The sequence below is a fragment of the Enoplosus armatus genome, chromosome 1, assembly GCF_043641665.1.
Source record: "Enoplosus armatus isolate fEnoArm2 chromosome 1, fEnoArm2.hap1, whole genome shotgun sequence".
Lineage (NCBI taxonomy): Eukaryota > Metazoa > Chordata > Actinopteri > Centrarchiformes > Enoplosidae > Enoplosus > Enoplosus armatus.
In genome coordinates this window covers 917,654-989,229 of record NC_092180.1, presented here as the reverse complement: position 1 = coordinate 989,229, position 71,576 = coordinate 917,654, and the positions used below count along the sequence as shown (strand labels likewise).

Genomic DNA, 71,576 nt, shown 5'->3' with positions numbered 1-71,576 from the left:
CCAGTCGTTAACTGGTCACTGACAATGAGACGACACAAGACACAAGATGACGTGGAGGACAACATGAGACATGAGATGATGAAAGGACATCAATATGAGAAAACAGGAGATGACAGTTCAGGACAAGAGGACAGGGACAACGACAGAGGTGATGGAGAGGACGACATGAGACAATATAGAGGACAACAAAACAAAAGGATAGCGAGGATGACAAAGAGATGCCAGGGAAGACAACATGACACGGCAGGAAGGACAACAGAACAAAGGGACAGGGAGCATGATACAAGACTGCAGTGAGGACGAGACGACGAAGACAAAAACGACGATAACGAGTTGAAGGGGACAACAAACCAAGAGGACAGGGAAGATTACACGGGACAACAGCATGCATGACAGAATGAGATGACATGGGGAAATACAAGGGGACAGGGAGGACAAAACAAGAAGACAGACAACAACATCAGCTGACAGGCTTAGAGTATGAAGAAGAAGACATGGAGGACAACATGACATGATAGAAACAAGAGGACAGGGAGGACTGAACAAGACGAGGATGTCAAAAAGATCAGAGGACAAGGAGGATGACATGACAAGACAACAGGGACAACAAACCAAGACGATGGGGGAGAACGACATGAGATGTTAAGGAGGACAGGAAATGACAGAATGGACAACAAAAGACGTCAGAGACAACATGACAAGATAACAAAGTGAATGGACGGTAGAGCGACACAATGAGACAACATAAGAGGACAGGGAGGACGACATAAGACGACATTACAAGACGAAGACATGGAATGACAAAGATGAGACAACACGGAGGACAACGCTATGAGACATGGAGGACGTAACGAGTTGTCGTGTTGCAGTCGACCATTTGACTCGATGACAGCAGAATCGGCGAGCAGGCGTCTGCTTTTATTGTTGTTCGGACGTTTTACGCAGCCATCTTGGCCGGGTCTCTGACTGCCCGGTGTCCGGCCTCAGCGGGACTTTCCTTGTGAGACAAAGGTTCAGTTAAAAGGTAAATGAATTCCACCCACCACGTTATCTGACAGCTCGGCTCAACAAGGTCTGTGGCTTCACAGAGGTGTCAGAAGTGTTGGTCTGGTCCTTCATGTGATGGGACAGAGAGCTGAAGTGTGTGTGTGTGTGTGTGTGTGTGTGTGTGTGGAGGAGGTGGGGGGGCTTGATAATAGTTTTTAATTTATCACTTAAAGTGGTGGGCGACCTCTGGGCGTCCCGGTCCCTCCATCACCTCCTCAGCTGCTCCCTTTAATTGTCGGAGCCGAGAGAGTAAATGAAAATCAACTGGCCTCATAATGAATGGAGGCCATTACTCTGTTTAAACCACACACACACACACACACACACACACACACACACACACACAGCAGCACAAAGGCTGACTGAAGGTTTCCCATCAGGTCCGAGAAAACCGAAAACATCTACCCGTCACTTGAAGCAGGAGGAGTAACGTTCCTGTGATGTTCAGTCACACCAATCATAGATCTCTCTAGCAAACAGTCTGAGACCCGACCCGGGACCCGGGACCCGGTCCGGTTGGGTCCACACTATCTTCAGTCTAATCAGATGTGGAAGTATTTCTACATCATCATCAGAGTGAACTGTTTCCACCACAGATGCTGTTTTCTATCAGTTAGGGAGTTTTGCAGCTCATCCAGAATGCAGCAGCCCGGCAGGCCTTCAACCTCCCCATGCTCTCCCACAATGCACCGCTCCCCCGCACCCTGCACTGGCTGCCGGTGGCTGTTCCAATCCGATGCAAGTCACTGGTACTTGAGTACCGTGCTGCGAATGGCTCAGGCCCCTCCGACATCCAGGACATGGTTCTGCTTTCCTCTTTCCATGGGTTCGCTTCGGATCATTTTCAAAGACCGTGGATCTTTAAGAGGCAGCGCCAGAAGCTAACTGTTAAGGTCGCTATCTAAATAAAAACAAAGCATGCTTGAGAACACAGTTACACTTTCTACTGAATATTGTTGCCATAATTAACCAAAGCAACGTTTGGAAACAAGTAAGAGTGTGAAGCTTCACCGATACGTATCGTAAAACCACAACAAGAGTCGGAGACCCCAGACCCGTCCTGGTAACTCTCTCTCTTTGCACTTCACTGGAAAACCTCAAACTACTCATTTTGAAGGCCATGTGTGTTTCAGTGAGGTAATGCTGCTAATGAAATAATAAAATAAGCTCCACATTAAAGTGATTAATACATTCACACATCCATAATTATAATCCAATGATATAATATACATTATTCTGAAATGGGCTATTTTTCAAAATGAATACTTTTACTTTTGGTACTTTAGGAATATTTGGATGCTAATAATTCAGTAATATTTTAAATGCATTGTAACAGTATTTGTACACTGTGGTATTGCTGATGTGAGTACTTCTTCTACCACTCGTCAGATTTCTTCAGACCACGTAAACGCAGTCATTGTGGACCGGCACTGTTCTGCCCCGCTCTGAGGATCAGCGATGAGCCGGGACAGATTTGTGGACGAGCGTCTTCACACAGGACAGTGTAATGAAAAACCTCCAAGTCTGTCTGTGCTAAAGAGTTCATTACGCCCCGTCATCAATCCTTCCTCTTTCTGAAGCATTACATTCATCAGGAAAATTAAAAAAGTGTCATGTCTGCGGTGATTTGTATTCTTCCATCAAAAACACACACCGTCGAGCTGCTTCAATTTGCATATTCTCTGGATGTAATAATAACTCACTGGGGCCTGGCTCAGCCTGTACAGAGCCGGGACGAGATGGAGTCTCTCAGCAGGACCGGCTGGAAGAGATGAGGAGACAGACCAGGGAAGATTGATAAAACCATGCAGACTGGAGTCTAAGAGGACAAAAATCCCCACTAACTACATTAACTCTGGTAAAAAAAAATGTTTGTTATATTCCTGTCTCCTTTTGTTTGTGTGTTTGTTCTTTTTTTAAATTTCACTTATCTTGTGTGGGCGTGTTCAGGCTGCTCAGCTGACACCTCCATGACTCTACTGTTAGCTTAGTTTCACCTGTTAGCGCGGGACAAATGACACCTTTATTATTAGAACATGGAGATCAGTTAGTATTGCCTGTCTGAGCATCTTTGAGTGTTCATGTTAGCATTTAGCTCAATGCTAGCTGTGAGCTGCTAGCAGGACTGTAGACTCTTGTATTCCCTGAGTTTGGCATGTAGAATGACTCCAAACACTACAGTACCCATGAGCCTCTGCAGCCATTAGAACTGCCGTGGAGTCTGAAACTCCACCCTGGACCCTGGACCGCACGCTGGGATGTATGTCTTTGATCCCACTGGTGCTGTAGGTGCCTGGAGGTGGGTGGGGGAGTCTCGTGGTCACCCCGGGGGTGGGGTGGGGTAGATGAGGGTTATTATGTGGATGATATATGTATTGGAGAGGAGGATCAGAGATGGAGGACACAGCTGACTGACTCCATTTACATGACGGCTTTGTTAGCAAGTTCAGTGACAGATGATGCGGCTTGATCTGCCCGACGACAGACGACACTTTCTGAGATTCAGATACACGTTGTTTTAGATAGATGGGAACCGAGGAGATCGGTTGGAGAGAGAATCCACATCCTATTTGGTGAAGCGTTGGACATACAGAACATAGAAATGATATTTCTGTGTTGAGGGCGTTAAGACCATGAGGTGAGAAATGCTAAGAGAAGAGGTTGGATCAAAGCTCAGCCTTGTTTTAGGTGCAAGTGAATCACATTATAATCTGGCTTCTGAAGTGGCAGCACGGTGCTTAACTCTATATTCTGCATATTGTTTTTCCTCTGTGTGTGAAGACAAGAGAGGCCGAGGTCACGGCGTGTCACTAATGGGAGCGCCGTGTACCGTAATCCATGAAGCAGGCCTGTGGGAAGACAAGATGGCCGCTGTACGGGTGTATGGCCTTCAGAGGGAAACCGGCAGGGCAGTCTGTTACCACGCTTCTGTTTTTAGAACTGCTCAGTGTCGATGAGGACTGATAATAAAAGAAAAGATGAAAATAAGAGGAATTACAAGTGATCAATAGTGTAGCAGATCCTTGGGTTTCTTCACCGTCGGGGATTTGGAGCTGCATACGAGTCAGTAAGACTTCATCGTGGTTGAATTTACTGGTCGGACTCCAGAGAGCAGCAGAGATGGAGAGGGGTGGTGTTTCTACGTATATACACCCTCCTACTCTGCTTACCTTCTTACACCTCCGACCCAGAAGAGAGCGGAGGGGTTAGAGGGAGGGTAACGTGGAGCAGAGATGGTTGGGGTCAGAGCCGGGTGCTGGCCAAGTGAACCAGACGGTCTCTTTACTAAACATGTGGCTGAACCGTTAGTCCGAGGGGTCGGATCCAAAGACCTTCAAGGGTCAGGGTCAGGGTTTCAGGACGGTGTATGTCAGCCAGTGCAACAGTTCAGCTCATTGATGTGTTTTAATGGAGGAAGAAGATCTATCAGGCTGTGACGCACACAATACATTCACTGCTGCTTTGAGTCGGAGGTTCGGTGACAGCAGCAGACTTCTGCTTCACTCACCTCCTCTGGTTGAAATTTAAAGACACATCAGTGGGCGTCTGCCTCCATTGAAGGTTTGATTGTATATTAGTCCTAACAAATCAACATCTCTGTACATATGTGAGGCTCTGACCTCATTAGTTTCTAACCTACATGCTGCTAGATGCACGTGCTCCACAGTGTACTCTGTGATCTTTTCCTCTCTGTGTAATCTCAGCCTTTCATTGGGGGAGCTAATCAACTCAGCGCCTACAAACAACATCAAATAGTGAAAGACAAGCGTTTGACTGGAGTGCTGGATGCAGTCTGCCCCTGCAGTTTGTTTTGAAGTGCTGAACAGTAGCCAGCGGCAGGAGTGGTGAAATCTTTCGCTTCCCTTCGTTCACTTTAATTTTAATGATGCTCTTCCTCAAGCTTAAGTAAAGTCTTCCACAGTGGGCGCTGGAGCCAGAGAGGCTTTACAACTCCTTTGAAATCAGATGTAAGTATATATTTAATTTTGCTGCTGGATGGCTGCAGGCGCACGCAGACACTGAGATTAATTGGCACAGCATTATGTGCCCTTATAATGTTACTGCACCTTCATTATCTGCACAGTGGAAGATTTGACTGAAATAAAACTTTGTTTAAAAGACGGAGCTCCTCTGAGTTTTCTGCACTACTTACCTGAAAGTTTCTTGACTTTCTCCCCACTTGTCAGAACTCAGTGTGTCGGCAGCAGTGCACACCACACGGGGGGAGCGATGATTCCCTCGGTAAACTTCCAGCGGATGGCTTTCCATCTAGAATGTAAATAAGTTGGTGTGAAATAAATAATGTGTACAAGTTTATCTCATAAATGCAGCAGGGAGATTTGCATACTCGCAGGCCGCAATTCACTGAGGCTTTTCTCCTCATAATCAAACTCTTCTCTCTTTGCTCCCAAATATGTTCAATAAAAGATTCCACAAAGGGTACATATGTTTGGCTGTTTGCCTCTCTTGCTTCATCTTTGTATGTTAATGGGGAGAAAAGTACACTTTACAAAGGTTTGTCGTTTTCCGGCAGCGCTCGGTGACATCTCAGCCTTTCAGCCGGATCCTGTTTCAGCAGCAGCAGCAGCGGCAGCAGGGACGACGCGGGGCAGAAAGAGATGAAATATTTATGCTAATTGTTGCAAAACTTCCCACAAAAGACGACAAGAGGCATGTGATGAGGAGCTGTCAAGCGGCGCTGTCATGATGACGAGCCTGAAACCCACCGAGGAACAGAAATCAAAGGCTCGTGCACGCAGCGCTCGGGTCCCGGACGGGGCGCGCAGAAGGTCGGAGCCCCTTTAAAAATATTTATAATGAAGGGCTGGCATCAGGAGCACGTCAGGGCGAATTAGCAGACACGGGCGTCACCGCGCAGATTCAACCCTGCAGGCTAACTCTGCCTCTACCTGACTCCTCAATCTCTCTCAGCGTCTGTCTGCGTCGCAGTCAAGAAGCCAAGGCCTGACATGAAAGTCAGGATGCAGGCCTGATAAACTTTGCATATTCCCTAAGAACAAGAGCAGAAGAAAAAAAAAAGGCAAGATTAAACATGTGCAACTCAGTAGGCGGGCATAAATAAAAATGTTAAAGTTCCAGCGCCTGGCTTCATTTGCATTTGGCTTTGGAGAGCAGAATGAAAGGAGAGCGAGCGCCCTGTGTGAAAGTCTTGTCTTTGTTTTGACTCACAAACAAGTGTTTTTGGTCGCTGCTTTTTCTTCATGTGTGTAATGATGATTCAACAAGCTGCGACTTTCATGGATCCTGTTCAGCAGGAAATATTTGTTGTGATATCTGCCTGTGTCAGTTTTTAGTTTTCTCTCTCTTTTGTAGCGGGGGATCCTGCGAGCGGAGCATTAGCCTCGTGTAGCCAGAGGAAACGTGTCGTCGCGGGGCTCGTTCCTCCGGCGTCGCTTTGATCAAAGGCCCAGTGGAGAAACCTCCTTAAGGGCGAAGACAGAAAGGCGCTTGATCTCCGCGCTTAATTAGCAGCCCGCTTCTTAATTGTTCATTTTACAGGACGGGGGAGTGTGCATGTGGCAGCCTGGTGCGCTCATCATGATTCATGACTTGAAGCCTTGATTTGAGCTCAAAAGCCGCTAAATGCTTTTACTGTGAAATCTGTTGGTTTGCATTATGCATGAATGATTTGTTGAAGTCTTTTTATCTTTCGCATTTTCAAATTGCTTCTTCCTGGAAAATCTTTGGTGTTAACGGCTGTAAGAACAACCGTGTCAGGTGGTATATGTTGAGTGTTTTTATCTGATGTTTGCTGCTGAGAAAAGCTGACTGGTTAACAAAAGAAGTTCGCCGCGGCTCCGCTGATTGGTCGCAGGCGATGGCAACATCAGGATTCACGGCCGGCGGCCTGTGGCGTCGTCCAAATGAGTCGAAAGAGAGAAGAGAGATTCTCTGTCAGCTTGAAAAAGAAACCAGGCGAGACCTTTCGCTCTCCTCGGCGACCGTCCTGATCTGCTGCTTCTGCTCATCACCATTAAAACAAAACCTGAGGCGGGACAGAGCGGACGGGACGGGGGGGTAACCCGAGGAGAGGGTGAGGAGGGGGGACACCCTCCACCCACCATCCACCACCCCCTCCAGTGATCCTCCAGAGGGGGCTGTCAGATAATGTTCTGGGGTTACAAGATGATTTATGATGATTTCTTAGAAAGAACAACAATAAACATGTTACTATTTTTAGAAACGTGAACCAGTTCAGGATAAGGCAAATTATATTTGTATTTTAGTGACTAAATCTCGTGTTCAGACTCGAACCATCAACCTGTCAGTCCGTCTCTCTGTCCTGTCTCACTTCCTGTCTGTGGCTCTCAGCTCTCAGCCCATTGGTTCCTGCTGAAGACGTCAATCTTGCTGCTGGCTGTAGTTTTTATAAAAACAAACTGGAGGAAAGGACAAATGAACAAAGATGATCACCTGACGTATTCTTTAACGCTTCAGCTGTGAAGCTCATGAGTCAAAACACTGCAGAGAGACTTTAATCCAGGTCACGTACCTCTGAACTCCCCAGAACCAGTTCGCTCTGCCTACTCTGCATTTTGTTAAGACACTAACTAAAAACTACGGAGGCCCCCTGGGCTCAGCCGAGAAGAAAAAGAGCCATGCGTAAATCTGTACTCTCGGTTTATAAACCATCTGTGAGCACTAAATGAATAACCAATGACCAACTGAACAGCATTTTGTCTGGTAGATTGTGCCTCACTCTCTTTATAAACCTCTTGTCTTCGCAGCCCGGAGGTTAACTAACCAGCAGCAGGATCACAGAACAGCAAAAAGCTCCAGAGGTGAAATATCATCTGTCATCAGCAAATATACTTTCTTTAAAGAAATATTTCTGACATGTTCTCATGACTTTTGGACTTCAGAAACACTTGAGGTTTTAAGATGGATTCATGTTAAACTCAGATCTCCATGTTGTTGTATTTAATAGATCGTCCTCTCCTGGCTTCACCTTCAGAGTCCTTCAGATGTTGTTTTTTTTCCGTTGCAGCGTCGGCGGTCGGAGGAGGAAAAGATGGCGGCTGACGAGTGGCGATCGGCAAACGAGCGGCAGCTGTAATTATCTCGTCCATCTGCGGCTGCCGGAGGAAGGAGAGGCTGACATTTGGTTCATGTTGGAGTGGCCGTCGTGGTGATTTCTGCTCGCCATCTGAAGGTCTGGGGAGTGGGGGGGGGGGGTGGGATTGAAAAGGAAGGCCGACGATGGGATTATGGGAGCGTGACAATTGAGGATTAGCTCTGCTTTAAACAAATAACACTCGTGCAGGTCAGCAGATCAACACTCAGTGTGGAGAGCTGACAGAAGAGCTGCTGCTGACTTCATTAATACATCATCAGTCCATCTACCTGTCTGTCTGTCTGTCTGTCTGACATAGAAAGTCCTGTATCTGCTGGCTAACGGCCGTAAAGTTTGATCCTTTAAAGAAATCTTGAAAGAATTTGCTTTCAAACAGCAGTAAATAGTTTTTGTGATCCTCTGACTTTTCATCTAGCGCCATCATCAGGTCAACATGTTAATGTGTCCAAATACCTGCAGAAATAATGACGTTCATCAGCCTCAGCTGGACTCTGTCTTTACTGCTAATTAGCTAATGTTAGCATGCTAACACACTAAACTAAGATGATGAACATTATACCTGCTAAACATTAGCATGCTAGCATTGTCACAGCGAGGATGTTAGCATTTAGCTCAAAGCACCACTGTGCAGCATCACAGGGCGGCTAGCATGGCTGCACACTCTTACAGCTGTCTGTAATAATACACCTTAAAGTGCGCACGTATTGTCAGCTGAATAACTATCGCCTGTGTCGTTGTATCGCGAAGCCTCTCTGCATCTGCAACATGTGCACGATACTAAAGTTCAACAGCAGCTGAACACAGCAGCATGCAGCAGCCCAAAAGACACCATTTTATTCAAATATGTTAATTTGTGTCAAACAGTCTCAAAATGCTGTTTTAAATAATCCTTTAAGACTTAAGTTAACCATAATGACAGCTGCCGTCTTCATATCTGTGACTGTACATGTTCAGACTCAGTCAGGAGAAGTTTCACCAGCTGTCAACACGTCCAGTCTTCAGTTCACGCTCACAGTGTTTTAAAGGGAGGAGACAGAGTGAGACATCGAAGCTTCTTCACTGTTCCTGACGTAAAGCTTCATTTCTCGCCGCTCGACAAGACGCTGTGTGATTCTTTGTTGCTGATAACTGAGGCAGAGAGACAGCCGATGTGTCTGTCTCTCAGTCTAACAGGAGACATTTAAAAAGGGTTCAGTACCAAAAATGTGATGTCCTTCCTCTCACATACCTGCAGCCGGCAGAGACGTTCAGTCCGTCCAGAGTGAGACATCTTAACATGTCCTGCTCAGACTTACATCAGATGCTCCTCAATGACCTGATGGCCTTCAGGACAAACTTCACATTTTTATCTCCACTCCTGGTGAGACTCTCAGGCCATGTTCAGATTGACTTGAGCCAACGTCATCATGCAAAAACAAAGACGCAACTTCATCATCAACCATCAATCATCCAGCAAGAAGCTGCTTTGGCCACTCAAACACATGCAAGCGCACACTCCTGGTAGATGACTTTGTAACATGGACGCTGTATTTCTGCTGTTTACCTCGTCACAACGAAAGATAAAACAGTTATCTTTGCCGTGATAACTTTCCAGAGTTGTTCAGAGTTTTAGCATCTGATAAACCTTTAAATTCATGAATCTGTTACTCAAACTGGACTTCCTGTCTGGATCACATTTGTCTTACAGATGCCTGAAGCTGTAACGCTGTTTTTTGGCAGTTTTAACACCGGCCTGATTTCAACAAATCTTCAGGCTGTTGTTTGTTCATATTGTGGCTGTAATGAACCCTTGAGTCTCGAGGGGACACGAGCAACACTTCAGACTGTGGGTTTCGATCCAAAATGATTTCTGATCAGTTTCAGATAATGGCTAACATGGACAGACAGACTGATGGACGGACAGACAGAATGATGGACAGACAGACTGATGGACGGACAGACAGAATGATGGACAGACAGACAGACAGAATGATGCACAGACAGACAGACAGAATGATGGACAGACAGACTGATGGATGGACAGACAGACAGAATGATGGACAGACAGACAGAATGATGGACAGACAGACACAGACAGACTGACGGACAGACAGACAGACACAGACAGACAGACTGATGGATGGACAGACAGACAGACACAGACAGAATGATGGACGGACAGACAGACAGACAGAATGATGGACGGACAGACAGACAGACAGAATGATAGAAGGACAGACAGACTGATGGATGGACAGACACAGACAGAATGATGGACAGACAGACAGACAGAATGATGGAAAGACAGACACAGACAGACAGACTGATGGATGGACGGACAGACTGATAGAAGGACAGACAGACTGATGGACAGACAGACAGAATGATGTGGTTCACGAGTGCCGTCCCAGCATGCTTTGCACCTTCAGTGGAGGAGAGAGGGAAACGCTGCAGCGTCTCTCCTCTTTATGATATTTATGAATCTGTCCAGCCATAAATCTAAAAACAGTCTTTTCTTTCTTTGCACCATATTTAATCTTTTATTGGTGATAAACATAAAAGCTGCACAATAGGCTAATGTTCTCATCAATATTATTACTAAATGATAATATAGGTTGGACTGTTACAGCTGATGTGTGTTTGATGGCCTCACACAGACTCTGGATCTGTGAAACACAAACTTCACTAATCAATAAACTATAATCACAGCTTTAATTCTTCCTGAAAAGATGCTTCCAGGTAACTTTCATTTTTCAGAAAACCTTGTGACTCCAGTGTCTTCGAGGATTCAGATCAACTGAATGTCTGGAGATCATTTTCGAGTACTTTCATAACAAACAAACAGATTACAAACAAAAGGAGTTGTTAGAGATACAAGGTTTTCACCTGACACAGTGTCAGACAGCAGCATGACGAAGCAGCGATGCAATGAAAGTGAGTTTAATATAATATATTATATTATAGAGCTCCAAATCTCACGACACTTTACATATAGAGCAGGTCTAAACCTTTGTAATTATAATATTAGACTGTACTCTTTATAATTATAATATTAGACTGTACTCTTCATAATATTAGACTGTACTCTTTATAATTATAATATTAGACTGTACTCTTCATAATATTAGACTGTACTCTTTATAATTATAATATTAGACTGTACTCTTTATAATTATAATATTAGACTGTACTCTTCATAATATTAGACTGTACTCTTTATAATTATAATATTAGACTGTACTCTTCATAATATTAGACTGTACTCTTTATAATTATAATATTAGACTGTACTCTTTATAATATTAGACTGTACTCTTTATAATATTAGACTGTACTCTTCATAATATTAGACTGTACTCTTTATAATTATAATATTAGACTGTACTCTTCATAATATTAGACTGTACTCTTTATAATTATAATATTAGACTGTACTCTTTGTAATATTAGACTGTACTCTTCATAATATTAGACTGTACTCTTTATAATTATAATATTAGACTGTACTCTTTATAATATTAGACTGTACTCTTCATAATATTAGACTGTACTCTTTATAATTATAATATTAGACTGTACTCTTCATAATATTAGACTGTACTCTTTATAATATTAGACTGTACTCTTTATAATTATAATATTAGACTGTACTCTTCATAATATTAGACTGTACTCTTTATAATATTAGACTGTACTCTTTATAATTATAATATTAGACTGTACTCTTCATAATTATAATATTAGACTGTACTCTTTATAATTATAATATTAGACTGTACTCTTCATAATATTAGACTGTACTCTTGATAATTATAATATTAGACCGTACTCTTTATAATTATAATATTAGACTGTACTCTTCATAATATTAGACTGTACTCTTTATAATTATAATATTAGACTGTACTCTTCATAATATTAGACTGTACTCTTTATAATTATAATATTAGACTGTACCCTTGATAATATTAGACTGTACTCTTTATAATATTAGACTGTACTCTTTATAATTATAATATTAGACTGCACTCTTCATAATATTAGACTGTACTCTTCATAATATTAGACTGTACTCTTTATAATTATAATATTAGACTGTACCCTTTATAATATTAGACTGTACTCTTTATAATATTAGACTGTACTCTTTATAATTATAATATTAGACTGTACTCTTCATAATATTAGACTGTACTCTTCATAATATTAGACCGTACTCTTTATAATTATAATATTAGACTGTACTCTTTATAATTATAATATTAGACTGTACTCTTCATAATATTAGACTGTACTCTTCATAATATTAGACCGTACTCTTTATAATTATAATATTAGACTGTACTCTTTATAATTATAATATTAGACTGCACTCTTCATAATATTAGACTGTACTCTTCATAATATTAGACTGTACTCTTTATAATTATAATATTAGACTGTACTCTTCATAATATTAGACTGTACTCTTTATAATTATAATATTAGACTGTACCCTTTATAATATTAGACTGTACTCTTTATAATATTAGACTGTACTCTTTATAATTATAATATTAGACTGTACTCTTCATAATATTAGACTGTACTCTTCATAATATTAGACTGTACTCTTTATAATTATAATATTAGACTGTACTCTTCATAATTATAATATTAGACTGTACTCTTCATAATATTAGACTGTACTCTTTATAATTATAATATTAGACTGTACTCTTCATAATATTAGACTGTACTCTTTATAATTATAATATTAGACTGTACTCTTCATAATTATAATATTAGACTGTACTCTTTATAATATTAGACTGTATTCTTTATAATATTAGACTACTCTTGATAATTATAATATTAGACTGTACCCTATAATATTAGACTGTACTCTTTATAATATTAGACTACTCTTGATAATTATAATATTAGACTACTCTTTATAATTATAATATTAGACTGTACTCTTTATAATATTAGACTGTATTCTTTATAATATTAGACTACTCTTGATAATTATAATATTAGACTGTACTCTTTATAATTATAATATTAGACTGTACTCTTTATAATATTAGACTGTATTCTTTATAATATTAGACTACTCTTGATAATTATAATATTAGACTGTACTCTTTATAATTATAATATTAGACTGTACTCTTTATAATATTAGGCCGTACTGTTTTTAATTTAGCTACATTGAGCTACATCTGCCCAGATGTTTCATTAAAGCAGCAGGTCATATTTGACCACCAGGGGGCAGACTGTGGCGCTGTCACAGGGTGAGTTAGTTAGAATGTGAAAGAAGTTTGGTTAAATAAAGTTTTAATAAATACTGATGCTTTTCCAGAACCAAGAAATGAGTGCACTTGAAACAGCTGTTTGATATGAGTTCCAGTGGAACTGTGATTAATTAAGTATGTACAGCGACAGCGACCACAGAGGGAGGAGGTTGCGGTGGATGAGACTGCTGTCCACTTCCTGTTTCCCACCAACAGTCAACGTTGGTTTCTTTAGCATAATTTTCACCCAAACCACGATCTTTAACCATCGTGTTGTCACATCCTGAAACAGATCAGCAGACAGACAGACAGATGTCGTCCTGCTGACGGAGGGCAGTTACAAATGACAAATAACATGTTTTGTTGTTTAATGTGGAGCTAAAAGGGGATTCAACGTTCTGCAGAGCTGCAGAGTTGGTGATAACTCTGTCTCCCATTGTTATTATCAAAATATTAAGTTGAATATTTAAGTATTTATCTCCTCTTTTTCAGTCTGAACTGATGGAGTCACAGTTTGACTCCCTCCTCTGTCTCTCTCTCTGTCCAAACAGCAGAATCTATGAACGCTGTTTCTTTTTTTCTGCGGCAGAAATGCAAATGAGCGGCTATTGCTGGAGGGAAAATTAGCATCTTTAATTAAAAAATTAGCAGCAAACAAACAATACAAAACATACGAACGATTAAAGGAAAAACAACCTGAAGGAGCAGCAGAGGAATCTTTTCATCTGACTTCCACTGGATTTAATTACCAAACATGAATTAATGTGAGATTACACAAACACAAACACACATCACAAATATGTGTCTATGTGAGTCTACTGGGGAGTAATTAATAACCAATATTTTCACATCAAATACTGACTTTGATCCAACAGACACTGATGCATCCTCAGGAGAAAACTGCAGCTCTGGAACCAGACTTCATTATGAAGTGGGATGTTCTACTTCATCATCGCTACTTACATTTTTTCATTTTCAGAACAGAATTCATCACCTGCCTGACAAAGACCTTCATGACATTAATGTGTGTTTCATTCATGTACATTTATAGACAAACTCATTTGTCCAACAATAAAATGATTACTGAAATTTTATAGAACTTTGCAGAAGATCCTTTGAGATATCAAGTTGAGCTGACTGAAATTAGACATTTGCTCAGATAAAAGTTTATGAGGCTTGACACTTATTTTACAGTTTCAGATTTTATCCTCAACACACAGTTTAAAACCATCACACACACTCTGCCTTGGACTTCTGCAGAGAGGAACACATCCAGTGTGTTTTGAGATGTGTTGGGGGTTTTGAACACTTGTTGATGTTTAGCAGCTATAACGTTCACCATGTTCACCATCTTAGTTGAGCGTGTTAGCATGCTAACATGAGCTAACTAGCAGTAAACACAGAGTCCAGCTGAGGCTGATGAACGTCATCAGTTCTGCAGGTATTTGGTCATAAACCAAAGTGTTGGACACATGAACATGTTGACCTGATGGTGGCGCTGATGAAGAGTCAGAGGATCACCAGAGTTACTACAGTTCATCCTGAGGGGACCATGAAGGTCTGAACCACATCTCATCACAGTCCATCCAACAGCTGATGAGGTGAGACAGACAGACAGGCAGACTGACTGACTGACAGACAAGCAGACAGAAAGACAGAGAGACAGACAGGCAGACAACAAGACGGAGAGACAGACAGAGAGACAGACAGACAGGTACGCTTCTTCATTACTTTGACTTTGAGTTTGTGGACGTCCTGCAGACGTGTGAGTGAACAGCGAGGACTTGTTCTGTGTCATGTTTGTGAAAAGGTAAATGAAAGGCCGTCTGTGTTCCTGAAGTCACCACTCACACAGTGACCTGCTGCATCTTTTCTCTTACTGGACACCAGAGCTTCAGTACAACACTCAGCCTCTGCTGCCCTCTAGTGGCAGTTTGATCAAACAGCAACAAACAGGTGAAACGTTTAATCACAAGCTGAATAAATACATGATTTCTTACTTTTATCTATACCATGCAGAGAGAAGATTGGTAATGAAGACTGGTTCCAGGTGTTGACAACCGCTGTGTGAAGGCATTCTTCTGCACCACATTTGAGCTTTGATAATGCGGAGGTGATAAAAACAAACACACACTTCAGAGTACAGACAGTAAATGTGACCTTGTCCTGTTCAGTCATGGTGAATTGTCAGTGAAGGCTAATTTCTGGCTTATTTCTGTCTATTCCAGGGAACCTGTCACAAGTACGGAGGTCATCCGGTGTCAATCCACAACATAGTGGAGCTGGATCAAGTGGTGTGTACCATGTACCGAGTCCACTCCAGAAGACCTTTCAATCATAAAGCAGCTGACTGAGTGGTTTGAGGGGAATTAGGATTCATCATTGTATTCCTGCCAAGATGGAGCTGATGTTGAGGATGATGTTATGAAATAACATTTAAGGCCATGTGTCTCAGTGTCATGTGCCTCGTTATATTAAAATACACACCCCACTTGTACTAATACAACATGCCACTTACTTCTTCACACGCTGTTCTTTTCTGTGTTTGAACATTAAAATCGACATGTATCCAGGGCATCAGAGATGAGTGCTGAAGTGCAAACATGAGACTGGCATCCAGACACAGATAGACGTGAAACAACCTGCTTTGGCATTACTGCTAATGTTGCAACATATTTTTTAAACGTACAGCAGATATAGCTTGTAATGAAGTTCCATAAACACATTATGAATTTGACAAATGTCTCTTTGTGATGGTGTTGGGTCTTTTCATTGTGCACCTCTTTGTGGTTGTTTTGCGTCTCTTAGTTGTCATTTTTCATTTTGCGTCTCTTTGTGGTTGTTTTGCGTCTCTTTGTGGTTGTTTTGCATCTCTTTGTGGTCATTTTTTGTTTTGCATCTCTCTGTGGTTGTTTTGCGTCTCTTTGTGGTTGTTTTGCATCTCTTTGTGGTCATTTTTTGTTTTGCATCTCTCTGTGGTTGTTTTGCATCTCTTTGTGGTTGTTTCGTGTCTCTTTGTTGTTGTTTTACATTTCACTGGTTGTTTTGCAGCTCTTTGTGGTTGTTTTGCGTCTCTTTGTGGTCATTTTTTGTTTTGCATCTCTCTGTGGTTGTTTTGCATCTCTTTGTGGTTGTTTCGTGTCTCTTTGTGGTTGTTTTGCATCTCTTTGTGGTCATTTTTTGTTTTGCATCTCTCTGTGGTTGTTTTGCGTCTCTTTGTGGTCATTTTTTGTTTTGCATCTCTCTGTGGTTGTTTTGCATCTCTTTGTGGTTGTTTCGTGTCTCTTTGTGGTTGTTTTGCAACTCTTTGAGGTCATTTTTCGTTTTGAGTTTCTGCAGCACACCGGATTTGAAATCAAACAATGAATATCAAGTTAAAGTGCTGACTTTCTGCTTTAATGTTGAACTGAAATTAAAATTCCTTTTCGCTAACTGCACCACAGTTACTGACTGAGTTTTACTGGGTTTTCGATCAGTAATGAATAGACTCAGTATCTCCTTGTATTAGAATTGTATATCTGGATGGAGGAGACTGAAAGAACATTCAGACCCTCAGGAAGGTCTCTGTGAGCAGCAGCACACAGGCCATGTGTCTCAGCGTCTCTTTAAAATGCAAATCAAGTTCACTGCACGATGATGTGTCTTAGTTTACATTACTGGAACATTTCACAGGTTTCAGGTGTACTTTTCTGTGTTTGCACAATAAAATCAAGATTGACTTTTATATATTTATATATGCTGCTAGGTGGAGTGTATCGTTGCCAAACCAAACTTCTAGTGTTACGGCAATAACGTTTTATCTATCTTTGAATGTATCCAGGGCATCAGAGATGAGTATTAAAGTGCCAAAGATCAGGGTGACATCCAGACGGCAGACGGACTTGGAGCAACACCGACACACCTGAGGTGAGTCCTCTTTGGAGTAAAAACTGAACCAACAGTCAGCAGCTCAGATACTTTGTCTCTGAACTGCAGCACATTGGATTTGAAATATCGTCTATGAGGTTAAAGTGTTGACTCTCAGCTTGAATGTGTTCACATCACATCTATACTGGGTGACCAGTTTAGAAATGGACTCGTCGTTGTCCTCGTCTGTCCTCTTGTCTGTATTGTCCTCTCTCAGGCGTCCTCTTTACCATGTTGATAGTTTTGTCTTTAGGGGTCCTGGGGAGCTCATTGATCCTAATTTGGTTTCTTTCATTTTGTTAATCTACCAATTATTTCATGGAATAATTGAATTGTTTAGTCTGTCAAACATCAGAAAACAGAATGTCTTGCTTTGTGTTTGCAAGAAATTCTCACATTTGAGAACCTGCCATCATTCATTGTTTGGCATGTTTGCTTGAAAAATGACTTCAACAATTCATCAATTATTAAAATAGTTGACCATTCATTTTCTGTCAGACGACTAATCGTTGCAGCTCTAATGTCTTTAGCTTATTATGTTGGTCTCGTCCACCCTGAAGTCAATCAGAATCGGAACTTTACTCTAATTATCTGGTTTTATTGTTGCTGTGTAATTTTAATACTTTCTCTCATGTCATCTGTTAAAAGCACTTTGTACCTATGTTAAAAAAAAGTCTCACCATCAGAAAAATAAAACAAAATTAATTAACTGAGACTTTAAATAACAATATTCACATATTCTATCATGTGACTGCATGTTGTCGGTAACAGAAATGATCTGTGTAACGTTTCCAGGTCATATTCCAGCTGTGACGTGTTGACAGAGTCAGAGAGTCCTGAGCCATGCGTCCTGTTGTGGTAACTGCCATCCTCCTTCTGGTGGTTCTGATGTTCATGTCGGACTCTGAGGCCTGTAAGAACCAAACAGTCACAAAATAATACCGACAACAAGAACACAAAACTCATCGTTTTCTGTTTTACAGTTAATATCAGGGAAGGGTGCAAAAACCATCCACCCAAACCATGTAGGAAGACCGTGAGAAATGAAAAATGGCACCAGATTGGGAAGAACCAGTGTGTGAAGGCCTTCTACACTTACAAAACCCATGACAATGCAGAGGTGACACACACACACACACACACACACACACACACACAGAATCAGAAGAGAAATCTGGTCTGGGACCTTGGTCGGTACCGATGTTTGGCCCAGATTATCTGGTGATGTGACGGGTTTACAGATCCAGTCTTAAACCTCCTGAACTGCTGGCAGACTCATCGGGGCCACCCTCATCATTTCAAACGTGTTTGACATTTAGGAGTTCAAATCTGGATCATTATGTACTTTCTGAGTGGGGCCACAATAGCCAATGAGAGACCAGTCCAGACCGGACCGGAGCAGCTGACGGTCTAGCTAAGCAATGGTAAACAAGCTAGCCCTTGAGGCTAACGTTAGCTAGCATGCTACTGTTGGTAGATATTAAAACTAAAATCTCCCCTCCAGTTCTCGCTGAAGAATAGACGACTCCAACCAGTTTCTCATCCAGATTCGCTCAGCCTTCTGCTTTTGTTGTTTTTCACAAGTTGTTGCGCCACGTCAGCCTCCATTTTGTTTACATCTGCTTCCCCATGAGATCCCGTTGGGTGGTGCACTGCTCCCTCTTACCACTAAGTAAGATTTCTAATGCTGCACCAGCTTTACTCTATAACTGATCCAAGTGGACTGTAATAAAAACTTTGTCTCAGAGTGATGTTGGTGCATCATTCAGGTTAAATGGGAGAACAGCCACAACAAACTAACACATAGCTGTTTCAACAGACTGCAGGACTATTACAGTGTTGTATGTATTAGTACTTTTACTCCAGTAAAAAGGATCTGACGACTTATTCCAACGCTCGTGGAGACTAATTCTTCTTCCTGTTGGATTTCAGAAAGCCTGCCGTGGGTATGGAGGTCATCTGGTGTCAGTAAGCAATGTTGAAGAGTTTGATGACTTGATGTGCACCGTGTACAGAACCAGGTCTGCAAAGTATCACTACTGGATTGGACTCAAAAGATATTCGGTATGTCCAGCTGACCTGTTTCTTAATTCATTTTTGATAAAAAGAATAACAGAAACAATTTGCAACTTACATTTGCTCCATTAAAGTACAATAAGAGCCACAAGTGTGACAAGTCTTATACCCTCGGAAACACAAGCAATCTTTGGAAACATCTAGTGAAAGTGCATCACATACAGGCGGGGAAATGCACATTTTGACCGCCTAGTTCATAATTCATCTCTGGTGTCCCCATCCACCTCAGGTACCTTAGACATGTTATGTATGCTAGCAGCCCACAGAAGTTAACTAAATGATACAAACACCTGTTTTAAAAGCAACGTTAACTGGTCCAAATAAAATATAGGAACGTTACAGGTAGTAACGTTATTCTAAATATGATATAAATGACAGTAAATCAGTCTGGTGTCACTTCACTGTTTTGGCTCGTTCGCCTACAGACTGCGGGCACGAGCAACAGGATGCTGACTGCAAAAGTAACCATTACCCAGCCATTGTTTAGTTATAAATATGAGTGTGTTCATAAACAAAGGAACCGATAAGAGTACCGTTAAAGTACCGGATAGATAAGTAGTAGTAATAAGAGTCGTAGTACCGTTAAAATCTTAACGATACCCATCCCTACCTATAGCAGCTTGTAGACTGATTGACTGATGACACATTTTCTGGGAAAATCCAAAGGTTTTGACATTGACGCTCCCGAGTGCCTGAGCCCCTCTTATGTGAAACTGAAATTAACTAGAATAAAATATATTACTAAGACAAACTTAATGCAAAATGAATACCATCATCATCATCATCATCATCACACCTTTTTATATGATCAGGAACCGGTGAAGTCGTCTTTTCTCTTTCTGTTTAGAGTCATGAGACCGATATGCAATATGGTGTCTTTTGGTTTGCCTGGACTGATGGAAGCAAATATGGGTACACAAGATGGTTCAGTGGCCAGCCAGACAACTTCTTGTTCCAAGAGAACTGTGTGGAGATGAACTATTGGCGTAAGTAAGAAAATAAGGATACATTTCATGTATCGTTCTACAAATTATTGTATTTAATTTAAGCAATAATTAAGGTAAATTATTTTGTAATACTTTAAGGAGTAGTTTGACATTTTGGGAAATGCACTTATTCGCTCTCTTGCCAAGTTAAAGGAGGAGATTGACACCACTGTCACGTCTGTGCGTTAAATATAAACCTAGAGCCAGCAGGCGGTTAGCTTAGCTTAGCATAAAGACTGGAACTGGGGGAAAGAGCTAGCCTTTCACTGAAGTAGAAGAACCTGCCTACTAGCACCTCTAAAACTCAGATGAAACAAATGAGATCTAACCTGTTATATCTTGATATATCTTGATTTCATCAAGTGTGATGTTTGTAACTCTGATGTTCTCCCGTGTGTTTTACAGATTGGGGAGTCTGGAACGACGAGAAATGTTGGTCCACGAGGCCCTATGTGTGTTCAGTGCGATATTAAATAAGTGGACACGTGCGCCAGTCTGCTTCACTGTAACCACTGTGAACACAAGCTTTTACATTTACTGCAATAAATATTCAGCATCAGAAAACACGTTGGAGGTTCTTGTTTCATTTCTGTTTGTGTTCAGCAGTTTGATAGTTGTAGCCACTGTAGAGGCGCCCACCATCCATCGGTCCTAATGTCATGACATCAATCGGAAACACAAAGCCTTCTAATACGACTGTGTCAAGACAGAATGAAGGCTGAGAAACCAGGAAACCAGGACAGAATCAAGAGAAACGTGTTAAAACTCATATATAGTTTGTAAGGTTATGAATTTGACTAATGTTGAGTGTTGAGTTACAACATAATTAAACTTATAAGAAAGAAAATTCTCATCATCAGTAAAGTATTTATTGCAGCCAGATGACCTCCCTACTGGATGCAGGCTTTCTGAAATCCAGCAGAAAGAAGAAGAAGAATAACTCGTTGTTGCACCATACAAATTATTTACAACATGGAGTGCAATATAACTTGACACTTAGCAGGTGGATTAGAGAGATGGGAGGAACTGATGATAAAAGATATTTAAACCAGGAGCACACTTCCTGAGACAGATGTCTGTGGTGCTGTGTCCCTTTACGTTCATGATGACACTGACATGAACACCCAGTGTAGAGTCCTGCAGGGGTGACGTATGTTTGAAAAAGACACACCGAGTGAAGTGGCAGCTCCTGAATTTTATCTCAGGAGAAGCTAAACTGGCTGTGTACATCAGCAGATAAAACAAGGTGGAGGACAGGACAGGACAGGACAGGGTGGGACAGGAAAGGGCAGGACAGGGCAGGGTGGGACAGGAAAGGGCAGGACAGGGCAGGGTGGGACAGGAAAGGGCAGGACAGGGCAGGGTGGGACAGGAAAGGGCAGGACAGGACAGGGTGGGACAGGGCAAGACGGGACAGGGTGGGACAGGGCAGGGTGGGACAGGGTGGGACAGGAAAGGGCAGGACAGGACAGGGTGGGACAGGGCGGGACAGGAAAGGGCGGGACAGGGCAGGACAGGACAGGGTGGGACAGGACAGGACAGGACAGGGTGGGACAGGGCAGGACAGGAGAGAGTGGGAAGGGGAAGCCATTTTAAGCCACAACACCACTCTAAGTGGAGGAGTGGGCTTCCTCTTCTCCAGGAACTTCTCTCCAGTCTCGCTGGAGGTCGAGCATTTTATTGAGGGGAGGTTACTTTTAACTAAAGCTCGGTTTGAACATTTCACTGCTGTTTTTATCAACGTGTAGCTCCAACAAACGGTGCAGAGAGGAAGCTGTTTTTACAAAAAGTCAACGATGTTTTAAACAGCTGTGCCTCGGAGGATTTTTTATTCTTGGGTGGGGATTTTAATTGTACTGAAAATGCATCTCTAGATCGCAACCACGCAGAGCCTCATCCAGCATCCCAGCATGCTCTGGGGCAGCTGGTCCACTCTCATGGCCTGGTGGACGTGTGGAGGAGGATGCACGCAGACAGCAGACAGTACACATGGTCCCACCTCAGAGAGAGTAGGATCTCCTCAGCCAGACTTGACCGTATTTATTGTTTTAAGCATCATTTTAATATATTTAAAATGTGCAGAATTATACCTGCTGGTTTTACGGATCATTCCCTGCTTTTATGTCGTGTTTTTATTAGAAATATTTTGCCGAAAAGTGCATATTGGCATTTTAATTCTGTTTTAACATGTGACAAAAAGTTCAGGGAGGTTCTCGTGTATTTCTGGGGTGTTTTTAGACAGAGGAAGGGTGATTTTAGCAGTCTCAGGCAGTGGTGGGACCATGGGAAGACTGAGATTAAACTTCTATGTCAACAGCACACCCTCAATGTTACACGAGACGTCACCAGATCTATGAAGGACCTGGAGAGTGATATAGTGGAACTAGAGAAAATAAGTGAAGTGAAGTCCTCAAAGTAAAAAAACTGGCTTTAGCCGACCTGCTAGACAGTAAAGTACAGGGTGCACTGGTCAGGTCCCGATTTCAGAACATCGCTGAGATGGATGCTCCCTCTAGCTTCTTCTTCGGCCTGGAGAAGAAGAATGGACAGAAGAAGGTAATCCACTCCTTGCTGTCAGACACGGGGCAGGAGCTCATGGAGCCAGGCCAGATCAGAAGGCGGGCGGTGGAGTTTTACTCCACTCTCTACTCAACCGAGTACGAGGAGGAAGACACACTGCTGGAGGAGTTCTGCAGTGAACTTCCTCAGGTCTCTGGAGATACTAACTCCCAGCTCGAGGAGCCGCTGCAGATGCGGGAGCTTCAGGCCGCTCTGCAAAGTATGCAGGGTCGGAGGGCTCCCGGCATTGACGGCCTGACAATAGAGTTTTATAAAGCCTTCTGGGACATTTTAGCAGTAGATATTTTAGATGTTTTTAATGAAAGTCTGGCCTCTGGTTCCATGCCGATGTCCTGCCGCAGAGCTGTTCTTACGCTCTTGCCCAAGAAAGGAAACCTGCAGGATATCAAAAACTGGCGCCCCGTGTCTTTGCTGCATGTGGATTACAAGCTTCTGTCCAAGGCCTTGGCCAACAGGCTGAGGGGAGCTATGGAGCAGGTCATCCATCGGGACCAGACCTACTGTGTGCCCGGCAGGTCCATGGTAGACAATGTCTACCTAATTAGGGATGTTTTGGAGGTCTCTAGCTCATTGGGTATAAACACTGGTCTGATTTCTCTAGACCAGGAAAAGGCTTTTGACCGTGTTGAGCACAACTTCCTCTGGAAGGTCATGGAGAAGTTTGGGTTCAGCGCAGGTTTCATAGCTAAGATCAAGGTGTTGTACAGTGACGTGGAGAGTGTGCTGAAGTTTGACGGCGGTCTGTGTGCTCCTTTTAGAGTGTATAGAGGGGTCCGGCAGGGCTGTGCTCTGTCGGGGATGCTCTATGCACTCTCCCTAGAACCCCTACTGAACAAGATACGCTCCAGCATACAAGGACTGGTTTTACCTGGTTTTAGTGGAAACATTGTTTTATCGGCATACGCCGATGACGTCATTGTTTTTATCAGAAGCCAGAGGGATGCAGACCTTTTAGCCACTATGGTGGAAAAGTTTACTATTGCATCGGCAGCGAGGGTGAATTGGAAAAAGAGTGAAGCCCTCGCTGTCGGTGAATGGCGTGACGGTCTCCCAGTTCTTCCCCAGAGCCTGGCCTGGAAGAGAGACGGCCTAAAGTACCTGGGAGTGTTTCTCGGAAAAGAAAACATGGTCCAGAAGAACTGGGAGAACGTCACAGAAAAGATTGAAGGAAAACTTTCCAAATGGAAATGGCTGCTCCCTCAAATGTCTTTTAAAGGTAGGGTTCTGGTTTTAAACAACCTTGTGGCATCCCAACTGTGGCACCGTTTAACATGTATCGACCCCCCCTCAGGCCTATTAGCAGAAATACAGAGGAAAATGGTGGATTTTTTTTGGGACGGTCTGCATTGGGTGCCACAAGGGGTGCTGTTTTTAGCCAGAGAGGAGGGGGGACAGGGCCTCGTCCACCTGGCCAGCCGAACAGCCACTTTTAGGCTCCAATTTATACAAAAATATCTAACAGGTCCAGCAGATTTAGTCTGGAGAGACGTGGCCAGCTGCATTCTCAGACGTGCTAACAACCTGGGGCTGGATGCTGCTCTGTTCTTAACTGATTTAAAACTTTTAAAGTTAAGTGGGCTGCCTCCGTTTTATCAGGGTGTTTTTAAGTCCTGGACCCTTTTTAATAAAAAAAGGTGCCAGAAGTCTGACTCTCTGCACTGGTTGTTGAAAGAGCCACTGATACACGGGGCCAGGCTGGACATCAGCAGCAGCGCCACACCCAGCCTGATGGGGGCGCTGTGCAGGTCCAGGACCCTGTGCCTACAGCAGCTGGTGGATGCGGCGGGGCCGGCGCTGAGCGATGCTGTGGCCCTGGGCTCTTTGTTGGGTCTGCGCTCGGTCCGGGTGGCTCAGGGGGTCCTGGAGCTCTGGAGGCAGAGGCTCTCTGGAGAGGAGAGGAGCCTCCTAATGGACTACAGCCGGGGAACGACCAAACCGGACCCCGCAGACCCGTTTCCGGAGATCTACCTGAGCCCAGGGTTAGGAGACCTGACCGGCCCCCTGCTGACTGTCATTCACCCAAACAAACTGACTTTGCACAGAGCGGACAAAAATACTTTTTATTCCAACTGTGTAAAAAGCACTAACAGAAAAGGACTGAGCAACAGGCCCCCCACTGTGTGGACTAAAAGACTGGCCGGGGAAACCGGACCCAGCCCACAGTGGAGGATTTTGTACAAACCTCCCCTAAAGAAACGGACTGCCGACCTCCAGTGGAGGATTTTACATGGTGCCGTCGCCTCCAATGCTTTTATTTCTGTTCTTAATCCTGCTGTTTTTAACAAGTGTCCATTCTGTGATCTCCGCGAGACTGTCTTCCATGTTTTTACTGAGTGTCAGAGACTCACAGAGTTCTTCACTCTTCTAACGTTGGTTTTTAGTCTCTTTGGTGTGAAGTTTTCTCAGAGTGTTTTTATTATGGGAGCTGGCTACAAAAAGACAAACAGAGAGAAGTGGCAGCTCCTAAACTTCCTCTCAGGAGAAGCAAAGATGGCCATATATATAAGCAGGAAGAACCGGGTGGAGAACCGGGAGGGACAGGAGGCCAGGTCAGTCTGGCTCTGCAACATCAGGGCCAGACTGTGGCTCCAATACAGGTTTTTTAAGCACATTGGTGATTTGGACGCTTTTAGACAGCGCTGGTGCTACGGAGACATCATCTGTTCTGTTAATAATGATGAATTGCATTTTGCACAGGTTTTTACTGGATAACTTATTTTTAATTAGCACTTTATTGAGTTGTCTGTAAATATGTGAAGTATGTAAATAAAGTGTTTTTGTAAAAATCTAAAAATCTCTGTCTCTCTCTCTCTCTCTCTCTCTCTCTCTCGCTGTCTCTCTCTCTTTCTCTCTGTCTTTCTCTCTGTCTCTCTCTCCCTCTCTCTCTCTCTCTCTGTCTTTCTCTCTGTCTCTCTCTCCCTCTCTCTCTCTCTCTCTGTCTTTCTCTCCGTCTCTCTCTCCCTCTCTCTCTCTCTCTCTCTGTCTTTCTCTCTGTCTCTCTCTCCCTCTCTCTCTCTCTCTCTGTCTTTCTCTCTGTCTCTCTCTCCCTCTCTCTCTCTCTCTGTCTTTCTCTCTGTCTCTCTCTCCCTCTCTCTCTCTCTCGGGTTATTTCCTGGTTGAAGCAGTTTTTTTCCTTTCACTTTCTCCCCTTTGTGTTGCAGATCTGTCCTCCATGTTGAAGGTTTGGTAAGTGACAGTTTTCAGTGTTAAATGACTCTCAGTTGCTCTCTGATTTCACCGTTAGTTTAATGAAACTGTAAAAAGCAGAAATTCCTGATGTTTGTGTGTGAAAAGCTGCTGTTTGTCTTGAAGAGCTCAGCTCTGTGCTAACAGTTAGCCACTGTGTTCAGGATCATCAGATGAGCCCGGGGTTATTTTTATTATCAAACCGGCTCCATGAAAGCAGCTGAATCAGCTGTGAGCAGCTCCTGTCTGCAGTGCACTCATGGACAGGGCAGGGCAGTCGCTGGGTCACTGTGAGACTGAAGGAAACTTAAAATCAGGAGGATTCTCAGGCAGGTTCTGCAGTTAGACGGACTCTTCCTGTGTCGACACACCGTTAGGGACAAATGACTGTCGATATCCAACATGACTGATGAAGCACTGGTTGAAGTGAAGTGAATTTTCCAGTCAATACTGCAAATCCCAACTGTATTCCTCTTCCTGTCATTTAAAACAAGGAAAAGCTGCAAACATTTGAAATGACTTCAACTCAAGAAAACTAAAGTAACTAATAACTAAAGCTGTCAGATAAATGTAGCGCAGTAAAAAGTACAATATTTGCCTCTGAGATGTAGTGCAGTAGAAGTATAAAGTTGCATAACATGGAAAATAGTACTTAAGTGCAGTGCACTTGAGTAAATGCACTTGGCGCTGCTAATGTTGGACATGTTAGTTTTATTGTCAATGTTTAGTTCCTGAATTTGAGATAAAAAGAATGTGTCGAAAGCAGAGCATGCAAGCTGAAACTCTTTCAAAATCAGTTCAGTGATCAAATGTAGACTTTGGGTCCTGGATGTGTTCCAGATGTTCCTCAGAGTCGAGTTGAGAGACGACAGAGGGCAGATCTATATTTTCAGTGTGTGCAGGTCATGTGACACAAAAACAAGTTTTTCATTCCATGTTCATATTTCAATGAAGAAGTTTCTGGTCCTTTTAGCGAGGTGAGGAGTCCAACATGGAGGATGTTTCCAACACTTTGGGCGCGCTGCGTCACCGCTGTCTGATCTCTGATCCATTTTAAGGGTCACGACACGACACAGGAGCCGGAGCTCCTCTGTGACACATTTAAACAAATGCTATCAATGAACACAAACTAAACATTTGATTAGAATTACAATAGAATCAAAGAAGGGAAACAAAGCAAAACAAACCCTAACCCTTTGTGAGTTATGAGGTCCACTGAGCCTCAAAAGCTGCAGTAAATCCTCCACTCATGAGATAAGACTTTACTGATCTCCAGAGAGCAAATACACATGTTGCAGCAGTGAGCTAAAGTAAATTAATAATATATGTTAAGGTAATAAGTGTTTATTTCTCTTTAATATAGAAATATAATAGAAATATATGATGTAATAAAACTGCATACATTAACATGTCAGTATAATAAAGACCAGTGTAGTATTGTATTAGTATATAAATTTGTAGCTTTAATATAGTAAAACCTGATATCTAGTATAGAATGTATAATATAGGATATAATGCAGAAGGTGGAGCAGCTGTGGCGTCTCATGTTTGCAGACTTTGACAGTGAAGTGATGATGATGTGACAGCAGCCTCACATTGAGATGAAGGACAATCAGCAGCATCTTCTCTCTCTGTGTTTCCTCTACAGCTGAAGACTGGCTGTGAAGCAGCTGAGCGGATCATCATCATCATCATCATCATCAGTGTTGTGTGTTGAGTGCAGCTCTGCCAGCAGCTGTGGACTCAGAATGAATCAGTGTGAGGAGACAGAGGAGGGAGCCCCTCCCTCTAAAACTACTCTGTGTGGGGGCTGTGAAGCTCAGAGGTGAGACGAGGATCTCTAACTCTTCTCCACATCAGAGCTCAGCACTGGAATGACTCCACCATCAGTATTCACCCTCACACGCATCTGAAATACTGACTAACAGCTTACAATAACCAACAATTAACCACCAGCTGTCTTAGTCAACAAAGACACACACAGCAGGTTACCTGTTGAACAGGACAACGTCACTCATCCGCTGGTTTTCTCTCTGGTTCCAAAAGTTCCACTGGTGACAGTCTCTGGATGCCGCAGCAGAGACCAGACCCAGCTGAGCCCAGCTGTGTGTCCCTGAAGAGTGGCCGGTCTATGAGTCACCCTATTACCTTTAAGGTTGGACAACCTGCTGACGGAAGGTAAGACTTTCACCTGAACTGTGTTATGAAGAAGAATCACGTCTTGGTCCAGAGCGGCGTAGTAGAAAATTTGGTTTTGATCTGATGCAAAGTAATACCACGATCAGAACCGCCAGCCGGATATCAATACTGATACTTAATATTATTAATAACAGCTAATGTACTGACATATAGGGGGCAGCTGTGTGTCGTGATTTATGAGGCGAAGGCATCGTTAATATGCTGCTTCTGAATTTTCACCACTGCCAAGATTCGACAGACATTAAATATTTCTTATTATTATTCTCTGTTAATTATTTAATGACGTTTGTTAACTCACAGGACACTTTTTAATGTTAAATAACACACATTTATATTACGTGAACTCTATAAACCGACAGTAGAGAAGCTGCTCACATGTCCAGAGCACGATCTGGTGTGAAACAGGAAGAGTTTTTGGTATTGATCCTCACACTCGGATCAGTACTTCTGTTCATTTGGATTAATGAAACCTATTTTGTTCACTTTTAACTAACTCTTCTCCTGAGTCCAGCTGTGTGTCCCTGAAGAGTGGCCGGTCTATGAGTCACCCTATTACCTTTGAGGTTGGACAACCTGCTGATGGAAGGTAAGACTTTCACCTGAACTGTGTTATGAAGAAGAATCACGTCTCGGTCCAGAGCTTCATAGTCTGCTGGAGGACTGAACAATATATCACATCAGGCCACTTCTGACAGTTAAAGGATGTTTTTACACTCTATAAAATTATTTTTCACACATCGAGGATTGTTTTACTGACTGGTCAATAACAGGTGGAACGACACTTTTCAAGAAAACACCCTCATTTCATCACTGTAACACAGCTTTGAGAATTAAAACAATGTCAAATATGTATGAGGCTTTGCATGGGCTCGCCTCCTTTACGTGAATTCATTAAGCAGAGGGCTGACAGTGGCATTGGCACCAGGACCACCACTAGAGGGCACTGTGAGGGGCCACATTTGGACAAACTGTGCTGTCAGTCAAAGAAGTAAATATTGCAACGGCCTACCACGTGCAATAAAGGAGTCCCTACATATTCCACGTTTAAGACCCGTCTCAAACAATGATTTAAGATCTGTGAACTGGGATCACCTTTAACTTGACATGTTGCACAATGGACTTTTCTACTTGTGTATTGTATATTTGTATTTGTATATTGTCACTTGTAATGTTTCTGTTTCTGTAACCTGCCTATGGATGCAAATTAGCTTTCTTGCTAACTCCTGCATGTTTTTATCTTGTATTATTACACTGATGTTCATTAACCTACCTTAACCCTATCCCTATCAAATAAAAAATAATAATAAATAAATAAAAGTGTTTCAGCAGTGACATCACAGTGTACACCTCTATCCCAATGTCTATACCTCACCGTACAGACCCAGATTCTGTCACAGCAACAGTACTCACTGATCACTTCTACTGATCCAACACCATGTGGAGGCTCTTTCAACAATCTCTGATTTGGTTCCTCGTGGTTCTCCTCATCAGTGTGACTGCTCTGCAGAACGACAGGACAGTAGTGGACTTTTCAAAAATGGCTAGTTGCTAATTCCTCAAAAGGTGGTAATAAAGATAAAGATGATTAATTAGTCAACTAATCAGTTCAAATGGAATATCACATCTACCATTATATATTTTTAGGAGAAAGAGAAAGTTGCTCATCAACTGCCTTTTTACAAATGTTCTGTTCTATTCTGGTTCTGAAATTTAAATGAATCTCGTTACCATCTGCTTATTCAGGTTTGAACCATCTTTAATTTTTCATTCCTTATGTTTTGATCAGGATCAAGCAGCAGAGACGAGACTCTCCTGGACCCAGCTGTGTGTCAGTGAGGAGTGACCGGTCCAAGGATTTCCCTCTTCATTTTAAATCTGCTTATCCAAGGTAAGAATTTTAGAGATTATTTCGTACTGTGCACGTCATCTGAGAAGATCTATCAAGTCTTTCTTGTTTTAAACCATCACATCCAGTAATCAGAGGAACACTCACCTGTCATTATGACAGAACACCTTTAATAAGCTCTGTGCTGAGCTCTGTTTAAACTTGATGTTTTCTCCTCAGAGTTCAGCAGGAGAGCTCAGAGATTCCCAGTGATCAGTCTGTCCAGCAGCATCAAACGGACCTGGACTCCATATTTATGGTGTGTTCATGTACAAAAACACATACCTGCAAACCCATCACCTTTCAACAATCACTGTGTCAACCAAGACATTCATGTGAATCGTGTAGATCCAAGGAGTTTTTAAAAAGGTGTCAGTGTGAGTGAGGAGAGAATGACTGCGATTGCCCATTATCAGTCTTTGCTATGAGATCGTCCCGTCCATCCAGGCTAGCATCAACCTTATTGGATTGGCCAATCAGAACTTTGAAGACACCCTCTGCCCTCAACCTCGGAGAATGTGTCTATCAAAACTTGACGCAGGTTTTTATTTTCGTTGGGAATATTAATGTGCATTGTTACTCATGTCTCAACTCAGTTACCAGTGGTGGAAAGTAACTAAGTACTCAAGTACTGAACCAATTTTAGGAAAGTGTACTTTGCTGGAGTAAAGGGCTGTACCCGACACATCATTTTGACTGATCAATACGAATAATTCGTTCCCTTTTTTTCATAAAGACCATCAAGCAACACTTTATTGAACTGCCAGATTTCTGAATGGGGTTCGGCGGGACGTTCAGGGTGACAGCGTCGTTCAGTAATATTGTAAACCGTCTCACTCGGACCCATCCTGGGTCCTGGTCCACAGCTGCCTCCGTCTCACTCGGACACACCCGGGGTCCTGAGGGGGGTCCGACTGATGATTCCAATCTTTGACTTTCAGGGGGCAGCCCTACTTGAGTATTTCTATTTTCTACTCCACTACAGTTATCTGACAGTTTTAGTTTTTAGATTAAAAACACAAAATATAATCAATAAACAAATTACGACATTATTATATCAAAGCCTTTCTTGGTCCACGCTGAACACTTGAATGCAGTTTATCTTTCTGTTCCAGCTGCTGGAGGAGAACATTGTCACCTTTGTGAAGAACGAGCTGAAGAGAGTCCAGAGGGTTCTGACTCCAGATTACCCAGAATGCCAAGAGAGTCAGAGGGAGGATGAGGTGGTGTTGGACTGTGAGGATGAAGAGCAGAGGAGGAGCAGCAGAGAGGCGTTCCTGAAGATCACACTGTTCTTCCTGAGGAGAATGAAGCAGGAGGAGCTGGCTGACTGTCTGCAGAGCGGTAAGAGGATTGTAATGATTCTCAGTCGACTGAGAAATAGAGGAAACATGGGAGGTATTTCCTCTTTTCATTTTCACTTCTCTGCTGTAAATATGCTGCACACATCTGCATCAGATCAGAAGCTGTTTGTCCTCCACTGATGAGCTGAATAAAACTGAATTCCACTCACTGATTTCATTTGTTGTTTGTTTATTCAGGAACTAGTGCTCCAGTGTGCCGACGTAAACTCAAGTCTAACCTGAAGGAGAAGTTCCAGTGTGTGTTTGAGGGGATTGCTAAAGCAGGAAACCCGACCCCTCTGAACCAGATCTACACAGAGCTCTACATCACAGAGGGAGGGACTGGAGAGGTCAATGATGAACACGAGGTCAGACAGATTGAAACAGCATCCAGGAAACCAGACAGACCTGAAACAACAATCAGATGTGAAGACATCTTTCAACCCTCACCTGGAAGAGAGGAACCAATCAGAACAGTGATGACAAAGGGAGTGGCTGGCATTGGGAAAACAGTCTTAACACAGAAGTTCACTCTGGACTGGGCTGAAGACAAAGCCAACCAGGACATACACTTCACATTTCCATTCACCTTCAGAGAGCTGAATGTGCTGAAAGAGAAAAAGTACAGCTTGGTGGAACTTGTTCATCTCTTCTTTACTGAAACCAAAGAGGCAGGAATCTGCAGGTTTGAAGAGTTCCAGGTTGTGTTCATCTTTGACGGTCTGGATGAGTGTCGACTTCCTCTGGACTTCCACAACAAAGAGATCCTGACTGATGTTACAGAGTCCGCCTCAGTGGATGTGCTGCTGACAAACCTCATCAGGGGGAAACTGCTTCCCTCTGCTCGCCTCTGGATAACCACAAGACCTGCAGCGGCCAATCAGATCCCTCCTGAGTGTGTTGACATGGTGACAGAGGTCAGAGGGTTCATTGACCCACATAAGGAGGAGTACTTCAGGAAGAGGTTCAGAGATGAGGATCAGGCCAGCAGGATCATGTCCCACATAAAGACCTCACGAAGCCTCCACATCATGTGCCACATCCCGGTCTTCTGCTGGATCACTGCTACAGTTCTGGAGGACGTGTTGAAGACCAGAGAGGGAGGAGAGCTGCCCAAGACCCTGACTGAGATGTACATCCACTTCCTGGTGGTTCAGTCCAAACTGAAGAACATCAAGTATGATGGAGGAGCAGAGACAGATCCGCACTGGAGTCCAGAGAGCAGGGAGATGATCGAGTCTCTGGGAAAACTGGCTTTTGAGCAGCTGCAGAAAGACAACCTGATCTTCTATGAATCCGACCTGACAGAGTGTGGCATCGATATCAGAGCAGCCTCAGTGTACTCAGGAGTGTTCACAGAGATCTTTAAAGAGGAGAGAGGACTGTACCAGGACAAGGTGTTCTGCTTCGTCCATCTGAGCGTTCAGGAGTTTCTGGCTGCTCTTCATGTCCATCTGACATTCATCAACTCTGGTGTCAATCTGCTGTCAGAAGAACAAACAACATCCTGGTGGGTTGAAGTGTTTCAAGGCAAATCAACACATTTCTATGAGAGTGCTGTGGACAAGGCCTTACAGAGTCCAAATGGACACCTCGACTTGTTCCTCCGCTTCCTCCTGGGTCTTTTACTAGAGAACAATCATACTCTCCTACGAGGCCTGCTGACACAGACAGGAAGTAGCTCACAGACCAAAAAGAAAACATCCCAGTATATCAAGAAGAAGATCAGTGAGAATCTGTCTCCAGAGAGAAACATCAATCTGTTCCACTGTCTGAATGAACTGAATGATCATTCTCTCGTGGAGGAGATCCAACAGTCATTGAGATCAGGAGGTCTCTCCACAGATAAACTCTCTCCTGCTCAGTGGTCAGCTCTGGTCTTCATCTTACTGTCATCAGAAAAAGATCTGGATGTGTTTGACCTGAAGAAATACTCTGCTTCAGAGGAGGCTCTTCTGAGGCTGCTGCCAGTGGTTGAAGACTGCAACAAAGCTCTGTACGTGCCCACATTACTATCCAGATTAAATGTAGTTTGTCAAGGAATGCAACTAAAAGTAAATTTGTGAACTGTTTTATTTTGTTTTGCTTAATCCTCTTCAGGCTGAGTGGCTGTAACCTCTCACAGAGAAGCTGTGAAGTTCTGTCCTCAGTTCTCAGCTCCAAGTCCTCTAGTGTGAGAGAGCTGGACCTGAGTAACAACGACCTGCAAGATTCAGGAATGACGCTGCTGTCTGCGGGACTGGAGAGTCCACACTGTACAGTGGAAATTCTCAGGTCAGTGTTTGGCTGTTTTAAAACGATGACCCTCTGAGCTTGTACTTACTTAATATGCTAATTATTTAATGGTCTGACTGAAAATCCTTTTTAGGCTGAGTGGCTGTAAATTGTCAGAGAGAAGCTGTGAAGCTCTGTCCTCAGTTCTCAGCTCCCAGTCCTTTAGTCTGAGAGAGCTGGACCTGAGTAACAATGACCTGCAGGATGTAGGAGTGAAGCTGCTGTCTACTGGACTGGATAGTCCGCACTGCAGACTGGATATTCTCAGGTCAGGTCTTAAATGTTTGTAAAATTGTACCCAGCAAGCTGTTATTTATTTATTTAATCTGTGAGTTGACTGACTGAAAATTCTTCTTCAGGCTGATTGGCTGTAACCTCTCAGAGAAAAGCTCTGAAGCTCTGTCTTCAATTATCACCTCCCAGTCTAGTAGCCTGAGAGAGCTGGACTTGAGTAACAACAACGTGCAAGATTCAGGACTGAAGCTGCTGTTTGTTGGACTGGAGAGTCCACAATGTAGATTGAAAAGTCTCAGGTCAGAATTTAGCTGTGCCTTAAATTCTCTTGGCAAACTTTTTGTTCTTTTTTATATTGGATCTGTGAATTAAATGACTGGAACTCCTCCTCAGGCTGAGTGGCTGTAAACTGTCAGAGAGAAGCTGTGAAGCTCTGTCTTCAGTTCTCAGCTTCCAGCCCTCTAGTCTGAGCGAGCTGGACCTGAGTAACAACAACGTACAGGATTCAGGAGCGAAGCTGCTCTCTGCTGGACTGGAGAGTCCATACTGTGCACTGGAAACTCTCAGGTAAGGATTCAGCAGTTTGTTAAAATTCACTCAGCAAATCTTATTTCTCAATATATTTGATCTGTGAATTAACTGACTGAAAATCTTTTTAGGCTGAGTGGCTGTAAACTGTCAGAGAGAAGCTGTAAAGCTCTGTCTTCAGTTCTCAGCTCCCAGTCCTCTAGTCTGAGAGAGCTGGACCTGAGTAACAACAACATGCAGGATCCAGGAGTGAGGCTGCTGTCTTCTGGACTTCAGAGTCTCCACTGCGGACTGGAAATTCTCAGGTTAGTGTTGAGCTATTTGAAAACGATCTGAGCTTTTATTTACTACATATATTACGTATTGAATAGACTGACTAAAAATCCTTTATAGGCTGAGTGGCTGTAAACTGTCAGAGAGAAGCTGTGAAGCTCTGTCTTCAGTTCTCAGCTTCCAGCCCTCTAGTCTGAGAGAGCTGGACCTGAGTAACAATGACCTGAAGGATTCAGGAGCGGAGCTGTTGTCTGTTGGACTAGAGAGCCCATACTTTATACTGAAAACTCTCAGGTCAGGATTCAGTCTTTTTTCTAAAATTTACTCAGCAATCTTTTTTCTTAATATATTTGATCTGTGAATTAACTAACTGAAAATCTTTTTAGGCTGAGTGGCTGTAAACTGTCAGAGAGAGGCTGTGAAGCTCTGTCTTCAGTTCTCAGCTCCCAGTCCTCTAGTCTGAGAGAGCTGGACCTGAGTAACAATGACCTGAAGGATTCAGGAGTGGAGCTGCTGTCTGCTGGACTGAAGAGTCTACACTGTACACTGGAAACTCTCAGGTCAGGATTCAGCTGTTAAATATTAAGTATTTTTTGTCGTTTTTATGATCCTGTGTTAAATGTCACAGCATTATTTGCGAACAAGACCCAAAATACTTGAATGTCTTCCCTTGGGGCAGGGACTCACTCCCAACCCGAAACAACCAATACACCATTTTCCGGCACTGGTCAAGCAGTAGTCTGGCCTCAAGCTTGACGATGCAGACCCTCATCCCCCCACTTCACACTCATTTACAAACTAGCCCCAAGTGCACTGGAGGTCACAGATAACTGAAGCCATCAGAACAGATCATCCACAAAAAACAGAGATGTAATCTTAAGGCCATCATACTGGACACTCCCCACCCCCCAAAAAAATCTTGTTTTCCAGTTTTACAAGGACCCCATATCTTCAAACACAGCAGGAAAGGGAAACCTCCATGACCACTCCAGTTTCCTTGCAAGGGTAAAGACTTGGGGCCAGGTGCAGAAAACTAAGTGTAGATTCACGACTGAAGCTGTGGGAAATATGCATACTGGTTCTATTTCTCAGATTTACAAAGCTGCATATATACGTACTTACATAATCTCAATCGTGGAACTGGGTACTTTAGAAAGTGCTTCATATTTCAGAATAAAAGAATAAGACAGAAATATCATTAATATAGTTAAATCATAGCCTAATGTGAGTAAAATTCATCACTCATAAATCATTTAAAAATAATTTATAAACGTGCCTTTGGTTGAGTTACGTCTCTCACCTTATATTTAATGTCCTCATCATATCACCCACAGCTATCTCTAAAAACTGTGTACGCTGGTCTGAAGTCCATGTGAGGTGTTCACATTCTCACCAAACATTCTTCTTTTGTGAATACCAGTTCATGTGTGGGAAATGCCGCATGCATTATTTTTGTATGTATGTATCGTTTGGCCCCTGGTCCACTGTTCCATGACCAGAACTGAATCCAAGTTCGGATTGTCGGCTGGAGTCTCCTCTGCAGTATAAGCTTTGTGATACCCAGTAGTTGAAGGACACTCTGTGTGTGTGTGTGTGTGTGTGTGTGTGTGTGTGTATGTTTAGTCTGTCAGCCTGTCTGATCACAGAGGAAGGCTGTGCTTCTCTGGCCACAGCTCTGAGCTCCAACCCCTCCCATCTGAGAGAGCTGGACCTGAGCTACAATCATCCAGGAGACTCAGGAGTGGAGCTGCTGTCTGCTGGACTGGAGTATCCACACTGGCGACTGGACACTCTCAGGTTTGGACAGACAGACAACAGCAGCTCTCATACTGTCTCAGGTGGATATGAGTGAAAGTGTATGAAGTTGACTCTGACTTTGTTTCTTCTTCCAGGGTGGACCATGGTGGACTGCAGAGACTGAAACCTAGTCTGAGGAAATGTGAGTGTTTGATTTTTTTTTTTGACTCAAGTACAATAATGAGTTTCTCCAGAGTTTCATTCAGAAATAAGTTTCTGTTTTTTTTGTCAGTGTGGCTGGAAAGATGTAAGAATTCAATCAATTTAAAATCCTAAAGCACAACAAACCGAAATCCGACAAAACTATACATTTCATTAATAGTCGAGCCAACAGAAAGCTAACTTTGTTTCTTGTGAGTCTTTAGACTGTCACTGATACAGAAATGTTTTGTTGCCTTTAGGTGCTGCTTGTAAGCTCAGACCTCACAACTTTAACAGATAAAAGTTGTTGTGTTCAGGTAGCCTTCTGTTTTATAATCTGGATGTATTTTATAAATCAGTGTTCAATAGCCATACAACACGCCATAATTAATGTCAAAAAGATCTTATTAAGTGTAATATAGTGAGTTGAGGTACACGTATAACCGGCTTGGTTAGCCAAGTAAAATGACAAAAATCAGCTAATTGCCGATATATTCGCTATAACGTTAATACACCTTTGATTTGTACCATTACATCATTTATGTACTGGTTTGTCAGAATACCTACAAGAATATTTCCACTCTGGTAGCATTTAATGTTAGCAAGCAAGCAAGCTAAGGTTGGCCTGCTTGCTGTAACTTAGCTACGCTGCATGGATCTGGCATTGCTTCGTATTGTTAGCTGATAAGATGATTTGTTAAAGGCAAGCTAGCCAATTTACCAGCCAGATTAGCCCTGGGAGTCTGGATGAATTAGCTGACGTTATCCACTCAAGACAGTATTTTGCTATATTAGCTAGCTAGTAATTTGTCTGCATTAGCAAGCAAGCTGCGTGAACTTTGTGTTGGGCTCTGTGATTTGGTGGTTGCCAGTCATTTGTTGACGTTAGCGGGCTGAGCTGGACATGGAGCTGAAGAGAGGCTAAACACTCTGGAGTGCGCAGAACGTCACCTCCTTTGGACGTGATGAGTCCTTTACATATAAATCAGTCCTTATGCTTTTATAGGCAACCAGAAAGTCGGGGCGGGTCTCATTTTTGTTTTAAGTGACGTTCACACGTTGGCAATAAAAAGTGATTAATACATATAAATTGTTGCATATTGTTACATAAATACCTTTAACTTTTCAAATTGTCATTTCCAAGAAAGGTTAAGTATAAATTTAGTTAAAAAAAAGTCAACCTGCAAGTTGTTCTTTAATGACTTTTGAGTGGATAATTTTATCATTCTTACTCACATTAGAGGCGTCATTTTGGATAAAAACACAACAAACATCTTTCTGATGTTTAATAATGACTGAGATATGATGGTTCACAGGTCCAAGTGATGAATTCATTAAAGACACTGTAAGTAGCCACAGCCATGTGCAGTGGTTGTGTGTAATGACAGCTGCTCTGACATCACACCGTTTACAGTTTAGCTCTTTGGAGAATTTTGGACAAAACCTCTTTGTAACAGGAAACACTTCTATGATTTGATGTGCAAAGGTCTGAACTTTCTGCTAAATGTGGCCTCTTTGTTGGAGGTGTTAGACAGCAGATGGTTCAGAGCCTCTTTGTGCTGCAGTGGAAGACAAGGTGACAGTTTTATTAGTGATACTTTCTTCAGTACATGTGTTTCTGGATTTGGATCTCCATCAGCTGTCATCCTCGGGTCCACACGAGAAATATTACATTTTGGCTCTCACGTTAAGTAACTGTTAATGTTGTTTTAACTGGATTATTGAATTTCAATGTTTTTCAAACATTCACAGTTGAATGTAAAAGTTTGACTGATTTCTGTGCAGTAATTGTCAGTAAGTTGTTGATAAATCAACAAATGATAACCTGCAGCTGTTTGGTGTCTCGTTCTCTCCATCAGATGCCTGTGAACTGGAACTGGACACAAACACAGTAAACGGAGAACTCAAACTGTCTGACAACAACAGGAAGGTGACATATGTGGAGGAGGATCAGTCATATCCAGATCATCCAGACAGATTTGACTGGCCTCAGCTGTTGTGTACAAATGGTCTGACTGGTCGCTGTTACTGGGAGGTCGAGTGTAGAGGAAGAGTTGAAATAGCTGTGAGTTACAGAGGAGTCACAAGGAGAGGATACAGTAAAGACTGTTTGTTTGGGAGGAATGATCAGTCCTGGAGTCTGAGCTGCTCTGATGATCGTTACTCTGTGTGGCACAATAACAAAAGAAAATCCATCTCCCACATCCCCTACAGAGTCATATTCCTCTTCGTCTTCTTTCTTTACATCCTCCTCACTCAGCCCCAAGTTCTCCCCATTCTCCTCCTCTCCCTCATCGCCATTTCCTTCTTCGAAGGTCGCCCCCGCCCCTCTTTCTCCTCCTCCTTCTTCTTCTCTTTCTTCTCCGACCTCTCCCCCCCTCCCTCCTCCTCTGTCTCTACAGTAGCAGTGTATGTGGACTGTCCTGCTGGCACTGTGTCCTTCTACAGAGTCTCCTCTGGCTCACTGACCCACCTCCACACCTTCAGCACCACATTCACTGGACCTCTGTATCCTGGGTTCAGACTCAGCTCTGGTTCCTCAGTGTCTCTGCGTTCTCTGTAGGTCTGAGAGTCTCCCCTGAGTACAGAACCACTGCTGACTGAAGATCAGCTACTGAAATCAAACTTCACTCTGTTCACCATCACACACAGTGAAGCTGATCTGTCTCACACTCAAACACAAAACATTAATTTGTCTGATCTCATCACTTTGGAAACATTTTAATACTTTAACTAGAAACACTTCAAGATATGTAACATCTAAAAAATAATGAACTTATGTTAGTTGAACTCAGTTTCATTTCAAATAATTTATTTTATTTTTGAAATAAAACTTGTTTAAACAGTCCTGAAGAGTTCACCATCTTTTCAAATGTTTCAAGTGTGAGTGAAATTCCTATTTTTAATTGTTTTCCAATATGATCTGAACTGAATACAAGAAAGCTCATTATAAAGGAGTTTAGCCTGGAAGGGAGGTTGAGGCCTCCCTTTTACGTCTTCAGTGTGTTTTGAGAAACTAATGATGTATCTTCCCATAACAACAGTTAATGTGTGTGTATGTGGAAAGGTTAAAGGAGTAAAGGCAGATGATGAATGTTTTGAGACGATGTAACACACAAAGGATAAGAGAAGATCTGACCCAGTAAGGAAAGGCCATGACGATGTGGATGACATTGTGTGCATCCAGTTCTTCTACAGTTAATGTCTGTTATCTCAAAGTACTATGAGAACTGACCCGTTATCTGTGCAATGCTGATGTTGACTCATTGCTTGCAAACAATTAAAGACCTTTCTGAGGATTCAAATATTGTGTCATTCTGGTATTTTATTACCAACTCTGATCTGCACTAGACAAAAACTGATATTTCAGTTTCCTTGACACAAGATTGTCGACAGAGCTCCATTCATGAGGTAAAACAGAGATATATAGTTGTGTGTCATCTGCATAGTGGTGGAATCAGATGTGGATATGACTCCTGAAATTTGTCCACTATGTACCCCGACCACCCCATTGTTTTCCAAACACTCTTAAAGAAACCCTCACTCAACCCCTCATTTCTTTCCAACTCTCTGCATATCTCCACCAGAAAACCTTCTCGACCCACATCAGTCTGGATACAAGGCGGGCCACTCAACTGAGACTGCCCTCCTTGCAGTGACAGAGGAAGTTCACACTAGAGCAGCCTCCCTCTCCTCCGTCGTCATCCTGCTGGACCAAATCCTCCTCTCCACCCTCCCAAGAACTGGGAGTCTCACGTTCTGCACTCTCCCCGTTCACATCCTGCGTCAAGGACCTTACAGGGTAACTTGGAGAGAATCTGTGTCTGAACCTTGCAGCCTCACTTATGGGGTCCCTCAAGGTTCTGTTCAGGGTCCCCTCCTCTTTTCTCTTTACGCCACATAAGTCACTCACAAAGCTTTTCTTACCACAGCTATGCAGATGACACTCAATTCAGTGAAGGCTTCTCTGAGAAGTCCTGCAGGTTCTTTCACTGACAGGAGACTAAAAACTGTCTAAAACAAGTTCAAAAGCTCAAAGAGCAGTTAGACAATAATGAATAAGTTGAGCAGATTCTACAATTAATTTCTACTTTGTTCATTTGTTTTTGTGTTACAGCTTTGTTTCTGTGCTGTGGGGGACACAAGAATAGCAGCTTGAACTTAAATGAAGCAAGGGCTGATGGGAAAAGGGCTTCTCTTTTCAAGCTGTGTTCTCTTAAAACAACTGTTGTTATTTTTGTTATCTTTGTCATGTAATTGTAGTGGACAGCCGGCTGCCTCTCACACTCGTCTGCTTCACCTCATTGAGGCTCATGAGTTGTGTGATGTGTGGAGAAACAGATATAAACTGTGTGTATTCCTGTAGTTAACATTCTCACAGTGACCTGATAAATCAGCAAACACACCAACAGGTGAAACGTTTTATTTCACAAACTGAAGCTGCTCAGAGAGATGGAGGTGACATCATCTGTTTCATAAGGAAGTCAAAACTAAAAGGCAAGAACATCTGCAGTCAGCTGACATTTCAAACCCATCGGCCTTCTGGGAAACCGAGTCCAGACAGAGTTGTGGTCTCAGTCGTCTCCTCCACACAGACTGAGCAGAGCCTTCTGGTAGTCTCCTTTAGTGTGCTCCTGAAGGACACACAGAGAGAACATGTGTACTAATAATAATGAAAATAATAATAATAACTTCATTCACAAAGCACCCATTGTTTTTAAGTTGTGATGGAACAAGTATTCACATCAGTTATAGAAGTAAAAGTCCTGCATTAAAAGTACTTACTTCAGTAAAGGTACAGTACTACAGTAAGAACTAATTATGTAGAGTGATTATACTGTATGTACCTGAGTTAATGTACTGTAAGTGTGTACTTAAACCGATTAAACTGACAGTTTGAAGTACAAATTTAAAAGATAATATTGATTCAGGAGTTTCTCTCATACAGATGAAGAAGATTAGGGACACGTGAAATATTCTTCCTTCTATGAACAGGACAAAACAACTGGAGGTTTTCTTTCATACTTCCTTTTATTTATTATTACATTTTACTTATTGAGGTGAAAAACTTATTAGACTTATTTTCTTTACTATTAAATTCATTCAACACACATAAATGTATTATTTTTTTACTTAAATTTTAATTCATGTCTTTCTCAGTTTCATTTTAAATTGTACTTCTTAGGTCTGACTCACTGAAACAGCTTATTATAAATCACATGAGGTTTGTCAGGTCGGTCTCAGTGAAAGTACCTGGCGCAGTTTAATATCTGTTTCAGTGTCAGCTACATCTTCCAAAAACACAACTCTGTAATTCATTTATTTTTCCACTGTGTCCTGAACTCCTCTCTGGTGTGTTCACTGGCCTTTGCTTGTGTGGGACGTCACAATGAGTTGGTCTATCACACACACACACACACAGGCTGGTACTCACAGCGATGGTCTGGTACAGTGATCTTTTGTGCTGCTTCTTGAACTCCGTTCTGATCTTCATCAGGTCGACTTCACAGCGAGAGACCATGATCCTGGTCACCACCTTCTCCTTCGCTCCTTTACTCTGCAGAGAGACGGAGAAAATTAATTAATTTTTAATTAATTAATTTAATTAATTAATTAATGTGTTTATCACTTTAATGTTGCAGCTGGTGAAGCTGGATCTCAATGTCATTTATATATATTTTATATATATATATATATTATATTTAATACATTCATACATGTATTTACAATTTATTTGTTTTGATTTATTTTGCATCATTAATATGAATTTGCAAAGTAAATATAGTTATTAGATAAATGTAGTGAAGTAAAAAGTACAATATTTCCCTCCGACATGTAGTGGAGTAGAAGTATAGAGTAGCAGAAAATACTCAAATACTCAAGTACAGTACTTAAGTAAATGTAGTATGCACATGTACCTTCATGGCTTCACTGAGTCTGTTGGCGAAGTACAGCTGTCTGTTTTCAAAGCACTCCACTGTGAAGAGAAGAAGACAGACGGACTTTAAATGAAGCTGAACATCTTCCTGACGTCTTCATCACCTGCTCTGTCATGTGCTCATGTTGTTTTTATCTCTTCACTGTTGGAGCACCAGTCTGGTGTTACTCTGTTTTCCTTCTTGTCATCAGATCTCATGTTCAGACTCCTCAGACTCAGTCCTGTGTATTGCTTTCAACATAACAAAATCATATTTTCCCACTTTCTCATTATAACAAGAACACTTTCTGGTCTTAAAGAGATCCTTTTCACGTTATAGAAAGATATGTCTCATGTTTAATGTGACATATTATTCTCATTACTACAACACACAAAACTACTTGTGTTATAGCAACATGTCACTTTATCATGTTATATCATGAGAAAAAGATCCGGTCAGTGCCGACAGAGACATGTTTGTATGTTTGGAGGCTCAGAGTAGATCTGTGATTGTCAAGAACTGGGCTACAACTCACTACCACTTTGTGCAGTGTTAGCATAATCATCATCTTAAAACCTTTTTGTTATGGTGGCAGCGATATGAACAAGAACTAAAATCACAGTGGAATAGTCCTTTAAAGTCGCTGCGTGGCACTGATGTGGTGTTTGTTACCCAGAGTGAGGAAGGACTTCTCCAGATCTCCCTTCACCTCCTTCCTGATGCTCTCCTTCATGTCATACGGACTGTAGCTCTTATACCTCTCAAACACTGACAGAACAAAACACATCAAAAGAGACAGCATGTAAAACTTAAAGCACAGTGTTATGAGTATTTAGAATAGTATTGTAGTATTGAGTATTGTATTTATAGAGAAACGTTACCACAATCTCACTCTAACCTTAACCAACACTTGCTGCTATGCACAGATGTTGCAGAAAGAATCATCGATTATCAATGTTCTTGTCTAGTAATCTGTATATGATACTGTTTGTGCAGACGTGTGTGTGCTGTGTTGCAGGTGTAGTTCACCTTTCTGCAGGTGGGGGACGCTCCTCTGAGCCATGATGGAGATCCAGGTCGCCACATCGGTTCCCCTCCTCTTCACCCCGGCTTCATACAGACACTGAGAGGTTCACACATGAGAACAGAAGATGGTTTAAAATCAATCGAAGGCTCTGAGGTATGAAGGATAGAGATTGCTTATGATTGATCAATTGATGGATGACTCACTCTGGCGTCCTCGTCAATCTTCTCATAATCAATCACATTAGAGGGTTCATCTCTCTTCGTCTGTAGATCAAGAAAATATATTCACGTATTGTTAGAAATGTTGAATCTACAGTAGAACTGTTGTATAGCAGCAACCTTAATAAATGAAAAGAGTCAGTGATTATTATCAAATATTATCAAAATATTATGAATTACACACATAATGTTTATAACTATTCATTATATCTATCTACTCAAATAAAGATGCTCAGAAACTGGATCTGCAACTACAGCTATCGCAAAAATCAAGAAGACAAAACTTTTTCATACAAAATGTATCTTGCATTTTCACTTATGTTCAAGATTTTGTCTTTAAGAAGAATTGTTTATTATTTCATTCTGGTCTTTCAATTTAATTCTATTAGCTTATGAACAACTGTCAAGGCTGCTGGTATTCATACCACTCTGTAAAAGTAAAACTGCATTGAAAATGTTACTTCAGTAAAAGTATGGCAGTACAATCAAAATAATTAGAGTAGAGTAGAAGTAGAGAGTGAAGTAAAGTACAAGTTACAAGTACATTTATACTGAAGTACAGTACTTGAGTAAATGTACTTAAGTTACATTCCACCACTTGGTTTCACAAAAACATCTTGGCACTCTCTTATCTATTGTGCAGTGGAGATAAAGTGGGATAAATGAGATACACAATGAATGTGTTGTCAGCAGTTAGCAACAGTTAGCATCTAAGCTACCTGAACCAGAGCCAGCAGCAGTTTGGCAAAGTCTCCTGATGTGTCTCCTGCTACGTCTTTCTCCAACTCCTTCTTAAACACTGCAGAGAGAAAAACACGCTGAAAAACAACCTCAAGGTAAATAAACCTATGATGATGCTAATGTTAGCCACATGAGCTAACTAGCTAGATGTTTGTAGTTGATACTACATAGCAAAATGTCAGCTAACTAACATGCTACAAACATCTAGCAGTTCTTAAATAGTGCCGGTGTCAGTTTATACAAAGGCCACTAACTTTAAATGTTAGCATGCTAACTTTGGCTTTTAGCGCTACTAGCTAAGTAACTTTATTGGTAGAGGTGGGAAATAGATAACATATTCTATCGTGATAAATTTAATTTTATATTGCAATATTATATATATATATAATATCAATATGTATACTGTAACTATATAACTATATTTTTTTTTTTATCCCCACATTTGAATTTATCACAATTTAAAACTTATCACATTATGTATTATGTGAAATTGTAAATTCACCTAAATGTGTTTTTCTGATATTTGACGTAAAATGTGACACATCACATCTGAAACATTTCCCACATGCAGCTATTAATTTCGCACATTATATCACATAATCATCAACAGCATTTTACATCTGATAAATTCACTTGAATAGGTGCATGTGGTTTTCTGACATTTCAGTTGTGAAATATGTTTTTTCACTTTCACACACTTTTTTTTGTAATGGATCGATTAAAAACACCTGTAAATCTAATATTGCCAAATATCAGTCCTGCTCGTTGATTTACGACACTGCCAGCAATGGTAGTGATATTAAAGGGACAGATACTTTGGTATAAACAGTTTAGAAAAATCTCTTCTGGGAGACATCTCACAGTATGTATCATCATACTGCCAGATCCAACTAGTTGGTGTCAGATTCAGTAAGTTGTTATGATCTGCAGGCTCAGCACTCATCTCTGCAGGCCTGTATGTCAGCAGGTGTTAAGCTTCAAATTGAATCCTAGTAAAGAATTACCTAAAACACACATGGAGTTTGGCTGATGTTTGGTAGTTTCCTCTCATTGTTTTTTTACATTTTGGATATTATTGGAACAAGATTTTCAAACGTACTCTCTTTGTAAACTTTCTTGATTTCCACCAGTTCTTCGTTACTTCTGGAGCAGACAATCTCGATGAGGGTCTCCTCGTCTGTTCCCAGTCCCTGCAACATAAATGCCAGCAGATAAGTCTCCTCATTTTACACATTAACACTATTATTCTATGAAAGGTAATTCTGTTAGAGCAATCTGATTGGTCAAAGATATTTTTCAACCACTGCTTTGTACACCTGTCAATCTAACAGCATATAATGCAGTTTACAGTGATGACGGTTGCCGATTTATCAACAACATTTGTGCTGCAGTCTTTACCAGGACTGTAGAGGGCGCTCTGCATCATCGGCTCTCTCAGGGAACATAATGTAATTGAAGTGTGACTCTCAGTGGTGGACAAAGTACTCCGATGCTTTACTTAAAGGCTCTGTATGGAGTTTTCAGAAAGTCTTTGTGATAAATTACACCGGTTGCCGTAAATTACATCCGGGCATCGGCCAAAACACTTGCTGTGGTTTACTGATGTAATCATATTCAATCATAGAATAACGTTACTATCTGTAATGTTCCCATATTTTATTTGGACCATTGGCTCCATCATGCTAACTAGCTTGTCATTTTAAAATTACTTCATCAGCTAACATTACAAAGCAACCAATGCCAGATCCATGCCGCGTAGCTAAGTTACAGCTAGCTTATTAAGTAATTTACGAATAGCAAGCTAGCCAATTTACCAGCCAGGTGAGTCTGGATGAATTAGCTGACATTATCCACTCAAGACAGTATTTTGCTACGTTAGCTAGCTAACAATTTGTCCGCATTAGCAAGCAAGCTACTTTTTATCCGTAGATACATAGAAATCAGTCCACAGGCTGTTACAGGCTACCGAGACAGTTTTAACTACTTTATTGGTGCCTTCAAATGGGGGCATATTTGCCGTGTTTACCAGAAGAGTCCATATGAACGCCCCCCTCTTGTGGTATTCACAACCTGAAGTGGAAATTAGTTGTAACATGTTTGCTGACGTTTTCAGAAACGCGGAGACCATGGAAGTAAATCTTTTGGTGGATGGTAAGTTAATATAGACTTTTTCTAATATGTCTGAGGAGAATGTTGATATTCCCATTGGCTTCATCTTGTCATTATTATTTCCTGCATTATGTCACTAGCCTGCTAAATTGTTAGCCTCTGTGGACGAGTATTCATGTTGCCATTGCCTAAGTCGTCGACTTATCATGTCGCACCCACTCACGAGTTCCACTTAAAGGCAGCATATTAGCTAGTTTTAACTACTTTATACAAAGTTAGCTAGCTTTAACTACTTTATACAAAGTTAGCTAGCTTTAACTACTTTAAATACCTCAGTTTGTACTGAAGTAAATGTATTTAGTTACATTCCACCTCTGGTGACTCTGACCTTCATGGAGGCTTTGAGCTCGGAGGCGTCGTACTGAGCCGTGCTCTTCATCAGACCCAACATCAGAGCCTCCAGAGCGCCGGACAGCGCCCCCTTCAGGGCTGTGGGCAGATCCTGAAAAAGGTACAGTGGCACAAACCATTAATGAAATGTCGTAAAAATTAAAAATGTCAAAGCATGGTGTGTATCTAATGATTCAGGCCTACGTGTGAAGTGTTATTTCTATAAACAGCAATATGTCAAGTGAAGGTGAAATATTTTGAACCTTCTTGGCGAGTCGTTCATATTCGAAGGCGATCTCTCTCCGCTGCCCTCCGCTGCGTCTGGTCAGGATGTCGATGATGGTCTGTTCATCTACACCTGCAGGATTTAATGAACAGATTACATTTTTTTAAATCTGATGTTTACAGTACGCAGTGACATCACTGTTGGGGCGTGGTCAGGAGTACGACAGATCTGACCCATAGAGGGCAGTGCAACATTGATTTTCTGTCATGAATAACTGTTTTTAACGGTTTTAAGACACAGACGGATGGCGTCGTCCTTGTTGGATCAATTCATTTCTGTAGTTAGTGGCAGATGTTTTGGCTCCATGTAGTTTCTGTCATAAAAATAAATGAAATCAAAGCTCTGGTGTCTTACATAATTTGCCTGAATACTCTCAGCTGTTTATGTGGCAAAGAGAAACACTTGGACTTCATCTTCTTCCTTCTTCTAAACTCTGTCTGTGTTCATGTTTAACGTCATTATCAGCAGCCGTCTCTGTTTCTTTGTTTCAGCTTTTGAGAAAAGACGGGAAATCTTCCATCTGCTGAAGGACATCCTGCTTTTATTGCAGCTCACAAACAGGAAGCTGGAAAATCCTGCAGCTCTGCACACAAACACAAACAGAAAGGAGTACGATCTGCCTCACAGGTTCAATTCCCTCGCTGCTGTACAATCTGCAGTGGTTTTAGTGGCATCTGCAGATGAATTCCTCCAACTTTAGTCAGTTTCCAATCTGACCAGAAACATGCTGTTATGGTTTGAACAGCTCATACATGGACAGAAGCCAGTCAGTAATCTGATGCCTGACTGTGAGTGGATGAGTTTCAGCTGGTTGTCCTCAAAGCAAACTGAAATCTGCTGAGAGAAACGCTCCAAAACAAAACCACCGTGTGAAAACAGCACTCTAAAAGTCTAGAGGCGTGTCCTGATGGTGGCCCCTGAGGAGCAGTCATTAAAGTCTAAAGGGTTCATCCTCTGGAGAGCGGGGACACTCTCAGTCCTCTAAGTCTCATGGCGTCCACTAAACTCTTTGTGATGGAACAGTCAGATCGCGGTCACATAACTTCCAGTCAGCGGGCCGAGCGAGATGCGGGACTCTCTCACCTTTAGTTTTGATGGCCGTCTCGATCCTGGCAGCGTCTTTGGCCGGGTCGAAGTCTCGTACCGGCACCACGGTGGGGAATGTGGGCTCCACTTCCTGCAGAGGACAGAGAGAGACATGTTACCTCGCTGTCTGCTGCTGATCAGAAACAACATGAGGAGACAGTACGGTGGCCCCTGTGGAAAAAAAGCATGTACAAACCCTAAAGCACCAAGAACAACAGTTAGTGCAGATTGTGTGATTGGCTGAACATGTTTAATAAGTGTTAATACAATCTTGTATCTTTTGTGGAAAAGCTCAGCTTTCTGAGGTTTGACTGAAAGAAAAGTGTTTTATCAGAAGTTTAGACACGATGTGTTTCACTGTGTTCTGTGGTTCTGTGATTCTTCACACAGTGTCTGAATGAATAACTGATCAGTCATCAGTCTCTGCGGGACGACCTGGTCTTCAGTTTATCAGATGAACTGCAGGTGGAGAACAAACCACACCTTCATCTGCTTTATGACAGCAGTAAAACACTGTGGAGACTCGACACTGTGGATCCTCTCAGAGCTTCAGACAGTAAAGCTATGAGAATCTGTTTATAGGTGCAGTTATATCATCCGATTAAATCGAGAGATAAATATCGTCACTGAGTATTACTGTTGTCCTGTTTCCTGTGTGATGTCAGCAGGTGACTCACCGCTCCATACGACAGCGTCAGCTGACCCAGAAACTCAGACACCAGCGCCATGTTGAGTCGACCTGCAGAGAGTCAAGACAGTTACAGCGTCTGTTTCCATCTATCACGTCTTCTCTCGTTCCATTCGCCAGCTTTTCCACTTCAGCAGATTCTGCATATCTTCTGTGTATTCTCAGAATTAACTGCACAAAAAACAGGTGGATGGAAACCGTGACAGTAGTTAGATTTCCATTTAGGGCTACAACTAACAGCTGTTTTCATGATCAATTAACCTGCTGATTATCCGTTCATCGGTTCATCGCTTGGTTTGTAAAACACCAGAGAAAAGAGGTGTCGTCAGTCCAAAACTCAAATATATTCAATTAGCTGTAATCTGGGACGAAGAAAAGCATCACAATTGTCACGTCTGAGAAGCTGAAACCAGCAGATGTTTCATTCATTATCAAAGTAGTTGTAATCAAGGAATTTCAAGGATTTAAGAAATGTATTGTCACATGCAATAAACTCCCGCCAGCCAAGCAAACAATAGTCTGTTAATGTTTGAAGCTTCAGAGTCCAGCAGGCTGTAAACCCCTCAGAGTGAGAGCTCAGATAGGTGTGTTTGATTTATTGACTGGGACGTGCCAGAGGGAGTGTCTGCAGGAGAGGCCGGAGCAGCAGATAAGGACCACAAAGCAAACAGATCTGAAGAGGTATGGAGCCTGTTATATAACACACACACACTCATGCACTCACACACACACACACACACACACACACAAACACACACACACACTCACACTCACATGCACACACACACACACACAGCTGTAAAGTGTTCAGTCATTACTAACCAGTGAACGGTGAAGCTATCGTGATTTAATACATTTGAGAAGAACTGGACAGCCGTGTCGACCTTTGACCCTCTTACCAAACATGAACAGGAAGTGGGTGAGGGTCAGTGTTTCATCACTTAGCAACAGCTGACACAAACAGTCCTGAAGAGTTTCAGTCCAACAGAATGATTCTTCTGTTTGTTTGTTTAAAGGTGAATGCCATCATAATTACATTACATATTACATTATACAGTTCAGACAGAGTTTGTGAACGTCCGTGACGAGGGCCTAATTATCCCTGAGCTAAGCCTTCCAGGCTATATGGCCAAAGGTATGTGGAAGCTCGAACATTACACTCATGATTATTGATTAATAGTCTACGAAATGTCATCATGTCAAGATATTCAGTTTATTGTCATATGTGACAAAGAAAAGCACATTTGAGAAGAAGCTGGAACCAGAGAACTTTTGGTATTTTTCACTATTTTTGATTGAAAAATTACTGAAATGATTATCGAAATAGTTGCTGCTTATTTTTCTGTCGATCAACCAATTGATTAATCGACTAATCGTTTCAGCTCTACTCGTATGTGACAGTTGAACATGTGATTGTGACACGGTGCTTATTAACAGCCTCCACTCTCCTGGTTTCAGTCTATCCACCAGATGTTGAACCAGCTGCAGGGACTTTCCCCCATTCAGACACCAGAGCATCAGTGAGGTCCAACCCTGATGTTGGGGATCAGGTCTGGCTCTCAGTCGGTGTTCCAGTTCATCCCAAAGGTGTTGGATGAGGTTGAGGTCAGGACTCTGTGCAGACCAGTAAGTCATTTCATTATGGAGCTGCTTTGTTCACGAGGACGTTGTCATGATGAAACAGGAGTTAGAAGAACACGTTGTCTAAAATATTTTATACGTGAACATTAAGACTTCCCTTCATTGGAACTGAGAGTCTCAAACCGCGGCTGTCCTCATACTTTTGGCCACATAGTGAATGCATCAGATACAGAGAGAAGGGAGGAATTAAGTTATTTAATCATTCACACAAAGCTGCTAGCAGAGAGCTGTTAGCACATAGCTGTTAGCATAAAACATAAAACATAAAACTTGACTCAGCATCTTCTGGCTGCACAAAGTCAGAGACAGAGAGTCTTAACAGGCTGGATTCACCTGATTTATCTGGTCACATACCCCCCCCCCCCCCCCCCCTCCCTTTAGGAGCTGAAACTGAATCACATAAAATGATGCAGAATTTTATCAACTGGTAACAAATTTGGGGAAACTAGACCCAAACGGAGTGGAATATAACTGAAACAGTATTATCAGGTGTTTGGGTAGTGATACAGATTACACACACGAGGAGAAGGACTAGAAATAAGCTGCTGTTTCGTTACACAGTACATGTTAATTAATTACTGGGCATTGACAATCAGGCGGATGGGGGATGTCAGGGAGAGACCTCGTGGCCTAATGCTTTAACAGTGTTGCATTCTGGGTACGATGATGTTAGCCGTGGATGTTCCGCATGTTCGGAGCGACTCGGCGCAGTAAAACTTTCAGAACTGAAGAATGTGTGCAGAAATGAACTCCATAAGCTCAATAATAAAATGTTTGATTTAAGTGACACCAACTCAGTTTTGTAAGTTAGAGAAACATTCCTGATTAAGTACTTTCACAAGGTATTTTGTGTCCGCAGTACAAATACAAATCAAGTATTGTATTACCTGTGACATAAAGTATTTCAGTTCTCTGAAAGGAACTGTTCACTTTATGTTTACCAAACCACTTTAAGTCCAGTGAAGCTGCTGCAGGAGCAATTCATAATGTTGTTGGTCAACAACAGATTTCCCCCCTGGTCCTCATTCCCTCATCCCCAATTTTCAAGCTAATAGCCCGTCACCTTTGGTTAACCAATCAGATCAGGCACTTATTTTGAAGGCTGAGGGGAAGCCTGAGCTTTGGGTTAGAGTTGTAAATGCTACATCTGCCTCCAAAAATGTACAAGTGCATGCTAATTAACAGTTCTCCATGTTGGTGTTTGGTTACAAGAAACAAAATACTTCTCAACGAATCATCTCCTTGCAGCTCCATCCAGCATATTTCAAAATAAAAGCCCTCTGATTCCTGCATGTTTCTGAATGGATTTGATTTGTCGACTTAACACCGTGTGATTGTTTATCTCTGTAGAGTCTCATAAACTACTAAGATAGCGAGCGCTCCATCACCTCTCTGTCTGTGATCCTCCCTCTGTAAATGACATGAACATGATACTCTGGTAATTACAGGCAGGCAGAGAGGGTCTGCAGGGAAGACTTTACCCGGCCGCACCCATCGACCAACCGGCTGTTATCACGTCTAAAGTCTCCTGAGGGACATTTCAGCTTTTCATAGAATGACTTGTTTCAACAGATGTTTCTTGCAGTTAAAGTACCTAAAACACTACAGACTAACTGTTGTATTAGAGTTTACATGCTGGTCATTGGTCGTCGTCACAGTGCAGCTGAACTCTCTCTGCAAACTAACAGTTGTAGGTGTGTTCTTCTTGTTTTCTTACCTTCAGAGAAGCAGCAGCAGTGAGGCAGCGAGCAGCAGCAGCTCCGTTATGATCCAGGACGGGACAGGGTGTGGTGTTTAAATACCAGCTGACTCACACACACACACACACACACACTCCTCTCTGCCCCATCTGACTGCCTCCATGACTCAGTGGACGAGACTTTTACACATGCAGACTGAACACATGGACATCAATTCCTCACCGAGGCTCAGATCGCCTCTCCTGCTTTCTGCTTATCAGTCAGAGACAATATTGGTTGGCAGGTGTCCATGACCGGAGTAAACGGGGGCATCTGAAACAGTTCCATAAGAAACTCAAGTTATCCATAGAAACAGTACTGATAATTAATGAGTAGGTGTACTGATTATTGTCTTTCTGGACACCTGGGAGCTCCTTGTCCTTTCCCACGTGGACCAGGACCAGTCCAGTATCGTAGGAACTCTGTTCATGATGCACGATTCTGCACCTCATGAGTTTACCTAACCTGTTGTTGCCGCCATGTGCAGATGATGTCACCAGACACAGTCCTGTCAGCAGCTATGTGAGGCTGTATGCTCACAATGACAATGCTAATATGATGATGTTTAGCAGATGTAATGTTCACCATGTTCACCATCTTAGTTTAGCATTTGCTAATTAGCACTAAACTCAAAGTACAGTCATTAATTCTGCAGATATTTGTGTGTTGGTCAGTCTGTTTTTACATATTGGAAGTTTACTTTGTTGGCCATCCGGAGGCAAATTTGTGATTTTGAGCTATATAAATAAATTGACTTGACTTGACTATTGGACACATTAACATGTTGACCTGATGATGGCGCTAGATGAAAAGTCAGAGGTTACCTGCAGTTTAATACACCTTGAGTTCTGATTTAGAGTGACGGTTAAACTGTTGACCAGGACTGAGCTGCAGCTCCTCATGAATCCTAGCAAACATCTGCAGCGCTGTCCAATCAGGAAGTCACTGTAGCATCACAAGCTAGCATTACTTTGCAAATTGTGACTTTAGAGGCTAAAAGATAAATCTTTAGAAAATGTTGGCGTTAGTTTTACTTCTGTCTGCAGATATGGAGACGTGTGTTTCAGAGTTTTTATTCATACAGTTTATAATGAGAGGGAAATATCTGATCATGCTAAGCTAACTGACGTTATTTACTCATTTAGTCAAATGTTAATAGCATGTTTGTGTTTGTGTATGTGTTAATAGCAGGTTCAGGTCAGGACTAGTTAGTGAGCTGCAGCCTGTTTTAATGTGGTGATGAAGAAGCTGCAGTCAGCAACAGAGACGGCAGAACCAGGAGAGGTTTGAGCTCATGAACAGCTGCTGCAGAGGCCTAACTTTTATTAGCAGCTGAGTCTGTGTTTTTGTGCCGTTCTTACGAATGAATGTGACATGTTAGTTTTCAACATCTTTGTCCCATCACTGTCCTCTCTCCACATGTTCTGTTTGGGAATTCAAACCAGCAGCTTTTCCGTGGCGGTGGCGACCGTGACTTCCAAGCCAGTGAGATCGCTTCCTGCAGTGACTCACCTGCGCACTCACCTGAAGCTCTGGTTGTGGGGCTTAACCTAAAAGTCCTGTAACTTAGTGACCTTGATCAGATCAATAAAAACCCCTCCTCTACCCCCGCCCACCACACCTACTTTATCGCTCACTGTCTAGATAAATATTAGCAGCACTGGTTGACCAGTAATCTAAACACCTCCTCCAGTCCAGCATCTCCTCCCTCTGTCTGCTTTAAACACCAGATTTCAACTTTGAAAACCTTTAAGTAGCTTAGACAGAGACAGATGACTAAGAAACAGACACTGAAACATTTTGTGCCTGTTCATTTGGAGGTGAGACTAAATACTATGTGCACTGAATACAGTCAACAGAAGTGAACCTGTCGATGAACTTCAGTACAAATCTTTGGATCAAAACAGGAAGTCAGGGCTGTGACGATCAGATTCAACTCCTCTGGCAGAGTTTCAGAGACACATAGAGGACTGCTCGAGGAGAATCAGCTCAACAGCTTTTATAGAGACATAATGTTGGAAATCCTAAGAGTTTGTGCAAATGTGCAATTGTATGTGGATACAGGGAGAAATTTCACATCTAATAATTTCATAAATAGCATTTGTCCCCCTCAGTTATCTCGACCCTCAGCAAGGTCACTCTTGTGACAAGCCGTCTGCTATCAGATCAATAAAGGGAATGTATGTCGAACCACACCTATCCTAAGTTCAGACAGTCTCTCTCCAAAGAAGGTCATGGTGATGCATCTGTTTGTACATACTAAAAGTGACATAAGTAGTTTTATGTAGAATGAGAAAAGAAAGTTCAAATCCCACCTACATTCACACCTCAACACACCTGGCCAATCGCTGCGTAAAGTGGACGCGGTTGCTGGATTTTCATTTTCGGATCATTACAAACATTTTTGGATGCGTTCCCCTCAATTCTGACGTTAGAACAGTGTGTGTCAAGTGGGTCAAGTGCTGGACGTCACGGCCTCGAGCCAACAGAACCACATCATCTGCAAAGTTACAACGATCACGTGGTTCGTAGTAACGGCCCCAGTACCTCATACTCCCACAGTGCCTCCACAGAATACCCCCGGGGACCTGGTCTTAAGCTTTTTCTCCAAGACTACAAAGCACATGCAGACTAGGCTCCCCTCCCCTGACCCCTCCAGTATCCTTGCAAGAAAAGGCTGGTCCACTGCAACACGACTCGATGAGACGACCATAGTTGTGAAAATAGTGAAATGCAGGTGAATGTAGCGACAGCCAGCTGATGTGAATCCAGGCTGCAGACTCAGAAACCTGCAGTCGCTCAGTGTTCAACATGAACCTCTGACTGTTTGGCTCTGATCAGCTGGACATTCTTTCCTCTGTTATGTAACTCAAAGCTCTTCCACATAAAGAGGAAACTCCTCCTGACAGAAACACTGTTGATGGTGAGCGGAAACTCTATTGTTTTCTTTTCTGTGCTTCTTTTACCTCACAGCAGCAGAAGGACCGACAGCCTTTAGGAAGATATCCTGACTGTGGATACTCATCGTCTCCTGTGTTACACCGGCTCAGGAACCTTTCATTTTACTGTTGTAGATTCTGTCATTAGAGGATTATTCCTCCTCATTAATGTGATTCGTGATGTGATCGATCGTTTGGTCACGATGAGCCAGAGCCCAAAGTGACGCCTTCACAAAGCTCCACATTATTAACAAGACGTTACAGTTATTAACAGCATTCAGAGGGAGAGCAGCACATCTGCATCTGAACAGCTGGAACCAGGAAATGGTTTCACACCATCAGTTCACTTCCTGTCAGTCCACTGATCCATTAATGGTTCCTCACATGAACACGTGAATCTAATATTTCCATCATGTTCTCCACGTTGTTCTCCATCCTCCTTTTAATGGCGTTATCTCGTCGTGTCCTCCTCTTCTTCTGTGGTGGTTTAATGGCAGCCACTGGAGAATTAGCTCCACTAGCTGTTTATTAGCTCCACCAGCTGTTTATCTCCATCCACCAGCTGTTTGTCTCCATCCACCAGCTGTTTGTCTCCATCCGTTTATCTCCATCCACCAGCTGTTTGTCTCCATCCACCAGCTGTTTGTCTCCATCCACCAGCTGTTTATCTCCATCCACCAGCTGTTTGTCTCCATCCACCAGCTGTTTGTCTCCATCCACCAGCTGTTTATCTCCATCCACCAGCTGTTTATCTCCATCCACCAGCTGTTTGTCTCCATCCACCAGCTGTTTGTCTCCACCCACCAGTGAACTCATGTTCACACAGAAACGAGCAGCAGGTCACGTTTTATTTTCAGACTTTGTGGAGATTCTGTTAAAGTTTGAACTACAAAGTTTTTCAGACCTGAAGCTCGACGTCATCGTTCGGCCACAAAGGTCGCGTTCAGGCCTGATGTAAATGTGATTACTGTTGGCATGGTTACTATGGAAACACAGACAGTCACATGTGAGTCATATCTGTGTGTGTGTGTGTGTGTGTGTGTTATAACCCAACCTCTGCCTCCACAGTGAGTATAAACTGCTCAGGGTTCAGACTGTGTGTTTATTATAATGAGTTTCTTTGGAAACAGATGTGGAAGAGAAGGTAAAATGACACCATCTGCCGTTTATGTGAAGTTATTGGACCACATCAGTCTTCTTCGCTCCCTTTCTCTCTTTCTTTATCTTCCTTTGTGTTTTCTTTCTTTTTTCACCAAATGAAACTACTTCTTTATGAGTATTTATACTTTTACTTTTGATGCAAACTAATAACCTCGGGCTCATAGAGGTCTGAATCACACTGAGGTTGTACCTAACAGCTTCTCCACAGGAGGGCAGTGTGAACCCATCTGACCTCAGATCCAAATTTATCCCACCAAACCAACCAGAATTAAACATTTTGTTAAGTTAATTCAGAATTAAAATCAGGGTGCCAAATCCTCCTTTTAAAATGTGTAGAAAACAGTACAGGGAAAGAAAAGAAAGGATGGGGAGAATTAGAGGAGGCAAAGAAACAAGGATGTAGGAAGGGAAAGGGGGGGGGTTGTCTGATAAATCTATTCAGAGACAAAAAAAATGTCTAACTTTAGCAACTTGATCATTTTTAGCATAAATGGCACAATTTTAAATCCCAGAAAATATGTGAGAATGTGGTTTAAGATACTTAATGAACTTCAATGAAATGAAAAACTTGACAACTTTTGATGACATCAGGGGTCTTGAGTGTTTTGGGACATCTGTCTTACGGGACAGCAAAGTGTAACGAACGTGGTCTGAAGTGTCCTCAGGTCTGTGATCTGGCTCAGGTAGCAGAAGCACCTGAGCTCCAATCCTCTGTTTCGCTGACACTGGACTTAACCTCGTTAGCGGCTAATCCTCCTCAGGGCCACATTAACAGCTTTAACCTGGAGCTGCTGCACTATGCTCCCAGCTGAGAGGCTGGCACACAAACACAACACAAGGCGCTGAGGCTCTGCATGTGGGGTTTATACAGAAAGAGCCGAAAACTGGAAAGCCAAAAGGCAATAAAATCTACTTGAACACCAGCAGACACAGTGTGGATCATTTCATCAAAAAGAAGAAACTGAAGTGCACGAAGAATCTGTTTGGTGTCAGTAAAAAGAAATAAAAATACAAAAGAGAAAAAGGATCAATTAGGTGTCTTAACAAGAGAATTAAAAAGTGTTTTTAAAAAAGTCTCCTCTAATTTTGAGTCTTGATCAATATGAAACTCTAAAGATATCAAGGAAGAAATAAAGGAAGTGTAACTCCAAACCAGCCTTAAAGAAATGATCATTCAAATCTTAAAATAAAGAGTTACAGCCCTCTTAACAAAACAGAAACATTATATTTCCAAGCAGACATGAAGCCACATGTCCATAAGTTTGAACTCTCTCTTTTTGTTGCTTTCCTTTTTTCTAAGCGTGGATGGAAGTTTCTAATTAGATGAAGAAAGGAGGAACGGCCTGGTGGCTAAAGGGTTAAAGTTGAAGTCCAGTGATTTTCCACCTCAGCTGTTTCCAGGTGTTTCCAGGTGTTCTCCTGCATGTCTTAAAGTAGTAGAAAGCCTGATAAATGTCCCCAGTGATGTCACCTGAGTCAGCGTCGGCTGAAGACGAGTTAGAGACTGAAAACAGTCTGTTGGTGTGGAGTCAGACAGAAGAGAGCTGACCAGAGATCTGCAGCTGCTGCTCCTCTCTGCTGCAGGCCGGAGGCTCCAGGCTACGTTAGCCGCTACTAGCGTAACACACCACAATCTACAACACAACTGTTGGTGGTCAAGTTGCATTGTGGGTAATGTAGGCGCCAGGTTTTGACAAGGAAGAAGAATGTGAGGAATAAAAAAGATATATCTGGTTCTGCAGCATCGAGTATGAAATAAATCGATGGAGGACTCTTGTCCAGGATCCATAACGTCCCCAGTTCAAGTCAGACCGGGTACCTGCTCATCGAGTGTGATGAGACAGAATCAGAGTGGACCCTCCTGATGCGTCCTGTCTCATAGCTTGGATTGTTTGTGTGAAACAAATGAACTTTCCTTTCTGTCATCAGTCACGGCATCAGGACTGAAGCTTCAATCCAATTTCAACATTAAAACAACACTCGGCTCCGAACCCAAACAACTGCTGATCCTCTGCAGGAACACGAGCAGGGAGGTTCTGCACTCAGCCATTTATTTTACTTTGAAACACAAAATGTTTTATTTATTCACAGTAATGAACTTAAATATATGCTTTATTCATTTCAACTTCAGACCATTTCAGAACTGAAATAAACGTGACTGGATGAATGAAGTGCAGAGAGTTCACTTAATTCAATTCAGTTTCCATATTAGCAGACTTCCCAGCATGCATTGTATCAGGCTAAAACCTTCTTTTTTGTAGTTTGAAGAAAACAGACATGGTGGAGACTTGCTGTTTGTGATTCAGACATGTTGAGATCCGTCCTGGTATCAAAGTGAATCTCAGTGAATCTTCTGTCGTTTCTCTCATCTGAGATGAGCCATCGGTCGTATTGTTGCTCCACTTGTTGAGCCTGAGGACGGTGGTTCGGTTGTTCTGAGGTTCCCCTCACCTTTCAGCTTTTGGGAGTCTAATCCGAGCCCCCGTTCCACCCCGCTCTGTCCTTCATTTCCTCAGTAATCCTGTTAGCAGAGTTCCTCCATAATCCTCGCACAGTGCTCAGATCCCTGCAGGTCTTCACAGCTTCTTCACCGCAGCTCTGTGGGATGCTGCTGGACCCTGACTGAACAACTCAGGTAGGACAAGAGACCACCAACACATAGACCACACCCACCTGCACCTTTACTCTACACCCCAAAATACCCCTTCATGGACACCGCCGTCAGCTGTGGGAGTACTGCAGAGAGTGGATTAGTTGCTGTGTTTCGTCGTTTCACTTAATTTTCTTTAGTTTATTTGAAATGTGCAGCACATGGTTTGTTTTTTGAATTTCTTTTCTGCTTTTAGAAACAGAAATGAAGGCAGTGATGTGATTTGTCGTGTTTTTAGTTAAATTATGGTTTGATGACTTTGAAAAGAGGGTGTGGCAGTGTTGGAGAGGTTAAATCAAAAATATGACACACACAATATTTCAGTCCTGAAAATGATCCTGTGACACAGTGTTCTCATCGTTGCCTTAAAGCTGAGGAAACTTTAAACCCTCTACAACAAAGCAGTGAAGACTTGGAATGTTTGGGATGTTTTTTAACATCATTAAACAGATTATCTGCAGCGTCAGTTCAAAATCCACCAAAGCGGCCTCAGTTATGAGAAACATGTTTGTTTGTTCAGCAAAAGTGGTTGTTTAGCTTTGAGCTACAGGAAGCCAAACTGGTTTGGACCAACAACAACGTGGATCATGTTTGCTGTACGACTCATACATACTCATGCCAGACTTACGGGGCGCCTTTTTCCCTGTTAAAGGGGCATTTTGGGGAGTTCTTCCCCTTTAAGGATGGGGGCTGTTGTAAAGCCCTTTGAGGCAGACATGTGATTTGTGATTTTTGGCTGTATGAATAAAACTCGACTTTACTTGTGATGAATGTCGAGCCCCATCTGCCCCAGGACCACGGTCCACTTCAGGGTGTTGACACTGGCCCAGAGGTAACTCGAGTGCGTTGAACCGACGTACCCAAAATGGAACCAAACCAAACCATATATGGGACAGTGCCGGCTCACATTTGGTCCTCCAGCGCTGGAACACAGCCTGATGTGCCAACACTCAGCCACAATCAGACCAACCAAACTGAGCCGGAGTGATCGGGCTCTGGACTCTGCAGAGGGACTTGCTGGTTAACCAACAACTAGTTAACTGTTTGACTGATTTGATTTGCTAACTGGTTACCTGGCTGGAAGATCCTGTGACTAGCCAACTTGTTAGCTTGTTGGCTAATTTGACTGGCTGATTATTAACCACCAAACTGGTTAACTGTCTGACTGTTTACCTGGCTGATTGACTATGGTAGATTCTGGAAGAAGAGGCCGACTTGTTAATTGGCTAATTACCTGATTAACTAACTAGGTTATCATCATTAACTACTGAACTGGTTACCAGTTTGACTGGCCAACTTGTTAACTGGCTAGCTGACTGACTAACCGATCGACTTTGACAATAGCTAAAAGTTTAAAAAGTGGAAAGTGCAAGTGACCATCTAATGGATGTGTGGATGTCCAGTAGCACAGCGACACAGCTGTTTCTTGCTGCCAGACCTCCTGTGGAGGATTAGGGTCATGATCAGTCAGCTGTAATTGAAGCCGACACTCAGCCAGACATGATCTAAACACCATTAAGCACAGTACAGAGAGAAGCCGGCCAGCTGTAACTATGTTTGTTCTTTATTTGTTTTCATATCCAAGAACGTATTCTTTTTATTGATATATTTTGATTATTAACATTGAAAACTCAACTGGAGCCTCTTTATGGACTCATGTTGTTTTGTTCAAACACAGGATTTTATTTTAAAGATCCCAAAGTTTCACAGCATACATGCTCACCTAAGACATGGTGTGTGAGGAAGATTGGTTATGATCTAAGTTAATGGAATGGTGCAGTCATAAATAACATTAAATAGCGTTGGAATATTTAATTCACCACAAGGTCCATTAGTAGCGGTGCTGGAGCTTTCAGTCTTATCACAAGGACTTCAACAGAGGATGGGGTTTGCTGCGTTGTCATTGAAGATGTTCACATTTTCTTGTGAAAGTTACTGATGGCGAGCTTGTTCTGCAAAATATTGTTGCTTTCAATCTTAAATATAAATTCTATCTGGGAGAAAATGTGTTCTGAACATTTTAAATACACAAGTGGAAAATCAACAGAGTGAAAGTTGGTTTTAAAAAAGACAGACAGATGAAACACTAGAGCCTTGAACAGGAAGTCACTTGACCAGCAGTGACGCTCTCTGTTTGTGTTTGTTCATCCAGGATGTTGAGCTGGGTGGTCAAAGTCGTTCCCCAGCTGCCTGAGCCTCCGCCCAAAAAGGTTGAAGAGCAGAAGGAGGAGAAACCAGCCACCCCCACGCCCCCTGCTGCTGCCCCGCCTCCTGTCGCGGCCCCGTCCCCTGCCCCTGTAAGCCACGCCCCCACCCGTTTTGATTGATAGTTTTACACATCAAACACATTTCGGTTACCAGGATCTGGATATTTTGTCATTTTTGGTTGTTTTTTCTTATAGCCTTTTAAGTTTATTGGAGTTTGATTGACAGCCACTTTCACATTAAACACATTTCTGGATCTGGATGTTTTTATATTTTTGTATATTGTTGTATATGTAAATATTCTGTGTCATAATTTTAAATCCTACACATACAGTCGTGACTTTAATGACTTTGGAAACTAGAGTTTTAAAATATATATGTGATACATAAATTAAATGATGTATCATTTTAATTAATTTATGTAAGATGGCATTTTGTGTTTTCAACAGGAGAAGAAAGTGACATTTCAAGATGAGTGCAAAGCTGAAAGTAAGATCACTCACACAGTGAACATGATGTGGTTCAGTTTCTGTTGTTCACACTAAACATGCATCACTGTTTTATTGACAGCTGACAAACCCAAGCAGGAGGAGCAGGCAGCAGAGGGGAACGGGTGAGTTACACGGACATCCGCAATTATATCATTCAAGACATTATGTGGACCAAAGTTATCATAGTCAACTAAAACAAGAAGAAAAAGGTGTATCGGCCATGATGTCAGCTGCTGCAGTACGTCGCAGTGTGTGGGAAAGATCTGCACAGATTTATTCAGATTCTGTGACCATTAACCTAACCATTGTTAGGTTAGGAAAAGTTTGGAAAAATGCTTTCAATGAATTCAGCGGTCTCCAGGATGAAAAACCTGATCCAGTCAGTCATGCACCTCAACATGCATACCATGTTACATTACGCCACCTGACTTCCTGAAACCTGTCTGCGGCACTAGTTTAGTTTAGAAAAAGCCTTTTACTTTAATAACACACGTGTGTAAATTAAAAGGTGGAACTGTTTTATGTTCTCAGCCCGGCTCCCGGCTCTCAGCCCGGGGTGTTGATGTGGATCAGCGGCGCTCTGCCTCAACTCTCACCAAAGCTGAGCCGAGCCAACTCCACCACCAAGGTGAGGATCAGATGCTGACCTGGGATCAGATTCTACAACAGAGACTCAGTTCAGGTCACCTGTATAATATTTTCCATGTCTTCTTCCTCTTCCTCTTTCTCTTCTTCACCTCTGCTCACAGGAGGAAAATGCAACAACCAGGTAAACGAGTGTTTGTGTATTTACGTGTGTGTGAAACAGTTCAACCAGATGAAACCATGAAGGTGAAAATAATACAGAATCATTACTTTATTATGTATCGATGATACAGAAACACTGGCTCAAGTATTTTAAGTTTAATACCTGAGTGATGAAGTCGGTAAACTGGATCAGGCCCAGCTGTGGACTTGAGACTTGCTTTGATAAGAATACTTGACTTGGATTCCCCCTTAACGTCTTTAAAAAGACGTGAGGCTTGACCTGAGATTTCAGGCTTGATCTGAGACTTGCTGCGAAGACTTGGGTCTCGATTTGATTTGACTTTTGAGACATGCATGGATCAGACTTGACTTGCACTTCCTTTTGTAAGACTTGAGACTTGGCTTGGACCTGCCTTGATAACACTTGAGTAATGCTTTGACAAGACTTGGCTCCTGATTTGATAGAACTTGAAACTTGACTTGAGACATGTATTGATCAGACTTGATTTACATTTGTAAGACTTGAGACTCTGACGTGTTTTGAAAGACTTGAGACTTGTTTTGAAAAGACTTGAGACTTGACTTGTGGGTGAGATGGTGGACTAGATGATAATCTGTTGTTACCCCTGAGGGTTGAACCACTCGAGGACCTCACATCTCAAATCTTTGAATAAGAGGCTGAATCGTGTCTCAAGTCTTCAGGCCTGTCCGTGTCGTGATCTACAGACTGCGATGAAAACTTGTTCCTGGTTGAACTCTGAGTGTAAATCCTGTAGTTTGAACCAGATGTGTCGACGTAGTTTACTGATGTTCCCTCTGTGTTCTTCCTTCCTGTGGACGACAGTAAACCTGACGACGAGTGAGTAATCATGACAGGAACTAGTACATGCCAAATAGTGAGCTGCTTTATAAACCCATTGAGGCAGGATGCCAAATAGTGAGCTGCTTTAAAACCCCATCAGCCGAACGATTGCTAAATAGTGAACTGCTTTATAAACCCATTGCTCAATAGTGAGCTGCTGTGGATAAAAACAAAGTTCTTCTTAAACATTTCACCTTCATTTAGCAGCTCGATTGTCTGACAGCCATCACTGTAACAGGATGGAATAACATTAGATATACTACATATACTGTATAAATACTACAAGGCGACGCCCTGCACACCAGGAGTGCAGAAGTTAAGTAAGAGTCTTCCTGCCTGTGAAACTGAACTCTGCTGGAGGAGCTGTGGAGGCCGATGTGCTGCTTTGCAGCGTCCTCTAGTGTTCAGACGCTGCCTGACAAACAGATCGATCAAGTCTGTTTTTTGTTTTTTTACCACAGACATGGGATGATAGCTTGGATCGCTCAGGGTTTGGACAAAGTTGTTCCTCAGCCTGACCTGAAGTCACCACCGGCTGAGCAGCCCACTGAGGTACATCAGCAGTTACTACCGGAACTATCTGTCATTAAACCTCCTAAAGAAGCTGAAACATGATACTGAGGTTGGGCAAATTCAAGTGGTTCTAATTCACTTTGACTTAAAGACAGCGGCCTGATCTGAAGCGAGATTCAGACTTCTCTCTTCTAATCACTGTAGTGGACTGCGTGGACATTAAAGGAAAAGGTTGACATTTTGGGAAATACGCTTATTGGCTTTCTTGCTGAGAGATGTTCAGATTGATACCACCCTCCTGAAGCCAGCAGCTTGTTAGCTTAGCTTAGCATAACGACTGGAAACAGGGGAAGCAGCTAGCCTGGCTCTGTTAAAAGCACCTGTAGAGCTCATTGATTAACATGTTGTATTTCGTTTGTTTCTTCTGTACAAAAAACAAAGTGGCAAAAGGCCGTTTTACTGGGTTTATGTGTCAAAGTATTTCTTGGTCAGGAAACTTCCTGGAGTCTTTGCTGGTGGTCACTGGAAATAAGCATGTTTCCCAAAATGTTCTGAACTCAGTGTGTAAAGTTGTTGGTAGTGAAAGTGCTACTACCCGTCTGCTGGTCATGTGACCTCGTGTTTGTTTCTCCTCAGGTGCGTCAAACGGCAGCTGCACCAGGTGAGAACAGATCTGAATATTTCCTGCAGGCGAAGATTCAGAGATTCAGACTGGACGTTAAATAAATCGTTTGTTTCAGCTGCAACGCCTCAGGTGACTGTGATGGTGGTGGAATCAGAGCGAGAGGATAAAACTGACAACAAACCTCTCCCACCCAGGTCTGCCTGCCTGTCTGTCTGTCTGCCTGTCTGTCTGCCTGTCTGTCTGTGTCTGTCTGCCTGCATGCCTGCCTGTCTGCCTGTCTGCCTGTCTGTCTGCCTGCCTGCCTGTCTGTCTGTCTGTCTGTCTGTCTGTCTGCCTGTCTGCCTGTCTGTCTGCCTGTCTGTCTGTCTGTCTGTCTGCCTGTCTGTCTGTGTCTGTGTCTGTCTGCCTGCCTGCCTACCTGTCTGTCTGCCTGCCTGTCTGTCTGTCTGTCTGCCTGCCTGCCTGCCTACCTGTCTGTCTGCCTGCCTGTCTGTCTGTGTCTGTCTGCCTGCATGCCTGCCTGCCTACCTGTCTCTCTGCCTTCCTGTCTGTCTGTCTGCCTTTCTGTCTACCTGTATGTCTGTCTACCTGTCTGTCTGTCTGTCTGTCTCTCTGCCTGCCTGTCTGTCTGTCTGTCTGTCTGTCTGCCTGCCTGTCTGTCTGTCTGTCTGTCTGTCTCTCTGCCTGCCTGTCTGTCTGTCTGTCTGCCTGTCTGTCTGTGTCTGTCTGCCTGCCTGCCTACCTGTCTGTCTGTCTGTCTGCCTGTCTGTCTGTCTGTCTGTCTGCCTGTCTGTCTGTGTCTGTCTGCCTGCCTGCCTACCTGTCTGTCTTCCTGTCTCTCTGCCTTCCTGTCTGTATGTCTGTCTCTCTGCCTTCCTGTCTGTCTGTCTGCCTGCCCGTCTGTCTCTCTGCCTTCCTGCCTGTCTACCTGTCTGCCTGTCTGTCTGCCCGTCTGTCTGTCTTCCTGTCTCTCTGCCTTCCTGTCTGTATGTCTGTCTCTCTGCCTTCCTGTCTGTCTGTCTGCCTGCCCGTCTGTCTCTCTGCCTTCCTGTCTGTCTGTCTGCCTGTCTTTTTAAGTTTCACCATCAAACCGACTTTCAAAGAGTGAAAGTATAAGAAAACGACGAGTATTTATTATACTATACTATACCACATTTTCTCAGTACTTCTCAGCAGTATGACGCAGTAATTCCTAATGATATAAGTACTGAAATGAATGCAATGGATGGATGAATCAACCAAAAATGATGAATTCATCTAAGTTCATTGAAGTTTGTCCTTCCTGAGCTGCTGTAGCTGCTGGAGTGACAGCGTGCAGGTCGGATGGTGGCTGAAACACACTTTTGGTTTCGAGGTGTGAACGTCTCCTGACAGCCTGCAATCACATACACACAGTGGTCTAATTACTCAAGTAATGTACTTAAGTACAAATTAGGTACTTGTACTTTACGTGAGTCTTTATACTTCTACTTCACTACATCTCTGAGGCAAACATTGTACTTTTTACTGCACTACATTTGTCTGACAGCTGTAGTTACTTTTCAGATTACATTTGTTCATTCCAGTCCAGTGAAAACCATGTATCTCCAAATGTATGAGATCATCAGAAGACACACTTTACATACTGAGTTTTTCTGTGAAACTATATAGCACACAAAGACAGTACAATTCGATTTGACTAGTTTACTTCACTGTACTTCTGTAGCTGTTGTCAGAGACATATTGCTGTTCAGGTGGGGGGGCGGTCAGTAACAGAAACAAAGGCAGGTATTGAAGAGTTTGCCTGGTTGCATGTGGATGTTTGGAGCAATAACGTCAGTATGTGTGATATTGGAACATACGTATGTGTGTTTGTCGGACAGGATGATAGACTGGATAAAGCAGGGTATAGAGAAGGTGGTTCCTCAGCCGGAGGTTCACGTTCGCTCAAAGACAGAAGTCGAGAAGACTGAAGCTCCTGCTGCAGCTAAAGGTACCTTCAGCTCTGTGTCATCATGTTTAACTCATTAACACAGGTCATACTACAGAATAAATATTGTGTCTGCTGCTTCTTTAAACAGCAGAGGCTCCAGCACCAGAACCTCCTCCAGAACCAAAACCTCCTACAGTCCCAATCCCTCCTCCATCCCCAAAACCACCAGCTGCAGACGCTGAGAAGTGAGTTGTTGTAGAAGATGTTGAACGTTATGCACTATAATAACTGTGATTCAGAGAAGGAGATGTTAAAAGATATAGTTTGAGAGGCAGAGCAAGAGTTTAAAAGGAAGTGCAGCTCAAGGATCAAGATCATGGGGGGCTGAAAGGTTACCTCCTCATATGGAGACAGGATTACTGTTTTTTAAGTTTTCGGTGGGTGGATAGGTAACATACATATATTTGAAAATCCGAGTTTGTTTCTTCATCTTGTGCTTCTTGTGCAGAGCTTTTCTTAACCCGTCTTCAGAGTGGAGACCTTTAAAAACACTGGACTCGAATTTTAGTGTAGAGAAAAATGAACTTTCTAAGATGCTGCTGATTTTCAAGCTTTATAGGGCGGGTCATTTACTGCAAGCTAAAGTGTTGCAATCACCTTAGACACAGGAGATAACTACAGGAGACAAACTCAGGCGCTCATAAAGTTGCTGTTGTTAAACACTGCTGTCTTTGTCTTTTGTCCTCACAGGTCCAAGGAAGCAGAGCAGCAGCCCAAGTAGGTGGAAACATGTTGATCCAACATTGCAGTAGCATTTGAGCATTTAGCTGAGATTCCTCTGCTGGAAATGAAACTACAAAGTTCTTAAAATGACATTACTGGCTGGATGATAATAGAAACAACTCTCATCACATCAGATTTGCTAAACAGGCAGCATACAGTTGGCTATGCTAATTGTTTGTGTATTACCTCAACTACGAGCAGCATAACGCCAGATATGTCTCTTGTTTATAGCTAACATAACAGTGGCTAGCTACAAATAATATAAAATATTATATGCTGGTTAATGTTAATGCTAGCAATATCAGACATTACACTAGCTACAAGCAGCAAGCATAGTGTCTGATATACTAGTTGATGTTTTAATCTAACATAACATTGTGTACGAGATGTGATATAAATGTAGGACAAAGGTTTTGTTGTGGTCTGACGCCGCTGTGTTGTGACAGTATGATGGGCTGGATCGTCAGTGAGATCGGTCGCATGTTGCCTCAGCCTGTACAGAAGCAGGTGAGTCGCTGCCGTGTGATTCTTCAAGAGTTCATCTCTCATGCGTATAAATCCACGTTAGGTCAGCAGAACATCACTGAATATGTCGTTACAACATTTGTTCCCCTCATGCAGGACGCAGGCAGTGACGAGGTGCAGAACAGTAAGTACAAGCTCAGCTGACACTAACACGGGAACTTTAGTATCTACTGGGCTTGGGAATCAGCATCCCGTTGTATTGATATCTGGGTATTTTAGGGACTAATTCCACATAGTTATGTGTGTGTATATATATATATATATACAGGTATATATACCGGTATCACACAGATGCTACAGACACGGCTTCTGGGTTCACTTCTCTATGACGTTTGGACTGAAAATTGTTAAGAGATGCAAAGGAACAGCTCATGATATTGTAACGAAGAGAACAGGAGAACATTTTCAGATTCCAGCAGAGAAAGACCAAGCCAGATGGTCGTGTTATGACAATATTTTAAAAGGTTTTTTTGTAAATCAAACATTGACTCTAGTTCATTTTTCTTTTACTACTTTCTTATACTTTACGGGGTTGAAACGTTTTTTAGACCCTATTTGAAAAGCAACTGGACAGCAGTTGAAAATCAGTGGTTTAACTTCTCACCTGGCTGCAGTGATGTAGAAGTGTACTCCATGGTTTGTCAGTACACTGTGACATCACTGTTGGGGGTGGTTACAGGTGTCAGTCTGGTTAAGTTAGTCTAGCTGTGTATTGATTGGCAGGCGTTGGTGTCAGTGATGAGGCGGACTCTAACCGGGCTGCTCTTCTCCTTCTGTTTCAGGGGGGAAAGGCGGCGAGAGCCCCTTTAAATAAAAGGAGAAGGAAGAGCGGGACAGAGTCGCTCACACTGACACTGACAGCAGCAGACACTCTTTAACTGCCTGAAGGAAGGACAGACAGACAGACAGACAGACAGACAGACAGACGGAGCAGTTTGTGTGATTAAAAAGTTGCTCCACAAAGCTGCAGTGCTTTCAGTTTTTGCACAGCTATGACACAGTTAACTTTTCTTTACCGAACATTAGTGAAAACACAAAAGAACATGGAATGAAAGCAGATTGTTCTTTTTCTATGAGACATCTGTTCTACACATATTTGAACATGTTTAGATCAGGAGGATGATTGTATGAGATTGTATAAGTTAGTGTTCCCCAGTCGTCTCAGTCGCAGTACAGCGTCTCTGTATCTCACAGAATCAAATATGGCATGCCTGTAAGTCTATTGAACTGCCCTGTTTAATAATCCATGCTGCAGTATAGTAACTAAAGGGTCAAACTGGTCCCAACACATCATAAGTAGTGATTGCTCTGCCGTCCTACTTCATACTGAAAACTCACATAAGTTAGTTGCAGATCTGGAATCCAGATTTCCAATAGTTCAGTTCGACTCTTGCTTTTTTAAAGGCTTTTGCTGATGATATAAAGGCAGACATCGCAACCCATTAAAGCATTTTGCTGTATGTTCCTGAAAATAAAGACATTAATTAGAAACAAGTTAGTGTTTTGTTGAGTGTTTTTGTCGTCAGAATCAGAATCAGAATCAGAAATACTTTATTGATCCCCGGGGGGAAATTGTATTGTGTTGGTAAACCTGAAAGTGCAGGCAATAGGAATCCCCCAATCAATCAATGTCTATCGAACTATTATTACATGTCCAAACATGTAATGTATATGTGTGTAATATAAACAACAGTGTTGTGATTTTCACCTCTGTGTTTGTATTACTGATTTATTTGTTTTCACATATTTTCATTTTCATATATTCTTTAAGAAACAGAATAATTCATGAATTTTGTGATTAAAAGTGTCAGTAGAGTGTCAGGATATAGACGGAAATGACCAGAATCTCCAGTTCTCTGGACAGGAGTTCTCTGTGACATACTTTTAGTGTTTCCAGTGGTAGATATGTTTACAAGACACACAGGCATACACAGATAATCATCAGCCCTGCTCTTCCTGCCATGTGGTGTTCAGTCAGCATCGGACCAAAGAAGACAGACCTGATGCTCGAGGACATGGAACAGGACAAGAAGCAGGAGAAGGAGGTGAGTCTGAGGTGAACCATCTTGTTCCATCCTTGAGGTAACATTCAGGATCTCGGGATTCAGGACTGCATTTATATCACACATGTAAAGCGGTTTACAAGTGGCTTCTCGTTCACACACACACACACACACACACACACACACACACACACAGCGCGATGACAGTGACCTACCTTGCAAGGTGCTGGCCTAAACATTGGGAGTGATTTTGGCTTGGAAGGTACCATGGTACTGCAAAGGGTACCTTGGTATTACCAGGGTAGGCACCATTGCATTTTGAAGGGTACCATGGCACTTTTAATGGTACCATAGTAGTACCAGGGTCGGCACTGTGGCACTTCAAAGGGTACCATGGTAGGTAGTAGTACCCTTCATGCTATTAGAGGGTACCAGGGTAGGTACCAAGGGGGGTATCAGGGCACTTTGAACGGTAGTAGGGTAGTACTAGAGTAGATACCATGTTACTTTAGAGGGTACCCTCTGGGACACCACCCTGGTGATAATGGGATCAATACAATGACATTTGAAAAGGTACTAAAATGGTACCCGACTGAGATTTGTCCATGTGAGTAAAATTAGAGTGAGGTCTCTCTCTGTGGTTGTTTGCAGAATGAAAATGCCGAGACCCAGATGGATCAACTGATGGACAGCATCAAGAAGGAGGGTGGAGAGACGGTTTTAGCTCACATGGAGGAAAGGTTAGCGACTACACCCTCTGTCCTTAGAACCTCGATTTGAATAAAGAAAAACATTTTTTACAGGGAACAAATGTTGGAAAAAATGTTAGAAGAAGAGCAACAGAAGAGGGATCCCTCTCCCAGGACGGAGAGCCATGCAATAGATCTTGTGTGTACAGAATATCACAGCAATATATCTCAGCAGCTGAAGGCCTTTGTTTTTGTAGGGTGTAATTTGCAGCATTTATGGGACACTAGCAGGACTTGTTTTTGTCTTCATTTTGTTCAGACTCTATATTTTTAGCATAATTTCCTTGAATTTTGAATTTTGGTAAATACTGAGCTCTGAGTTCTCGTCAGACTGCAGCAAGATCGTCTGGAGGCAGCCCGCATCGCAGAGGAGATGGCCAGGAAGGCAGCGGAGGAGGCAGTCCGACAGCTGGAGGTGGAGCATTCGGCTAAGATTGTCATAGAAACGCTCCCGGAGTCCAATGAGCAGTAAGTCACATAAACACATGTGTACAAATTTCTACACGTTTGTCAAAACCCTGCATTTCCAAACTGGCCGCTTTCAGGAACTAACAAGAAAGATCCTTGATTTCAGCTTGACTTTCTGTATTTTTTTACTTAATGCAGTGCCATTTAATGGAAACTGCCCTTCAAACAACTTGGTGTATCTCTGTACATTGGCTAAATGTGAAGAAGAAAAAGCTGAATATGGGATGGAATTAGTTTTTAAGACACATCATTTTTGCAGTACATGTACAGTACATTAAAGGCTACAAGTAC

General features: G+C 42.4%; 3 protein-coding genes across 5 annotated transcripts in view; 2 read left to right on the top strand and 1 right to left on the bottom strand.

Annotated features, from left to right (window-relative positions):
- Positions 1–26,083: 26,083 nt before the first annotated feature.
- On the top strand, positions 26,084–40,114 carry LOC139307063 (NLR family CARD domain-containing protein 3-like). The gene is made up of 13 exons (XM_070901780.1): positions 26,084–26,135; positions 27,784–27,960; positions 30,121–30,222; positions 30,400–30,478; positions 31,335–31,563; positions 31,761–33,558; positions 33,663–33,836; positions 33,931–34,104; positions 34,730–34,903; positions 35,258–35,431; positions 36,495–36,668; positions 36,764–36,810; positions 38,669–40,114. The coding sequence occupies exons 2-13, from the start codon at positions 27,884–27,886 to the stop codon at positions 39,370–39,372; spliced, it is 3,906 nt and encodes a 1,301-aa protein (XP_070757881.1). The 5' UTR covers positions 26,084–26,135; positions 27,784–27,883; the 3' UTR covers positions 39,373–40,114.
- A 1,102-nt stretch (positions 40,115–41,216) lies between these two features.
- LOC139282476 (annexin A2-A-like) lies at positions 41,217–52,646 on the bottom strand. Of its 3 annotated transcripts, XM_070902622.1 has the most exons (13): positions 52,631–52,646; positions 49,262–49,323; positions 48,582–48,675; positions 47,476–47,570; positions 47,211–47,324; positions 45,813–45,903; positions 44,692–44,771; positions 43,958–44,017; positions 43,757–43,850; positions 43,400–43,495; positions 42,728–42,786; positions 42,244–42,366; positions 41,217–41,443 (listed from the first exon to the last, which is right to left on the bottom strand). In XM_070902622.1, the coding sequence occupies exons 2-13, from the start codon at positions 49,310–49,312 to the stop codon at positions 41,384–41,386; spliced, it is 1,017 nt and encodes a 338-aa protein (XP_070758723.1). In that variant the 5' UTR covers positions 49,313–49,323; positions 52,631–52,646; the 3' UTR covers positions 41,217–41,383. The 3 variants fall into 3 exon arrangements, with proteins under 3 accessions (XP_070758723.1, XP_070759491.1, XP_070760246.1); XM_070903390.1 differs by lacking the exon at positions 52,631–52,646 and having other exon boundaries at positions 48,582–48,671; positions 49,258–49,323; XM_070904145.1 differs by lacking the exon at positions 52,631–52,646 and having other exon boundaries at positions 49,265–49,323.
- An 11,529-nt stretch (positions 52,647–64,175) lies between these two features.
- Positions 64,176–71,576, top strand: part of cngb1a (cyclic nucleotide gated channel subunit beta 1a) — a 24,201-nt gene continuing 16,800 nt past the window's right edge. The window contains exons 1-11 of the mRNA XM_070905371.1: positions 64,176–64,259; positions 64,857–64,881; positions 64,961–65,039; positions 66,708–66,817; positions 66,906–67,002; positions 67,508–67,534; positions 67,987–68,047; positions 68,162–68,189; positions 70,040–70,110; positions 70,720–70,808; positions 71,148–71,285. Coding sequence (XP_070761472.1) covers positions 64,176–64,259; positions 64,857–64,881; positions 64,961–65,039; positions 66,708–66,817; positions 66,906–67,002; positions 67,508–67,534; positions 67,987–68,047; positions 68,162–68,189; positions 70,040–70,110; positions 70,720–70,808; positions 71,148–71,285 — 809 coding nt within the window. The remainder of the gene's footprint in view (positions 64,260–64,856; positions 64,882–64,960; positions 65,040–66,707; positions 66,818–66,905; positions 67,003–67,507; positions 67,535–67,986; positions 68,048–68,161; positions 68,190–70,039; positions 70,111–70,719; positions 70,809–71,147; positions 71,286–71,576) is intronic.

Excerpts from the sequence above, each read along its gene's own strand:
- LOC139307063 (XM_070901780.1), top strand. The coding sequence starts at position 27,884 with ATGAATCAGTGTGAGGAGACAGAGGAGGGAGCCCCTCCCTCTAAAACT. Across the intron at positions 30,479-31,334 it reads ACCTGGACTCCATATTTATG|CTGCTGGAGGAGAACATTGT; the intron begins GTGTGTTCATGT and ends TTTCTGTTCCAG. Across the intron at positions 36,811-38,668 it reads GAAACCTAGTCTGAGGAAAT|ATGCCTGTGAACTGGAACTG; the intron begins GTGAGTGTTTGA and ends TCTCTCCATCAG.
- LOC139282476 (XM_070902622.1), bottom strand. The coding sequence starts at position 49,312 with ATGGCGCTGGTGTCTGAGTTTCTGGGTCAGCTGACGCTGTCGTATGGA. Across the intron at positions 45,904-47,210 it reads AGCTCAAAGCCTCCATGAAG|GGACTGGGAACAGACGAGGA; the intron begins GTCAGAGTCACC and ends TTTATGTTGCAG. Across the intron at positions 42,787-43,399 it reads GAAGTCCTTCCTCACTCTGG|TGGAGTGCTTTGAAAACAGA; the intron begins GTAACAAACACC and ends TTCTCTTCACAG.